Source organism: Procambarus clarkii, chromosome 24 (assembly GCF_040958095.1).
Source record: "Procambarus clarkii isolate CNS0578487 chromosome 24, FALCON_Pclarkii_2.0, whole genome shotgun sequence".
Classification (NCBI taxonomy): domain Eukaryota; kingdom Metazoa; phylum Arthropoda; class Malacostraca; order Decapoda; family Cambaridae; genus Procambarus; species Procambarus clarkii.
Window position 1 is genome coordinate 39,076,066 of NC_091173.1, and position 72,089 is coordinate 39,148,154.

Here is a 72,089-nt window from a genome sequence, read left to right on the forward strand (position 1 = left end):
TGATGTCGTGCTGATTTGGGAGGCTTACTGCTTGCGCTTTCCGGCACAGGAATTCCGGGATAAATATGCATAGTACTTGTAATTGATTTGTGTACTCCCTCTATTGTATGTATGTTTTGTATCCATGTTTCTGGCTCGCCCTGTTTTGGCGTTGTCTTGTTTGTGTTTTGTTTGTACTGCACTGGGTTGTTTCCTATGTGTGTTTTATGTTACGTTTCTTGTGTTGTTTCTAGTGTTGTTGGGTGTATGTGTGTGTGCTTTCTGGTGTCTGTTTGTGTGTGTTTTGTGTTTCTTTGCCGGTTTCTGCGTGTTCCGGTGTTTTTTTTTCTTGTGTGTTTGGAGTGTGGTTGTTTCTCTGTTTCCCGATTCCTGTACATTCCGGTGTCTGTTCTTGTTCTTGTTTGTGTGTGTGTGGGTGTTATTTTATTATGTTCTTCCCGGTCCTTGCGTGTTCCGGTTATGCATAACTGTCTGTATTGACTTTTTGCCCTTTCCATGTGGCCCTTCTGGCTGGATTTACCCTTCATGCTGTATAGTATTCCTTTACCGTGTTTCTTTGCCGCGCGCTAGTTCTGTGTGTGTGTGTGTATATATATATATATATATATATATATATATATATATATATATATATATATATATATATATATATATATATATATATATATATATATATATATATATATATATATAATTTGTGTGTATGTTTGTATTTATTGTGGTATTTCAGTGTTTCCTGTTTTGTGCTTGTTTGTATTTCAGTTTTGTGTTTCCTTTCTCTGTTGTGCTCATGTTTCTGCCTCTATGCTTTCCACGGATCACTGCTTGTACCGTTTTTTGTCAGATTGTTTGTATTGTATTTATTGTGCTTTATCAATAAATAAAAAACTCTTCATTGTGTGGGGAATGCCCCACAACCCTACAATGTGAGTGATCTACCACAGCCCTGCAGTTGGAGTGATCTACCACAGCCCTGCAGTTGGAGGGATCTACCACAACCCTACAATGTGAGTGATCTACCACAGCCCTGCAGTTGGAGTGATCTACCACAGCCCTGCAGTTGGAGGGATCTACCACAGCCCTGCAGTTGGAGGGATCTACCACAGCCCTGCAGTTGGAGTGATCTACCACAGCCCTGCAGTTGGAGGGATCTACCACAGCCCTGCAGTTGGAGTGATCTACCACAGCCCTGCAGTTGGAGGGATCTACCACAGCCCTGCAGTTGGAGGGATCTACCACAGCCCTGCAGTTGGAGGGATCTACCACAGCCCTGCAGTTGGAGGGATCTACCACAGCCCTGCAGTTGGAGGGATCTACCACAGCCCTGCAGTTGGAGGGATCTACCACAGCCCTGCAGTTGGAGTGATCTACCACAGCCCTGCAGTTGGAGTGATCTACCACAGCCCTGCAGTTGGAGTGATCTACCACAGCCCTGCAGTTGGAGGGATCTACCACAGCCCTGCAGTTGGAGTGATCTACCACAGCCCTGCAGTTGGAGTGATCTACCACAGCCCTGCAGTTGGAGGGATCTACCACAGCCCTGCAGTTGGAGTGATCTACCACAGCCCTGCAGTTGGAGTGATCTACCACAGCCCTGCAGTTGGAGTGATCTACCACAGCCCTGCAGTTGGAGGGATCTACCACAGCCCTGCAGTTGGAGTGATCTACCACAGCCCTGCAGTTGGAGGGATCTACCACAGCCCTGCAGTTGGAGTGATCTACCACAGCCCTGCAGTTGGAGTGATCTACCACAGCCCTGCAGTTGGAGGGATCTACCACAGCCCTGCAGTTGGAGTGATCTACCACAGCCCGGCAGTTGGAGTGATCTACCACAGCCCTGCAGTTGGAGTGATCTACCACAGCTCTGCAGTTGGAGTGATCTACCACAGCTCTGCAGTTGGAGTGATCTACCACAGCCCTGCAGTTGGAGTGATCTACCACAGCTCTGCAGTTGGAGTGATCTACCACAGCCCTGCAGTTGGAGTGATCTACCACAGCCCTGCAGTTGGAGTGATCTACCACAGCCCTGCAGTTGGAGTGATCTACCACAGCTCTGCAGTTGGAGTGATCTACCACAGCCCTGCAGTTGGAGTGATCTACCATAGCTCTGCAGTTGGAGTGATCTACCACAGCCCTGCAGTTGGAGTGATCTACCACAGCCCTGCAGTTGGAGTGATCTACCACAGCCCTGCAGTTGGAGTGATCTACCACAGCCCTGCAGTTGGAGTGATCTACCACAGCCCTGCAGTTGGAGTGATCTACCACAGCCCTGCAGTTGGAGTGATCTACCACAGCCCTGCAGTTGGAGTGATCTACCACAGCCCTGCAGTTGGAGTGATCTACCACAGCCCTGCAGTTGGAGTGATCTACCACAGCCCTGCAGTTGGAGTGATCTACCACAGCCCTGCAGTTGGAGTGATCTACCACAGCCCTGCAGTTGGAGTGATCTACCACAGCCCTGCAGTTGGAGTGATCTACCACATCCCTGCAGTTGGAGTGATCTACCACAGCCCTGCAGTTGGAGTGATCTACCACAGCCCTGCAGTTGGAGTGATCTACCACAGTTCTACTCGAAACACAAACAAAAATATTGATATATCTACAATTCTAACATCAGAGACAAGCACGTTAAAATTTGATGTCTTACTACTATGAGCAAGTAATGGGGAGAGATAGTTGGAGATAAGGAATATTACTGCAAAGACTTTCCATCATTTTGGCCTAAATAGAAGGAGCCAGCAGTTCAACTCGTAGCGTGGATGATGTCCAGTTACTGACTCCTCCTGAGTGTGTTCCGCCTCGCTGACCACCAATGACAGCTTTAACCATCCGGCCAGTGTGATCACTTCCTGCTTTGTTGAACCCATCCTGTGAGTGCTAGTGTATTGTGCACCCCATACCCATCCTATGAGTGCTAGTGTATTGTGCACCCCATACCCATCCTGTGAGTGCTAGTGTATTGTGCACCCCATACCCATCCTGTGAGTGTAAGTGTATTGTGCACCCCATACCCACCCTGTGAGTGTTAGTGTATTGTGCACCCCATACCCATCCTGTGAGTGCTAGTGTATTGTGCACCCCATACCCATCCTGTGAGTGTTAGTGTATTGTGCACCCCATACCCATCCTGTGAGTGTTAGTGCATTGTGCACCCCATACCCATCCTGTGAGTGTTAGTGTATTGTGCACCCCATACCCATCCTGTGAGTGTTAGTGTATTGTGCACCCCATACCCATCCTGTGAGTGTTAGTGTATTGTGCAAACCATACCCATCCTGTGAGTGCTAGTGTATTGTGCACCCCATACCCATCCTGTGAGTGTTAGTGTATTGTGCACCCCATACCCATCCTGTGAGTGCTAGTGTATTGTGCACCCCATACCCATCCTGTGAGTGTTAGTGTATTGTGCACCCCATACCCATCCTGTGAGTGCTAGTGTATTGTGCACCCCATACCCATCCTGTGAGTGCTAGTGTATTGTGCACCCCATTCCCATCCTGCGAGTGCTAGTGTATTGTGCACCCCATGCCCATCCTGTGAGTGTTAGTGTATTGTGCACCCCATACCCATCCTGTGAGTGCTAGTGAATTGTGCACCCCATACCCATCCTGTGAGTGTTAGTGTATTGTGCACCCCATACCCATCCTGTGAGTGCTAGTGCATTGTGCACCCCATACCCATCCTGTGAGTGCTAGTGTATTGTGCACCCCATACCCATCCTGTGAGTGCTTGTGTATTGTGCACCCCATACCCATCCTGTGAGTGCTAGTGTATTGTGCACCCCATTTCCATCCTGCGAGTGCTAGTGTATTGTGCACCCCATACCCATCCTGTGAGTGTTAGTGTATTGTGCACCCCATACCCATCCTGTGAGTGCTAGTGTATTGTGCACCCCATACCCATCCTGTGAGTGTTAGTGTATTGTGCACCCCATACCCATCCTGTGAGTGCTAGTGCATTGTGCACCCCATACCCATCCTGTGAGTGCTAGTGTATTGTGCACCCCATACCCATCCTGTGAGTGCTAGTGTATTGTGCACCCCATACCCATCCTGTGAATGCTAGTGTATTGTGCAACCCATACCCATCCTGTGAGTGCTAGTGTATTGTGCACTCCATACCCATCCTGTGAGTGCTAGTGTATTGTGCACCCCATACCCATCCTGTGAATGCTAGTGTATTGTGCAACCCATACCCATCCTGTGAGTGCTAGTGTATTGTGCACCCCATACCCATCCTGTGAGAGCTAGTGTATTGTGCACCCCATACCCATCCTGTGAATGCTAGTGTATTGTGCAAACCATACCCATCCTGTGAGTGCTAGTGTATTGTGCACCCCATACCCATCCTGTGAGAGCTAGTGTATTGTGCACCCCTTACCCATCCTGTGAATGCTAGTGTATTGTGCAACCCATACCCATCCTGTGAGTGCTAGTGTATAGTGCACCCCATACTCATCCTATGAGTGCTAGTGTATTGTACACCCCATACTCATCCTGTGAGTGCAAGTGTATTGTACACCCCATACTCATCCTGTGAGTGCTAGTGTATTGTGCACCCCATACTCATCCTGTGAGTGCAAGTGTATTGTACACCCCATACTCATCCTGTAGCTGAACATTGTTACCTTGCGATGATTTCTGGGATTAGCGTCCCATCTACCCTGTCCTCGACCAGGCCTCCTCGTTGCTGGACGGATAATCCAGGCTGTTGGACGCAGCTGCCCTCAGCCTGACGTAGGAATCGCAGCCTAGTTGATCAGGTATCTTTTCGAGCTGTTCATCAGGTTCTCTCTTGAACACTGTGAGAGGTCGGCTAGTTATGCCCCTTATGAGAAGTGGAAGCGTATTAAACAGTTTGATGTTGATGATGCTGATAGAGTTCTCTCTCAGAGTACCTATTGCACCTCTTATGTTCAACGGGGGTATTCTGCATATCCTGCCACGCCTTCTGGTCTCATGTGGTGTTATTTCTGTGTGCAGGCTTGGGACCAGCCCCTTTAGTATTTTCCACGTGCAATTTATCACGTATCTCTCCCGCCTGCGCTCAAGAGAATACAGATTTAGGCTTTTTAGTCGGTCCCAGTTTTTTAGGTGTTTTACTGAGTGGATTCTAGCAATAAAGGATCTCTGCACGCTCTCCAGGTCAGCAATTTCTCCAGCTTTGAAAGGGGCTGTCATTGTGCAGCACTATTCCACTCTACAGAGCACTAGCGTCTTGAAAGGTATCATCATCTAAATAGCATCATCTCTAATGTGAAAAAATCTTGTTATCCAACATGTCATTTTTCTTGTAGTGGTGACGGCTACTTTACTATGTTCTTTAGAGGTAAGATCTTCCGACATGAGTGCACCCAAATCCTTTACATTGCTTTTTCGCCCAACGTTATGATTCGACTGTTTTTTTACGTGGTTTCTGTTCATATTTAAATTTTTTTCCGAAGCGCAGGAGCTGGAACTTATCTTCATTATATACCACATTATTTTCTGTAGCCCATTGACAGACGTGATTTACCTATGATTGGAGGTTTGCTGTGCTCTCTATGTTTTTTACTCTCATAAACATCCTAGTGTCATCTGCAAAGGAAGATACAGTACTATAGATTGTGTCTTTGTCTATGTATTAATCATTGGCGAATCGATATATACCAAAATCTTTTACACAACATCTTCACACATTATAAAGACACAAAAACTTTCACAGCACCTCTGACACATTATAATGAAACAATAACTTATACATTACATCTGCACACATTATAATGACACAAAAGCTTATACACTATATATAGGCACATTATAAAGACACAAAAGCTTGCACACTATATCTGCACACATTAAAATGAGACTAAAGATTTCATATTACATCAGCACACATTATAATGACAAAAAACTTATTCACTATATCTGGGCACATTATAATGACACAAAAGCTTACATATATTACATCTGCACACATTATAATTACAAAAAAGCTTATACACTACATCTGCACACATTACAATGACACAAAAGCTTATACACTACATCTGCACACATTACAATGACACAAAAGCTTATACACTACATCTGCACACATTACAATGACACAAAAACTTATACACTACATCTGCACACATTACAATGACACAAAAGCTTATACACTACATCTGCACACATTACAATGACACAAAAGCTTATACACTACATCTGCACACATTACAATGACACAAAAACTTATACACTACATCTGCACACATTACAATGACACAAAAGCTTATACACTACATCTGCACACATTATAATGACGCAAAAGCTGGATGTACTTCGCTAGTCGGGAATGGAGGTGATATGACCTGGAGGTCAAGGATAAGGGTACTGGACCCCGGGCAACAGCCTCATTAGTCGTTGAGATGTAAGTCTCAGTCACTCAGCCCTTGACAATGCACTCAGGAGAGTGCGAAAGACTTGGTGAAGATTCCTTACATACATTGCCGAAATACATCGAGGTAGGTTTAATCCTATGTTATTATGTCTGCGAGAAGATATTACCATTACTAATAATAATAATATTTTGTATTCAAGTAAAAGTACAGACATACAAAATGAGTTACAAACAAAATGTTGAATTTCTAGACAGAGTCGGTGGGGATTTTCCTGGGAGTGGGAGGCGCGGTGACCTTGGCGGGTGGGATATAACCACGGGCTGCTGTCTTCAGACACCAGTGTCTCCCGGCGTGTCCAGCCCCTCCACATCTTCCTCTTTACTGATCCACCTGCGACACACCTGCGACACATCTTGTGAAGGCCTTTTTCAGTCTTGTCTTGGAGCTGGTGCACTTGTACCATTCCTTTATAACCATCAAAACCACCCGCGACATGCTCAGGTATGTAAGCAAACATCACACCCAGTGTTAGGTTGAATACTTAATACCCAAGACTCTTCTACAAATTAAAGATATTGTCAGGCAACATCACCGTGACAAGGTAACTGAGGAAAGGAGGATAGAAGCACAAATCAGTGAATCTGTACGATGGTACGATATGGTTGCAGTTGGTAATCCCAACCAATATGGAAGAAAAGGAGGTGGCCGCGGGAGAGAATCAGTAATAGCTAGAATCCGTCTTGGATACAGTTATCCATGGAGATTTGGAATTGAAACAACAGTTGAGCAAAGGAGTTGCAGAATCTGTTGTGAGAGTGACGGACACCGCCTTGACCACTATCTACGAGACTGTAAACATCTGAGAGACATCCTAAATATGTGTAGAATAATAAACCCCACATTGTTTGAGTTTGGAAAACATTATTTGTCATATATTGATACTGTTCCTTAAAAGATTCCCCTCATTTGGCACCCGCAAGATAACGTATGATTTTAAGGGTTCACAAATGCTAATCTTCTTGTTTGAGAAGCTGCTCACTTGAGACAGTTAAGCAAATCCCTGCTGTGTCTGGGTACAAGGACAGGATGAACAAAACCATATCGGATTTTCGTCCTATTGGGGAGTGTTGTATATGCTGCTATGGCTGTATGTCCACTCAAGGGATAAGTGGCGCTGCCAAATAAGCTCGCCCCCTCGGGGCAAAATTTACAATTTAAATTTAGGTAGGAGTTTCCATAAATTTTTAGTTGTACCGTAGATGAGTGTTTTGTGAGGTTGAAGAAGAGAGCATGTTGCGTCCTGCAGGTCAGCGTTCAATTCCCTATTCTCCAAATCAACTCTAATTATCTCCTTTTATATTTTCCAGGGGCAATATTGCGATGGTGACACAGTATTCTCTCATGCCCAGCAGATTGTTGGTGCAGGCGGTGATGGTGGTGGTGGCAGCGACAGCCTTAGTCAGCGCCACCCACCATGGTCACCAGGGTCATCCTGTCATCCATGGACAACTTCAGGTTATCACTGGTTATTGATTATATGTAAACATGCTATGCAAAACCTCATGTAGACTATTATTTACAAAACATAGTTCAGCTACTTACTACATGTACTATATATGATGAAGACAGGTGTTTAATTAGCGTCGCTTCAGTAATGATATTCCTAGAAAACTCTGCCTTGAACAAAAGTTATAGTAACAGATGTTTATTATGATAATGTTCACGGGGTAAATAATTGTTGTTCATAGCATAAGATAATCATTATGAACTAAAATGTTCAATATATTCCAACTGTGTTTATTATATATGAGGTTGGCTTGTCCCGCAGGCGTGTCCCACCCAGGTGCAGTATGTGGTCAGCACGGAGACTGATATACAGGTCAGTAATATCCTCATGTATAATGCACAATGAACAAAATAAGTGAATATATCATTGCAGGTGTAGCGAGGTATATGGGCAGATACTGTCACTTCCAGGTAACCTCGAGGCTAAATTCTGCAGACTATTGTCTAGTCTTTCGTCACTTGGGAATTTGTTCTATCTTCTACTATCTTAGCTCTCTAATATCAGACTTTTCCGGTGGTGCTGCGGGAGGTCTGGGGAGGTTCCTGGACACATGTACAGTGTAGGAGTGTGATGGCTCCTACACTCCTACACTGTTGCTACACGCTCGGTGTGCTCACGCTTGGTGTCTTCTGTGTGTTTGAGGTGTAGAATGTTTATATTGGTTAATATTTTCTCAGCTTACCAAATATCTAAACTTCTGTAATGTTCAGATCTTCCACATGATCAATATATATCACTTATACACAACAACAAGCTATTGCTTAGCAACGAGAAAATCACTTAGAGCAACGTGAGGATTTGAACCAGTGAACTAAAGAATACCAGACAACAGACTCAGCCAATGACAGGACAAAGGTTATACAGGCTGGAAGTTTATTGGAGTCACCGATGGGAGTCTCGAAGCTCCAACAGGTGTCATAATAAGGTTTGACGTATAGCCTGCGCTATGGTGTGTGGACGCCTGCACTCTGGTGTGTAGACGCCTGCACTCTGGTGTGTGGACGTCTGCACTCTGGTGTGTGTGGACGCCTGCACTCTGGTGTGTTGACGCCTGCACTCTGGTGTGTGGACGCCTACACTCTGTGGGTGAACGCCTACACTCTGGTGTGTGGACACCTGCACTCTGGTGTGTTGACGCCTACACTCTGTGGGTGGACGCCTACACTCTAGTTTGTGGACGCCTACACTCTGGTGCGTAGGCTCCTACACTCTGGTGTGTTGGTTCCTACACTCTGGTGTGTGGACGCCTTCACTCTGGTGTGTGGTCTCCTACACTCTCGTGTGTGTGGACGCCTGCACTCTGGTGTGTGGGCTCCTACACTCTGGTGTGTGTGGACGCCTGCACTCTGGTGTGTGGACACCTACACTCTGGTTATCTTGAGGTTATCTTGAGATGATTTCGGGGCTTTAGTGTCCCCGCGGCCCGGTCCTCGACCAGGCCTCCACCCCCAGGAAGCAGCCCGTGACAGCTGACTAACTCCCAGGTACCTATTTACTGCTAGGTAACAGGGGCATTCAGGGTGAAAGAAACTTTGCCCATTTGTTTCTGCCTCGTGCGGGAATCGAACCCGCGCCACAGAATTACGAGTCCTGCGCGCTATCCACCAGGCTACGAGGCCCCAACGTTGGTGTGTGAACGCCTTCACTCTGGAGTGAGGACGCCGGCAGTCTGATATGTGGACGCCTGTACTCTGGAGTGTGGACGCCGGCAGTCTGATATGTGGACGCCTGTACTCTGGTGTGTGGACGCCTGTACTCTGGTGTGTGGACGCCTTCACTCTGGTGTGTGGACGTCTACACTCTGACATGTGGAGGCCTGCACTCTGGTGTGTGGAAGCCTGCATTCTGTTGTGTGTGGACGCCTGTACTCTGGTGTGTGGACGCCTACACTCTGCAGTGTGGACGCCTGCACTCTGGTGTGTGGACGCCTACACTCTGTGGGTGGACGCCTACACTCTGGAGTGTGCACGCCTGCACTCTGGTGTGTGGACGCCTACACTCTGTGGGTGGACGCCTACACTCTGGAGTGTGGACGCCTGCACTCTTGTGTGTGGACGCCTACACTCTGTGGGTGGACGCCTACAATCTGGAGTGTGGACGGCAACACTCTGGTGTGTGGACGCCAACACTCTGTGGGTGGACGCCAACACTCTGGTGTGTGGACACCTGCACTCTGGTGTGTGGACGTCTACACTCTGTGGGTGGACGCCTACACTCTGGTGTGTGGACGCCTGCACTCTGGTGTGTGGACGCCTACACTCTGGTGTGTGGATGCCTATTCTGGTGTGTGGACGCCTGCACTCTGATGTTGACGCCTTCACTCTGGTGTGTAGACGCCTGCACTCTGATGTGTGGTCGCCTGCACTCTGGTGTGTGGACGCCTACACTCTGGTGTGTGGACGCCTATTCTGGTGTGTGGACGCCTGCACTCTGATGTTGACGCCTTCACTCTGGTGTGTAGACGCCTGCACTCTGATGTGTGGTCGCCTGCACTCTGGTGTGTGGACGCATGCACTCTGTGTGTGGACGCCTTCACTCTGGTGTATGGATGCCTGCACTCTGGTGTGTGGACGCCTGTACTCTGGTGTGTGGACGCCTTCACTCTGGTGTGTGGACGTCTACACTCTGACATGTGGAGGCCTGCAATCTGGTGTGTGGAAGCCTGCACTCTGGTGTGTGTGGACGCCTGCACTCTGGTGTGTGGACGCCCACACTTCGGAGTGTGGACGCCTGCACTCTGGTGTGTGGACGCCTACACTCTGGTGTGTGGACGCCGACACTCCGGTGTAAGTACGCCTGCACTCTGATGTGTGGACGCCTGCACTCCGATATGTGGACGCCTACACTCGGGTGCGTGTACGCCTGCACTCTGGTGTGTTGACGCCTGCACTCTGGTGTGTAGACGCCTTCACTCTGGTGTGTGGACGCCTGCACTCTGGTGTATGGGCTCCTACACTCTGGTGTGTGTGGACGCCTGCACTCTGGTGTGTGGACGCCTGCACTCTGGTGTGTGGACGCCTGCACTCTGGTGTATGGGGTCCTACACTCTGGTGTGTGTGGACGCCTGCACTCTGGTGTGTGGGTTCCTACACTCTGGTGTGTGGGTTACCACACTCTGGTGTGTGGACGCCTGCACTCTGGTGTGTAGACGCCTGCACTCAGGTGTGCAGACGCCTGTACTCTGGTGTATTGACGCCTGCACTCTGGTGTGTAGACGCCAGCACTCTGGTGTGTAGACGCCTGCACTCTGGTGTGTAGACGCCTGCACTCTGGTGTGTAGACGCCTGCACTCTGGTGTGTGGACGCCTGCACTCAGGTGTGTGGACGCCTGCACTCTGGTGTGTGTGAACGCCTGCACTCTGGTGTGTGGACGCCTGCTCTCTGGTGTGTGGACGCATGCACTCTGTGTGTGGACGCCTTCACTCTGGTGTATGGATGCCTGCACTCTGGTGTGATGACGCCTGTACTCTGGTGTGTGGACGCCTTCACTCCGGTGTGTGGACGCCTGTACTCTGGTGTGTGGACACCTACACTCCGGAGTGTGGAGGCCTGCACTCTGGTGTGTGGACGCCTGCACTCTGGTGTGTGGACGCCTGCACGCTGGTGTGTGGACGCCTGCACTCTGGTGTGTGGACGCCTGCACTCTAGTGCGAGGGCGCCTGCACTCTGGTGTGGTGGCACCTACACTCTGGTGTGTGGACGCCTGCACTCTGGTGTGTGTGGACGCCTATACTCTGGTGTGTGCGCTCCTACATTCTGGTGAGTGGGCTCCTACACTCTGGTGTGTGGACGCCTGCACTCTGGTGTGTGGACTCCTACACTCTGGTGTGTAGGGTTCCTACACTCTGGTGTGTGGACGCCTGCACTCTGGTGAGTGGACGCCTACACTCTGGGGTATGGACTCCTGCACTTTGGTGTGTGGACGCCTACACTCTGGTGTGTGGACGCCTACAGTCTGGTGTGTGGATGCCTGCACTCTGGTGTGTGGACGCCTACACTCTGGGGTTTGGACTCCTGCACTTTAGTGTGTGGACGCCTACACTCAGGTGTGTGGGTTCCTACACTGCGGTGTGTGGACGCCCACACTCTGGTGTGTGGACGCCTACACTCTGGTGTGTGGACGCCTACAATCTAGTGTGTGGGCGCCTGCACTCTGGTGTGTGGACGCTTTCATTCTTGTGTGTGGACGCCTGCACTTTGGTGTGTGGACGCCTGCACTCTGATGTTGACGCTTTCACTCTGGTGTGTTAACGCCTACACTCTGTTGTGTGGACACCTGCACTCTGGTGTGTGAACGCCTGCACTTTTGTGTGTGGGCGCCTTCACTCTGGTGTATGGACGTCTGCACTCTGGTGTGTTGACGCCTGCACTTTGGTGTGTGGACGCCTTCACTCTGGTGTGTGGACGCCTGCATTTTGATATGTGGAGGCCTGCACTCTGGTATGTGAACGCCTGAACTCTGGTGCGTGTGGACGCCTGCACTCTGGTGTGTGGACGTCTACACTCTGATGTGTGGACGCCTGCACTCTGGTGAGTGGATGCCTGCACTCTGATATGTGGACGCCTACACTCTGGTGTGTGGACGCCTGTACTCTGGTGTGTGTGGACGCCTGCACTCTGGTGTGTGGACGCCTCTACTCTTGTGCGAGGACGCTTGCACTCTGGTGTGTGGACGGCTGCATTCTGGTGAGAGGATGCCTGCACTCTGGTGCGAGGGCGCCTGCACTCTGGTTTGTGGACGCCTGCACTCTGGTGTGCGGACGCCTGCACTCTGATATTGACGCCTTCACTCTGGTGTGTGGACGCCTGCACTCAGGTGTGTGGACGCCTCTACTCTGGTGCGAGAACGCCTGCACTCCGGTGTGTGGACGCCTGCACTCTGGTGTGTGGACGCCTGAACTCTGGTGTGTGGACGCCTGAACTCTGATTTGTGGACGCTTGCACTGTGGTGTGCGGACGCCTGCACTCTGATATTGACGCCTTCACTCTGGTGTGTGGACGCCTGCACTATGGTGTGTGGACGCCTTCACTCTGGTGTGTGGACTCCTACACTCTGGTGTGTAGACGCCTACACTCTGGTGTGTGGACGACCGCACTCTGGTGTGAGGACGCCTGCAATCTGGTGTGTGGACGACTTCACTCTGGTGTGTGGACGCCTGAACTTTGATGTGTGGACGCCTGCACTGTGCAGTGTGGTAGCCTTCACTCTGGTTTGTGGACGCCTACACTATGATATGTGGAGGCCTGAATTCTGGTGTGTGGACGCCTGCTCTCTGGTGTGTGTGGACGCCTGCACTCGTGTGTGTGGACGCCTACACTCTGGTGTGTGGACGCCTGCATTCTGATATGTGGGCGCCTACACTCTGGTTTGTGGACGCCTGCACTCTGGTGTGTGGACGCCTGCACTCTGGTGCGAGGACGCCTGCACTCTAGTGCGAGGACGCCTGCACTCTGGTTTGTGTGGACGCTTGCACTCTGGTGTGTGGATGCCTCTACTCTGGTGCGAGGACGCCTGCACTCTTGTGTGTGGACGCCTACACTCTGGTGTGTTGAAGACTACACTCTGATGTGTGGACGCCTGCACAGTGGTGTGTGGACTTCTGCACTCTGGTGTGTGGACGTCTGCACTCCAGTGTGTGTTGACGCCTGCACTCTGGTGTGTGGACGCCTACACTCTGATATGTGGACCCCTGCACTCTAATATGTGGACGCCTACACTCTGGTGTCTGGACGCCTTCACTCTGGTGTGTGGACACCTACACTTTGATATGTGGAGGCCTGCACTCTGGTGTGTGGAAGCCTGCACTCTAGTGTGTGGACGCCTACACTCTGGTGTGTGGACGCCTGCTCTCTGGTGTGTGGACGCCTGCACTCTGGTGTGTGGACGCCTACACTCTGTTGTGTGAACGCCTTCACTCTGGTGTGTGGACGCCTGCACTCTGATATGTGGATGCCTGCACTCTGGTGTTTGGACGCCTGCACTCTGGTGTGTGGACGCTTGCACTCTGGTTTGTGGATGCCTACGCCCTGGTGTGTTGACGACTACACTCTGATGTGTGGACGCCTGCACACTGGTGTGCGGACTTCTGCACTCTGGTGTGTGGACGTCTGCACTCCAGTGTGTGTTGACGCCTGCACTCTGGTGTGTGGACGCCTACACTCTGATATGTGGACCCCTGCACTCTAATATGTGGACGCCTACACTCTGGTGTGTGGACGCCTGCTCTCTGGTGTGTGTGGACGCCTGCACTCGTGTCTGTGGACGCCTACACTCTGGTGTGTGGACCCCTGCACTCTGATATGTGGACGCCTACATTCTGGTTTTTGGACGCTAGCACTCTGGTGTGTGGACGGCTACACTCTGATGTGTGGACGCCTGCACTCTGGTGTGTCGACGCCAGCACCCTGGTGTGTCGACGCCAGCACTCTGGTGCGAGGATGACTGCACTCTAGTGTGAGGACGCCTGCTCTCTAGTGCGAGGACGCCTGCACTCTGGTGTTTGGACGCCTGCACTCTGGTGCGAGGGCGCCTGCACTCTGGTGTGTTGGCTCCTACACCCTGGTGTGTGGACGCCTGCACTCTGGTGTGTGTGGACGCCTATACTCTTGTGTGTGCGCTCCTGCATTCTGGTGTGTGGGCTCCTACACTCTGGTGTGTGGACGCCTGCACTCTTGTGTGTGGACTCCTACACTCTGGAGTGCAGGGTTCCTACACTCTGGTGTGTGGACGCCTGCACTCTGGTGAGTGGACGCCTGCACTCTGGTGTGTGGGCTCCTACACTCTGGTGTGTGGACGCCAACACTCTGGTGTGTGGGTTCCTACACTCTGGTGTGTGGACACCTACACTCTGGTGTGTGGACGCCTGCACTCTGGTGCGTGGACGCCTACAGTCTGGTGTGTGGATGCCTGCACTCTGGTGTGTGGACGCCTACACTCTGGGGTTTGGACTCCTGCACTTTGGTGTTTGGACGAATACACTCTGGTGTGTGGGCTCCTACACTCTGGTGTGTGGACGCCAACACTCTGGTGTGTGGGTTCCTACACTGTGGTGTGTGGACGCCTACACTCTGGTGTGTGGACGCCTACACTGTGGTGTGTGGACGCCTACACTTTAGTGTGTGGGCGCCTGCACTCTGGTGTGTGGACGCCTTCATTCTTGTGTGTGGACGACTGTACTCTGGTGTGTGTGGATACATGCACTGTAATGTGTGGGGACGCCTACACTCTTGTGTGTGGACGCCTACACTCTCGTGTCTGGACGCCTTCACTCTGGTGTGTGGACGCCTACACTTTGATATGTGGAGGCCTGCACTCTGGTGTGTGGAAGCCTGCACTCTGGTGTGTGGACGCCTACACTCTGGTGTGTGGACGCCTGAACTCTGGTGTGTGTGGACGCCTGCACTCTGGTGTGTGGATGCCTCTACTCTGGTGCGAGGACGCCTGCACTCCGTTGTGTGGATGCCTGCACTCTGGTGCGAGGACGCTTGCACTCTAGTCCGAGGACGCCTGCACTCTTGTGTGTGGGCTCCTACCCTCTGGTGAGTTTGGACGCCTGCACTCTGGTGTGTGGGGCTCCTAAACTCTGGTGTGTGGACGCATGCACTCTGGTGTGTGTGGACGCCTGCACTCTGTTGTGTGGACGCCTGCACTCTGGTGCGAGGACGCTTGCACTCTGGTCCGAGGACGCCTGCACTCTTCTGTGTGGGCTCCTACACTCAGGTGTGTTTGGGCGCCTTCCCTCTGGTGTGTGGACGCTTTCCCTGTGGTGTGTGGACGCCTGCAGTCTGGTGTGTGTACGCTTTCACTCCGGTGTTTGGATACCTGTACTCTGGTGTGTGAACGCCTTCACTCTGGTGTGTGGTCTCCTGCACTCTGTTATGTGGACGCCTGCACTCTGGTGTGTCTGGACGCCTGCACTATAGTGTGTGGATGCCTGAACTCTGGTGTGTGGACGCCTGAACTCTGGTGTGTGGACGCCTGCACTCCGGTGTGTTGGTTCCTACACTCTGGTGTGTGTGTGGACGCCTGCACTCTGGTGTGTGGACGTCTGCACTCTGGTGTGGACGTCTGCACTCTGGTGTTTGGACGCTTTCACTCTGGCGTGTGGACGCCTGCAATCTGGTGTGTGTACGCTTTCACTCTGGTGTGTGGTCTCCTGCACTCTGTTATGTGGACGCTTGCACTCTGGTGTGTGTGAACGCCTGCACTCTGGTGTGTGGACGCCTTAACTCTGGTGTGTGGAACCCTTCACCCTGGTGTGTGGTCTTCTGCATTCTGTTATGTGGACGCCTGCACTCTGGTGTGTGTGGACGCTTGCTCTCTGGTCCGAAGACGCCTGCACTCTTGTGTGTGGGCTCCCACACTCTGGTGTGTTTGGACGCCTGCACTCTGGTGTGTGGACGCCTACACTCTGGTGTGTGGACGCCTACACTCTGGTGAGTGGATGCCTACACTCTGGTGAGTGGTCTCTTACACTCTGGTGAGTGGGTTCTTGCACTATGGTGTGTGGGTTCCTACAATCTGGTGTATGGGCTCCTACACTCTGGTGTGTAGGTTCCTACACTCTTGCACTCGCCTGCACTCTGGTGTGTGTGGACGCCTGCACTCTGGTGTGTGGACGCCTGCACTCTGGTGTGTGGACGCCTGCACTCTGGTGTGTGGACGCCTGCACTCTGGGGTGTGGACGCCCGCACTCTGGTATCTGGACGCTTACACTCTGATGAGTGGATTCCTACACTCTGGTGTGTGAGCTCCTACACTCTGGTGTGTGGACGCCTGCACTCTGGTGTGTGAACTCCTACACTCTGGTGTGTGTGGACGCCTACACTCTGGTGTGTTGGGTTCCTGCACTCTGGTGTATGGACGCCTACACTCTGGTGATTGGACGCCTGCACTCTGGTGTGTGGGCTCCTACACTCTGGTGTGTGGACTCCTACACTCTGGTGTGTGGGTTCCTACACTCTGGTGTGTGAACGCCTACACTCTGGTGTGTGGACGCCTGCACTCTGGTGTGTAGACGCCTACACTCTAGTGTGTGGGCACCTGCACTCTGGTGTGTGGACGCCTTTATTCTTGTGTGTTGACGCCTTCACTCTGGTGTATGGACGTCTGCACTCTGGTGTGTTGACGCCTGCACTTTGGTGTGTGGACGCCTTCACTCTGGGGTGTGGACCCTTGCACTTTGATATGTGGAGGCCTGCACTTTGGTGTGTGGAAGCCTGCACTCTGGTGCGTGTGGACGCCTGCACTCTGGTGTGTGGACGCCTACACTCTGGTGTGTGGACGCCTAAACTCTGGTGTGTGGTCGCCTGCACTCTGGTGTGTATGGACGCCTGCATTCAGGTGTGTGGACGCCTCTACTCTTGTGCGAGGACGCCTGCACTCTAGTGTGTGGACGCCTGCACTCTGGTGCGAGGACGCCGGCACTCTGATATTGACGCCTTCACTCTGGTGTGTGGACGCCTGCACTATGGTGTGTGGCGCCTTCAGTCTGGTGTGTGTACGCCTACACTCTGGTGTGTGGACGCCTACACTCTTGTGTGTGGACGCCTGCACTCTGGTGTGTGGACGCCTGCACTCTGGTGTGTGGACGACTTCACTCTGGTGTGTGGACGCCTGCACTTTGGTGTGTGGACGCCTGCACTCTGGTTTGTGGACGCCTACACTCTGAAATGTGGAGGCCTGAATTCTGGTGTGTGGACGCCTGCACTCGTGTGTGTGGACGCCTAAACTCTGGTGTGTGGACGCCTGCACTCTCGTGTGTGGACGCGTGCACTCTGATATGTTTACGCCTTTACTCTGGTATGTGGACGCCTGCACTATGGTGTGTGGCGCCTTCAGTCTGGTGTGTGTACGCCTACACTCTGGTGTGTGGACGCCTACACTCTGGTGTGTGGACGCCTGCACTCTGGTGTGTGGACGCCTGCACTCTGGTGTGTGGACGCCATTACTCTGGTGAGAGGACACCTGCACTCCGGTGTGTGGACGCCTGCACTCTGGTGTGTGGGCTCCTACACTTTGGTGTGAGTGGACGCCTGCACTCTGGTGAGTGTGGACGCCTACATTCTGGTATGTGGACGCCTGCACTCTGGTGTGTGGGCTCCTACACTCTGATGTGTGGACGCCTGCACTCTGATGTGTTCGCTCCTACACTCTGGTGTGTGGACGCCTGCACTCTGGTGTGTGGGCTCCTACACTCTGGTGTGTGGACGCCTGCACTCTGGTGTGTGGGCTCCTACACTCTGGTGTGTGGACGCCTGCACTCTGGAGTGTGGGCTCCTACGCTCTGGTGTGTGGACTCCTGCACTCTGATTTGTTGACGCCTTTACACTTACGTGAAGACGCCCTCACTCAGGTGTGTGGACGCCTGCACTCTGGTGTGTGGATGCTTGCACTCTGGTGTGTGGATGCCTGAACTCTGGTGTGTGGACGTCTTCACTCTGGTTTGTGGACGATTTCACTCTGGTGTGCGGACGCCTGCACTCTGATATTGACGCCTTCACTCTGGTGTGTACACGCCTAAACTCTGGTGTGTGGACGCCTAAACTCTGGTGTGTGGATGCCTGCACTCTGGTGTGTGAACGTCTGCACTCTGGTATGTGGACGCCTGCCCTCCGGTGTGTGTGGTCGCCTGCACTCTGGTGTGTGTGGACGCCTGCACTCTGGTGTGTGGACGCCTGCTCTCTGGTGTGTGTGGACGCCTGCACTCGTGTGTGTGGACGCCTGCACTCTGGTGTGTTTGGACGCGTGCACTGTGGTGTGTGTGGACGCCTGCACTCGTGTGTGTGGACGCCTACTCTCTGGTGTGTGGACGCCTGCCCTCTGGTGTGTGTGGACGCCTGCACTCTGGTGTGTTTGGACGCGTGCACTGTGGTGTGTGGACGCCTGCACTCTGGTGTGTGAACGCGTGCACTGTTGTGTGTGGACGCCTGCACTCTGGTGTGTGGACGCCTGCACTCTGGTGTGTGGGCGCTTACACTCTGATGAGTGGATTCCTACACTCTGGTGTGTGGGCTCCTACACTCTTCAGTGTGCACTCCGACACACTGGTGTGTGGACGCCTGCACTCTGGTGAGTGGACGCCTGCACTCTGGTGAGTGGACGCCTGCACTCTGGTGTGTGGGCTCCTAAATTCTAGTGTGTGGACGCCTGCACTTTGGTGTGTGGACGCCTGCTCTCTGGTGTGTGTACCCCTACACTCTGGTGTGTGGACGCCTGCACTCGTGTGTGTGGACGCCTACCCTTTTGTGTGTGGCCGCCTGCCCTCTGGTGTGTGTGAACGCCTGCACTCTGGTGTGTGTGGACGCCTGCACTCTGGTGTCTGGACGCCTGCACTCTGGTGTGTGGACGCCTGCACTCTGGTGTCTGGACGCTTACACTCTGATGAGTGGATTCCTACACTTTGGTGTGTGGGCTCCTACACTCTGGCGTGTGCGATCCTACATACTGGTGTGTGGACGCCTGCACTCTGGTGTGTGGACGCCTGCACTCTGGTGTGTGGGTTTCTACACTCTGGTGTGTGGACGCATGCACTTTGGTGTGTGGACGAATTCACTCTGGTGTGTGGGCTCCTACACTCTGGTGTGTGGACGCCTTCATTCTGGTGTTTGTACGCCTACACTCTGGTGTGTGGACGCCTACGGTCTGGTGTGTGGACGCATGCACTCTGGTGTGTGGACGTCTACACTCTGGTGTGTGGACGTCTACACTTTGGTGTGTGGACGCCTTTCACTCTGGTGTGTGGACGCCTACACTCTGGTGTCTGGACGCCTTTCATTTTGGTGTGTGGACGCCTACACTCTGGTGTGTGGACGCCTACACTCTGGTGTGTGGACGCCTTTCACTCGGGTGTGTGGATGCCTACACTCTGGTGTGTGGACGCCTACACTCTGGTGTGTGTGGACGCCTGCACTCTGGTGTGTGGACGTCTACACTCTGGTGTGTGGACGCCTACACTCTGATGTGTGAACGCCTTTACTCTGGTGTGTGGATGCCTACACTCTGGTGTGTGGGCTCCTACACTCTGGTGTGTGGACGCCTGCTCTCTGGTGTGTGGACGCCTTCACTTTGGTGTGTGCACGGCTACACTCTGGTGTGTGGACGCCTTGCTTCCGGTGTGTGGACGCCTACATTCTGGGGTGTGAACGCTTTCACTATGGTGTGTGGACGCCTGCACTCTGATTTGTGGACGCCTTTACTCTGATGTGAAGACGCCTGCACTCAGGTGTGTGGACGCCTGCACTCTGGTGTGTGGAGGCCTGAACTCTGGTGTGTGGACGCCTGCACTCTGGTGTGTGAACGCCTGCTCTCTGGTGTGTGGACGCCTTCACCTTGGTGTGTGGACGCCTTTACTCTGGTGTGTGGACGCCTTCACTCTGGTGTGTAGACGCCTGCACTCTGGTGTGTGGACGCCTGCACTATGGTGTGTGGACGCCTTCACTCTGGTGAGTGGACGCCTACACTCTGGTGTGTGTGGACGCCTGCACTCTGGTGTGTGGACGCCTACACTCTGGTATGTGGACGCCTGCACCCCGGTGTGTGGACGGCTGCACTCTGGTGTGTGGACGCCTACACTCTGGTGTGTGGACGCCTGCACTCCGGTGTGTGGACACCTGCACTCTGGTGTGTGGTCGCTTGCACTTTGGTGTGTGGGCTCCTACACTCTGGTGTCTGGAGGCCTGCACTCTGGTGTGTGGACACCTGCACTCTTGTGCGAGGGCGCCTGCACTCTGGTGTTGACGCCTTCACTCTGGTGTGTGGACGCCTTCACTCTGGTGTGTGGTCGCCTTCATTCTGATATTGACGCCTTCACTCTGGTGCGTGGACGCCTACAGTCTGATATGTGGAGGCCTGAACTCTGGTGTGTAGATGCCTGCACTCTGGTGTGTGTGGACGCCTGCACTCGTGTGTGTGGACGCCTACACTCTGGTGTGTGAACGCCTGCACTCTGGTGTGTGAACGCCTGCACTCTGGTGTGTGAACGCCTGCACTCTGGTGTGTGGACGCCTGCACTCTGGTGCGAGAACGCCTGCACTCTGGTGTGTGGGCAGTGTGGTAAATTGTCATCCTGGTGACCCGTCAACCTGGTGACCCGTCATCCTGGTGACCCGTCAACCTGGTGACCCGTCAACCTGGTGACCGGTCATCCTGGTGACCCGTCAACCTGGTGACCGGTCATCCTGGTGACCCGTCATCCTGGTGACCCGTCAACCTGGTGACCCGTCAACCTGGTGACCCGTCATCCTGGTGACCGGTCATCCTGGTGACCCGTCAACCTGGTGACCCGTCAACCTGGTGACCCGTCATCCAGGTGACCCGTCAACCTGGTGACCCGTCAACCTGGTGACCCGTTATCCTGGTGACCCGTCAACCTGGTGACCCGTCATCCTGGTGACCCGTCAACCTGGTGACCCGTCATCCTGGTGACCCGTCATCCTGGTGATCCGTCAACCTGGTGACCCGTCAACCTGGTGACCCGTCAACCTGGTGACCCGTCAACCTGGTGACCCGTCATCCTGGTGACCCGTCATCCTGGTGACCCGTCAACCTGGTGACCCGTCATCCTGGTGACCCATCATCCTGGTGACCCATCATCCTGGTGACCCGTCAACCTGGTGACCCGTCAACCTGGTGACCCGTCATCCTGGTGACCCGTCATCCTGATGACCCGTCAACCTGGTGACCCGTCATCCTGGTGACCCGTCATCCTGGTGACCCGTCCACCTGGTGACCCGTCAACCTGGTGACCCGTCATCCTGGTGACCGGTCATCCTGGTGACCCGTCATCCTGGTGACCCGTCAACCTGGTGACCCGTCAACCTGGTGACCCGTCAACCTGGTGACCCGTCAACCTGGTGACCCGTCAACCTGGTGACCCGTCATCCTGGTGACCCGTCATCCTGGTGACCCATCAACCTGGTGACCCTTCAACCTGGTGACCCGTCAACCTGGTGACCCGTCAACCTGGTGACCCGTCATCGTGGTGACCCGTCATCCTGGTGACCCGTCAACCTGGTGACCCGTCAACCTGGTGACCCGTCATCCTGGTGACCCGTCATCGTGGTGATCCGTCAACCTGGTGACCCGTCAACCTGGTGACCCGTCAACCTGGTGACCCGTCAACCTGGTGACCCGTCAACCTGGTGACCCATCAACCTGGTGACCCGTCAACCTGGTGACCCGTCATCCTGGTGATCCGTCATCCTGGTGACCCGTCAACCTGGTGACCCGTCATCCTGGTGACCCGTCAACCTGGTGACCCGTCAACCTGGTGACCCGTCAACCTGGTGACCCGTCATCCTGGTGACCCGTCAACCTGGTGACCCGTCAACCTGGTGACCCGTCAACCTGGTGACCCGTCAACCTGGTGACCCGTCATCCTGGTGACCCGTCATCCTGGTGACCCGTCAACCTGGTGACCCGTCAACCTGGTGACCCGTCATCCTGGTGACCCGTCATCCTGGTGATCCGTCAACCTGGTGACCCGTCAACCTGGTGACCCGTCAACCTGGTGACCCGTCAACCTGGTGACCCGTCAACCTGGTGACCCATCAACCTGGTGACCCGTCAACCTGGTGACCCGTCAACCTGGTGACCCGTCATCCTGGTGACCTGTCAACCTGGTGACCCGTCAACCTGGTGACCCGTCATCCTGGTGACCCGTCAACCTGGTGACCCGTCATCCTAGTGACCCGTCATCCTGGTGACCCGTCATCCTGGTGACCCGTCCTCTATAACAGCATATATTATGCCACATCAAAACAAAATATATAACAACTATATTGTTTATAATACTAAGATTAAACGTTAGGTTTACTTTGATAAGGCAATATTTTTACTCTATTAGGCCTAAACACTGTTAGATTACGAAATTGGATTAGATGAACAACATTTATTATTTCCTTAGCAGTTGTATGCAACAAGTTTTTAGTCGGACATAATGGGGTCATTTCTGTGTGGAACAGTCAGCATTTTGTCCACAAGTCTTCCCCGCTGCCTCTACTGTCAGCGTCCTTAGGAGAGGAGCACAATACTAGTGAACCGCACAGTCGTTCACAGTGACTCTTACCACGATAATTTGTGTGGCGTAGTCATGCCTGAGGGCAGATAACATTAACACTGCTGATGATAACTTACCGTGTATAGCATGTCACTGTTCCGAGTTATTGGTCACATACAGACGACAACAGCAACAAGAACGGCGACTAAAACCCTGAACGTCACGTGGACAGTGTCGGCGACGGTGACATCAACGGCAACGGTGATAACAACAACACCGACGACAACAACGGCAACAGTGACAACCACAGCAACGGTGACAACAACGGCAACGGTGAAGCAGTTGCTGACGAGTACAGTTCTCCAGAAGCAAACCCTCACCCTGGTGAAGCCGCCCGTCGGACACGTAGGTGAGTCCCTCACTCTGGTGAAGCCGCCCGTCGGACACGTAGGTGAGTCCCTCAGCCTGGTGAAGCCGCCCGTCGGACACGTAGGTGAGTCCCTCACTCTGGTGAAGCCGCCCGTCAGACACGTAGGTGAGTCCCTCACCCTGGTGAAGCCGCCCGTCGGACACGTAGGTGAGTCCCTCACTCTGGTGAAGCCGCCCGTCGGACACGTAGGTGAGTCCCTCACCCTGGTGAAGCTGCCCGTCGGACACGTAGGTGAGTCCCTCACCCTGGTGAAGCTGCCCGTCGGACACGGAGGTGAGTCCCTCACCCTGGTGAAGCCGCCCGTCAGACACGGAGGTGAGTCCCTCACCCTGGTGAAGCCGCCCGTCAGACACGGAGGTGAGTCCCTCACCCTGGTGAAGCCGCCCGTCGGACACGTAGGTGAGTCCCTCACCCTGGTGAAGCCGCCCGTCGGACACGTAGGTGAGTCCCTCACCCTGGTGAAGCCGCCCGTCAGACACGGAGGTGAGTCCCTCACCCTGGTGAAGCCGCCCGTCAGACACGGAGGTGAGTCCCTCACCCTGGTGAAGCCGCCCGTCAGACACGGAGGTGAGTCCCTCACCCTGGTGAAGCCGCCCGTCAGACACGGAGGTGAGTCCCTCACCCTGGTGAAGCCGCCCGTCAGACACGGAGGTGAGTCCCTCACCCTGGTGAAGCCGCCCGTCGGACACGTAGGCGAGTCCCTCACCCTGGTGAAGCCGCCCATCGGACACGTAGGTGAGTCCCTCACCCTGGTGAAGCTGCCCGTCGGACACGTAGGTGAGTCCCTCACCCAGGTGAAGCCGCCCGTCAGACACGTAGGTGAGTCCCTCACCCAGGTGAAGCCGCCCGTCAGACACGAAGGTGAGTCCCTCACCCTGGTGAAGCCGCCCGTCGGACACGTAGGTGAGTCCCTCACCCTGGTGAAGCCGCCCGTCGGACACGTAGGTGAGTCCCTCACCCTGGTGAAGCCGCCCGTCAGACACGGAGGTGAGTCCCTCACCCTGGTGAAGCCGCCCGTCGGACACGTAGGTGAGTCCCTCACCCTGGTGAAGCCGCCCGTCAGACACGGAGGCGAGTCCCTCACCCTGGTGAAGCCGCCCGTCGGACACGGAGGTGAGTCCCTCACCCTGGTGAAGCCGCCCGTCGGACACGTAGGTGAGTCCCTCACCCTGGTGAAGCCGCTCGTCGGACACGTAGGTGAGCCCCTCACCCTGGTGAAGCCGCCCGTCAGACACGGAGGTGAGTCCCTCACCCTGGTGAAGCCGCCCGTCAGACACGGAGGTGAGTCCCTTACCCTGCTGAAGCCGCCCGTCAGACACGGAGGCGAGTCCCTCACCCTGGTGAAGCCGCCCGTCAGACACGGAGGTGAGTCCCTCACCCTGGTGAAGCCGCCCGTCGGACACGGAGGTGAGTCCCTCACCCTGGTGAAGCCGCCCGTCGGACACGTAGGTGAGTCCCTCACCCTGGTGAAGCCGCCCGTCAGACACGGAGGCGAGTCCCTCACCCTGGTGAAGCCGCCCATCAGACACGGAGGTGAGTCCCTCACCCTGGTGAAGCCGCCCATCAGACACGGAGGTGAGTCCCTCACCCTGGTGAAGCCGCCCGTCAGACAAGGAGGTGAGTCCCTCACCCTGGTGAAGCCGCCCGTCAGACACGGAGGTGAGTCCCTCACCCTGGTGAAGCCGCCCGTCAGACACGGAGGTGAGTCCCTCACCCTGGTGGAGCCGCCCGTCAGACACGGAGGTGAGTCCCTCACCCAGGTGAAGCCGCCCGTCAGACACGGAGGTGAGTCCCTCACCCTGGTGAAGCCGCCCGTCAGACACGGAGGTGAGTCCCTCACCCTGGTGAAGCCGCCCGTCAGACACGGAGGTGAGTCTCGCCCAGTCCTAGCCATTGGCGCCTCCATAATACCAGAACTCATAACATCATGTTACTGGTGACACTGTACGTGGTCCCACACCAGTGACACTGTACGTGGTCCCTCACCAGTGACACTGTACGTGGTCCCACACCAGTGACACTGTACGTGGTCCCTCACCAGTGACACTGTACGTGGTCCCTCACCAGTGACACTGTACGTGGTCCCTCACCAGTGACACTGTATGTGGTCCCTCACCAGTGACACTGTATGTGGTCCCACACCAGTGACACTGTACGTGGTCCGTCACCAGTGACACTGTACGTGGTCCCACCCAGGATACTTTTCTCAGCTTCGTGGATGGTGACTTGGTACATGGTTTTACGGCCCTCTCGGGACGCAACGGGGTTCTTACTCTGATGTTGTTTGAGGAAGTTATATCCGACCCCAAGCCAGTAGTGGCTTTCAAGGGATGTGATCCGTGACGCAAGAAACTCAAAGGGGGAAGGGAAAGAAAGTTAAGAACTTCATATAATATAATGTCCGCCACCAATAAATAATATATAAAAAGGTTACACAGGGGGAGGGGTATTAACACTATACAAGGGGATTATCCACAATCGTTGTCTTCTGCTGAAGACTCTGGTGCCAAAACTCTCTGTGCTGAGTTCTCGGTGCTTCTTCGTGGCCTCACAACGAATTCTTCTGAGAAGTTGAGCCTACCCTGGCCACAGGTCAGCCAAAACACCGGTCCACTGGGGGCACCGCCGTGGAGGCCGTCAACCACAAATTCAGCCGGTCTGCTGGCAGGTTCCGGACCCGCAACGCTGGTCAGGCCACGCCACGAACGATATTAGGGGAACGCCCTAGACAGGAGCTTCGTGTGACACCACAAATCACTCTCCTGTCCTCAATACCCCAGTGGATGTTCGTCTCCAACAGTCGGTCCCGGGTAATCCTTCTACTGCCACTCCACTGGCAGGGTAACACACCACAGTGTTCTTCCGGGGGACGACTTCACAACTGCTGCAGCAAAGTACAAGGTATGGAGACGGCTGCCTCGGGTAGACTGACTCAACTTCCATCACAGCAGTCCCAGGTCGACTCTGTAAGCAGACACGTCATCAATAACTGGGACACACTAAGGCAACTCACTTACAGGCTCAGACACAAACGCCCACCTATCCACTCCATAGATGGCGCTGGTGTCTGAGCACCACCTCACCAGAGGTCAGCAGCGGCTGTGTTGAGCGCTGAACCGGACTAGAAACTGGCCCTCGAGGCCCATACATCCCGTCCTCGCCAGGTGTCGTCGTCCGTTTGGAGGGGGTTTCGGGAGCTGACCCACAGATGGCGTGGTTGTCACTGCTCCGTGCTCGGACGCTGGATCCGGGTTCGTAACACCTCCCCACCAAAAGGAATTTGGTTTGGGGTTCTAGAAAAAGAAACACAAACCAAATTAGTACGGCGACACAACTCCAAATGGACACACATGCTTCATAAACTGGGACGGCGAGGCTGTCTCGTCCACAGAACTGTCCTACTGGGGAACTCTCACACAAAGGAAACTTGCAGATGTAAGGCAATGACCTGCCTGATGTACTTCTCCACACCTCCACCGAGATGTTAATCCAGAGCATAATCTCACACCTCTCAAGTAAGGATCGGTGTGGACACGATCTGGGGCGACTCGACACTTCCCTATGTCGTGGCACCGATGATGGCTGGACACAGACGGCATTTCTAGTACCGATCCGGCGGTCCTTCAGGGAGTCGGGCACCTGGAATACAGGGGACTGATAATTCAGAGTGATAGCGACAGTGGGTAAGTCAATACTTACTGCATACGCCTCTACTAGGCTTACATCTAGTTTCAACAGGGCTGCTTGCACACAGAAGATGGCATTCGCTCTGCCCACGTCAGGTCGACCAACGTTCCGTATAACGCTGTATTGAGGCTCAGCAATCACGCGGGGGGTGTCAACCTGTCGGAAACAGTCACTCATATTATCATTTCTCGTACCTCCTGTATCACCCATCACCTTCCAGGTCCCTTCTTCGACTGCAACATTCATAGCGCACGTCTCTAATCCCTGGGATCTCTTCACGATGTTCACGGGAGCCATCATCCTTCGGGTCGTCCACTGATCCTTACTGAGAGCACATACGAGAATCAAAGATACCGCTAAGAAACATTTGGTTACCTGAGGGATAAGCTTCCTGAGCCTGTAATGTCCATAGCCGGCTACATCCATTAGCCTGGTTTGGACCAAAGAGGGCACTAGAAACTTTGCACATACCTCACATACCTCCGACGTCTGGGGAATCTCCGGCTGGTTCAGCATACATTGTACTTTGCCAGGCTGCAAGTACACAGGTGCCTTCACTCCAGACTCTTCGGTATCCGTGGGTGCTTGCACACAAGGCCTCGCTTCTTGCTCAGGTACTTCTGCCATTGTAACCTCATGTTTCTTGTCGAGGGAAGAATTAGAAGTCTCTGCTAGAATATCGTCGATCTGCGGGTGAGAGGAAGGATTAAACACACTCCAATCCGGGTCTGTCTTTACCTGGATATTACCATTGCCTGTTGTCACCTCCGACCTTGCTGTTTCGGCTGACTCGTCCACGACCTTGGGAAGATTGATGCTCCAATCTGTCACCAAGTCGTTGGCTAGTACCACGTCAATCCCAGCCACAGGGAGGGTATCGACTACTGCCAACGCACATGTGCCGCTGAAATAAGGAGAGTCGAGATGTACTGGCACTAAGGGGGCGATATACTGCGTCCTAGGAAACCCAACCAGGACAACCTGTTGTCTCCCGTCCACACTTACTCCCTCGGGTAACGAGCTCTTCACGATCAGGGACTGGGCCACTCCACTATCTCTGAGCACTACAACTGATCTACCAGTATGATCACTCGATACATACCCGCCTGAAGTGTGAGGGGAAAACAATCTGGGTTCTTCCTGCGTCGTCGTCGACTGGCTTCCTGCTGGTGGTATTACACAGCTCATCATCATCACCTCCCTACGTGTGCTGCCACCTCTTCTGCCTCGGCACCTAGCAGCTACATGCCCTTTCTGCCCACAAGTCCAGCACACCATATTCCTCCTCGGGCTCCGGTGTTTCGGACTGCTAGGACTTGTTCTTCGAGGGCTACTTGGGGGCGTCTTCCTAGCACTTTGTGGGACGGGTCTTTCCTCTTCGTCATGAGGTCTGTCAAACCGGCGCTGGTAATTCCTTGGGACGTACTTAGCAGACGGCCTATGAATCAGGATGTACTCCTCAGCCATGGTGGCTGCCGCACTCAAGGTCCCTACCTGCTGCTCTTCCAAGTACGTTTTTAGGTCTCCAGACAAACAATCCTTGAAGTCCTCTAGCAGTATCAGCTGCTCGAGGTCTTCCTTGGTCTCCACCTTCCGAGAGGCACACCATTCCTGAAAAAGTCGCTCCTTGATGGTGGCGAATTCGGTGAAAGTGTGCTCTGAGGTCTTTTTCAGGTTTCGGAACTTCTGCCTGTATGCCTCAGGTACCAATTGGTACGCCATGAGCACAACCTTCTTCACCTTGTCGTAATCGCCGCAGTCGTCAAGGGATAACATAGAGTAGGCGATTTGGGCCTTCCCAGTCAAGATTGACTGTATCATGATGGCCCAATTCTCCCTTGGCCACTCCAAAGAGGCAGCGACTTTCTCGAAGGCTGCAAAGAACTTTGAAACTTCCCTCTCATTGAATTTGGGGACCATTTTGATGTTCCTTACCGGATCGAAACCGCTGGTGTCCGTTGTTGGCCTCCGACCACCGCCTAATCGCAATACTTCTAGTTCATGTTGTCTCTGTCTTTCTTTTTCTTCTCTCTCTCGCTGTTTCTCTTCTCTTTCTCGTTCTTCTCTTTCTCTTTCTCGTTCTTCTCTCTCTCGTTTCTCTTCTCTTTCTCGTTCTTCTCTTTCTCTTTCTCGTTCTTCTCTCTCTCTTTCTCGTTCTAATTCTAAACGCCTCATCGCCAATTCTTTATCTTGTCTTTCTCTTTCCATTTCTAATTTCTTCCACTATTTCTCGATTAATTTCCAAGGCACGCATTTTGACAGTTAGCAAGCTTATATTCAGCTCACCTGCATCACTGTCAATGTCACTGCCTTTATCTTCCTTTTCCATGGAAGCTATTTCCTCACCTTCCTTCGTACTAGGAGTCTCGCCTTCCCGTTTCTCTTCTGCCTTCAAGTGCCGGTGAACCTTGGACAATATTTCCACACGAGAATCACTGGCACGGATCTTGATCTCCAGGTAGGCGCTCACTAGTACAAGCTCTGGTTTGCTCAGATATTTTAATCTGGCAAGACAGTCCTCTCTGTTCAGAAAAGCCTGAACATCGTCCAGATCATCGATGGTAGCTTTTTCTGCCATTGTCACAGATGGAACACTCAACTAGCACTTAACACGCACTGAGCACTGTTCTACGACAATATTGCACGTTATCGCACCAAACACTGCACTTGCCAATATTGCACGTAATTACTACGGGCACCGCACTACCCAATATTGCACTGAATCACAGCGAACCCTTCGCTCTACAGTATTGCACTGAATCACTGAGCACCGCACTACTCAATATTGCACTTAGTCACTCTTGAGCACCGCACAGGACGTATAATGTCACAATCGTCACACAGGGGGAATTATATACAGGGATTACGCCACTTCACCACCCCTGTCAAACATACTTAACAAGGGAACGGATCCCGCTGGGGATGCCAATTATGTTACGGCCCTCTCGGCACGCAACGGGGTTCTTACTCTGATGTTGTTAGAGGAAGTTATATCCGACCCCAAGCCAGTAGTGGCTTTCAAGGGATGTGATCCGTGACGCAAGAAACTCAAAGGGGGAAGGGAAAGAAAGTTAAGAACTTCATATAATATAATGTCCGCCACCAATAAATAATATATAAAAAGGTTACACAGGGGGAGGGGAATTAACACTATACAAGGGGATTATCCACAATCATTGTCTTCTGCTGAAGACTCTGGTGCCAAAACTCTCGGTGCTGAGTTCTCGGTGCTTCTTCGTGGCCTCACAACGAATTCTTCTGAGAAGTTGAGCCTACCCTGGCCACAGGTCAGCCAAAACACAGGTCCACTGGGGGCACCGCCGTGGAGGCCGTCAACCACAAATCCAGCCGGTCTGCTGGCAGGTTCCGGGCCCGCAACGCTGGTCAGGCCACGCCACGAACGATATAAGGGGAACGCCCTAGACAGGAGCTTCGTGTGACACCACAAATCACTCTCCTGTCCTCAATACCCCAGTGGATGTTCGTCTCCAACAGTCGGTCCCGGGTAATCCTTCTACGGCCACTCCACTGGCAGGGTAACACACCACAGTGTTCTTCCGGGGGACGACTTCACAACTGCTGCAGCAAAGTACAAGGTATGGAGACGGCTGCCTCGGGTAGACTGACTCAACTTCCATCACAGCAGTCCCAGGTCGACTCTGTAAGCAGACACGTCATCAATAACTGGGACACACTAAGGCACCTCACTTACAGGCTCAGACACAAACGCCCACCTATCCACTCCATAGATGGCGCTGGTGTCTGAGCACCACCTCACCAGAGGTCAGCAGCGGCTGTGTTGAGCGCTGAACCGGACTAGAAACTGGCCCTCGAGGCCCATACATCCCGTCCTCGCCAGGTGTCGTCGTCCGTTTGGAGGGGGTTTCGGGAGCTGACCCACAGATGGCGTGGTTGTCACTGCTCCGTGCTCGGACGCTGGATCCGGGTTCGTAACACATGGTAACTATGATTGATATCTTATAGTCATTGATAGCACCTCTAGCACCTGATCTGTGATCTGGGAGTTATCTTGTGAACGCAGCTCTGGTGGTTATCTTACTGTGTTAATAATGCAGGGGCTCACACTGAGCGTCTCACAAAACTCACCATTCCCTCACAATGGTCAAATATTTGTTGTTTCCTTGTTACCGAATTTACTCAGTGATTTTTCCGTCTTGGTTTGATACGTCCATAATGTGTATATGTGCGTTTGTGACCCACAGGGAGCAGCGGAGGATACATACACAGTGGCCACAGCTTCTGAAGGAGCACCCCGATGTCCCCTCCTGACCACAGCTGGTGAAGGAGCACCCCGATGTCCCCTCCTGACCACAACTGGTGAAGGAGCACCCTGGTGCCCCCTCCTGGCCTCAGCTGGCCTGCCCCGCCTGCAGAGTTTACCTTCACTACTTCTTGCTGGAAAATTTATATCATTTGGGATGAAAATTTTGGATGTTTTCTTAAAATTGCTAGGAATAGTTACCACTCATATATGATCAGTTGTCTACTCACTTTGTTACCAAAGGTATACTCACCATCACAGCAGTACTCATCATGTTGCCCGAAGTATAGTTAGCATAATACCAGTACTCACCATGTAACCCAGGTGTACCCAGCGTAACTGTTTTACACTCTGTGTGATGGAACGGAAAGCCTTGCCCTCGGCTAAGGTGATCTGAACACCTCAAGTAAGCTTCCTGTCATTGACAACTGTGAGCAGTTTGGACAGTTCTCCATAATTAAGCATTGAATAGCTTAAATACAGTACTTTGATCAATAATTCTCAAGAAACAAACCTAGCAGCGAAGGAAAAGTATCAAAACAATACCTTACTCTGTGACAATAGTTTAGAGTAATAAAGTAGCGTTATTTTCTAGGAAAAAGGTTGTTGATACTTGAACAATAATTAGCTGCAGTCAGACTATATTTGTCTGTCATCAGACAGACAATAGTTGGCTGTACTGGGAATATAGTTGGCTGTACTGGGACAATAGTTGGCTGTACTGGGACAATAGTTGGCTGTACTGGGACAATAGTTGGCTGTACTGGGACAATAGTTGGCTGTACTGGGACAATAGTTGGCTGTACTGGGACAATAGTTGGCTGTACTGGGACAATAGCTGTCAGTACTAGTACAACAGCTGCCTGTACTAATGCAATAGCTGAATGTACTAGTACAATAGCTGCCTGTACTAGGACAATAGCTGCATGCACTAGTACAACAGCTGCCTGTACTAGTACAGTAGCTGCCTGTACTAGTACAGTAGCTGCCTGTACTAGTACAATAGCTGCATGCACTAATACAATAGCTGCCTGTACTAGTACAATAGCTGCATGCACTAATACAATAGCTGCCTGTACTAGTACAATAGCTGCATGCACTAATACAATAGCTGCCTGTACTAGTACAATAGCTGCATGCACTAATACAATAGCTGCCTGTACTAGTACAATAGCTGCATGCACTAATACAATAGCTGCCTGTACTAGTACAATAGCTCCATGCACTAGTACAATAGCTGCCTGTACTAGGACAATAGCTGCATGCACTAATACAATAGCTGCCTGTACTAGTACAATAGCTGCATGCACTAATACAATAGCTGCCTGTACTAGTACAATAGCTCCATGCACTAGTACAATAGCTGCCTGTACTAGGACAATAGCTGCATGCACTAATACAATAGCTGCCTGTACTAGTACAATAGCTGCATGCACTAATACAATAGCTGCCTGTACTAGGACAATAGCTGCATGCACTAGTACAACAGCTGCCTGTACTAGTACAGTAGCTGCCTGTACTAGTACAATAGCTGCCTGTACTAGGACAATAGCTGCATGCACTAGTACAATAGCTGCCTGTACTAGTACAGTAGCAGCATGCACTAGTACAATAGCTACCAGTACTCGAACAATTTTTGACTGTACTAGGACAATAGTTGCCAATCTTGAACAAAAAGGAAATGCATCATGTACCATGTATACAGCAAGGACAATGGCTGACTACATGCTGAGCACACAGTTCAGTAGTTAACAGTTATATCTTATTAACTGTTAATTCTATACATGAAACACGTTATTTGCGAAGGTGAGAGAACAATGTATGAAGCAACACAGGTACCATTAACTTCTTAGGCTAGTCTGTAGACAACCATTAGCTTGTAAGGTAACACTCTGCAGACAGCCATTAACTTGTAAGGTAACAGTCTATAGACAACCATTAGCTTGTAAGGTAACAGTCTGTAGACAACCATTAGCTTGTAAGGTAACAGTCTGTAGACAACCATTAACTTGTAAGGTAACAGTCTGCAGACAACCATTAACTTGTAAGGTAACAGTCTGCAGACAACCATTAGCTTGTAAGGTAACAGTCTGTAGACAACCATTAGCTTGTTAGGTAACAGTCTGCAGACAACCATTAGCTTGTAAGGTAACAGTCTGCAGACAACCATTAGCTTGTAAGGTAACAGTCTGCAGACAACCATTAAGTGGTAAGGTAACAGTCTGCAGACAACCATTAACTTGTAAGGTAACAGTCTGCAGACGACCATTAACTTGTAAGGTAACAGTCTGCAGACGACCATTAACTTGTAAGGTAACAGTCTGCAGACAACCATTAACTTGTAAGGTAACAGTCTGCAGACAACCATTAACTTGTAAGGTAGCAGTCTGCAGACGACCATTAACTTGTAAGGTAACAGTCTGTAGACAACCATTAAGTGGTAAGGGAAAAAACTTGACGGTCTTCATAATACACAACAAATTTGCCTTAAAACTTGTTTAACTCATCCTGACTTTACTGTGACATTAACGATCTGTAACCATCAAGCAAATGTTAACAACCGTCAATTACTTTATATGATTGACAGGTCACAATTCCTCGTCGTTTATAACTACCACAAGACCTTGGCCACACCATGGGACTGATCACTGGCCACACCATGGGACTGATCACAGGCCACACCATGGGACTGATCACAGGCCACACCATGGGACTGATCACAGGCCACACCATGGGACTGATCACAGGCCACACCATGGGACTGATCACAGGCCACACCATGGGACTGATCACAGGCCACACCATGGGACTGATCACAGGCCACACCATGGGACTGATCACAGGCCACACCATGGGACTGATCACAGGCCACACCATGGGACTGATCACAGGCCACACCATGGGACTGATCACAGGCCACACCATGGGACTGATCACAGGCCACACCATGGGACTGATCACAGGCCACACCATGGGACTGATCACAGGCCACACCATGGGACTGATCACTGGCCACACCATGGGACTGACCACAGGCCACACCATGGGACTGATGACAGGCCCCACCATGGGACTGATCACAGGCCACACCATGGGACTGATCACTGGCCACACCATGGGACTGACCACAGGCCACACCATGGGACTGATCACTGGCCACACCATGGGACTAACCACAGGCCACACCATGAGACTGATCACTGGCCACACCATGGGACTGACCACAGGCCACACCATGGGACTGATCACAGGCCACACCATGAGACTGATCACAGACCACACCATGGGACTGATCACAGGCCACACCATGGGACTGATCACAGGCCACACCATGGGACTGATCACAGGCCACACCATGGGACTGATCACAGGCCACACCATGGGACTGATCACAGGCCACACCATGGGACTGATCACAGGCCACACCATGGGACTGATCACAGGCCACACCATGGGACTGATCAATGGCCACACCATGGGACTGATCACAGGCCACACCATGGGACTGATCACTGGCCACACCATGGGACTGACCACAGGCCACACCATGGGACTGATCACTGGCCACACCATGGGACTGACCACAGGCCACACCATGAGACTGATCACTGGCCACACCATGGGACTGACCACAGGCCACACCATGGGTCTGATCACTGGCCACACCATGAGACTGATCACAGACCACACCATGGGACTGATCACAGGCCACACCATGGGACTGATCACAGGCCACACCATGGGACTGATCACAGGCCACACCATGGGACTGATCACAGGCCACACCATGGGACTGATCACAGGCCACACCATGGGACTGATCACAGGCCACACCATGGGACTGATCACAGGCCACACCATGGGACTGATCAATGGCCACACCATGGGACTGATCACAGGCCACACCATGAGACTGATCACAGGCCACACCGTGGGACTGATCACAGGCCACACCATGGGACTGATCACAGGCCACACCATGGGACTGATCACAGGCCACACCATGGGACTGATCAATGGCCACACCATGGGACTGATCACAGGCCACACCATGAGACTGATCACAGGCCACACCATGGGACTGATCACAGGCCACACCATGGGACTGATCACAGGCCACACCATGAGACTGATCACAGGCCACACCATGGGACTGATCACAGGCCACACCATGGGACTGATCACAGGCCACACCATGGGACTGATCACAGGCCACACCATGGGACTGATCACAGGCCACACCATGGGACTGATCACAGGCCACACCATGGGACTGATCAATGGCCACACCATGGGACTGATCACAGGCCACACCATGAGACTGATCACAGGCCACACCATGAGACTGATCACAGGCCACACCATGAGAATGATCAATGGCCACACCATGAGACTGATCACAGGCCACACCATGAGACTGATCACAGCCCAGCAAACAATTTAAGGTTGCCACAACATATCTGGAAAGTATTTGAAAGTATTGGAAACGTTTGTTTTATCGTATCAGATACGATATTGTGTGTGGACTTAAATAGGTTTCCAAAACTTAAAACCAAAACCTACGTATCTAACACTAATTTGAGATGTTGTGGCAACTTTACACTCCTAACATGAGTCATTCATAATCCATTCATACACCAATATGAATCTCTTGTGAAAGGTTTGAGCCTAATCTGAACCCTTTTCACATCTTTTTGTTTAAAGTTAAATTTCTTGAAATTAAATTATATTATATTATTATTTTTATTATATTTTATTTTATATTGTATTATTATTTTTGTTATATTTTTTTATATTATATTATTGTTTTCAATTTAAATATTAAAACCAATTTAAGGGTAAAAAAATCAAATAATTTATATTTCTTTTATTATATACTAACAAATCAGCAAAAATACAAAAACATATGACCTATATAATTATATATATAATATATATATAAATAATATATATAAATAATTTATATAATATATATATATATATATATATATATATATATATATATATATATATATATATATTACCAAATCACCTCATTCTTTGGGGCACACGTGAGGAACACAAATGCGAACAAGCCTGAATGGTCCCCAGGACATATGCAACTGAAAACTCACACCCCAGAAGTGACTCGAACCCATACTCCCAGAAGCAACGCATCTGGTATGTACAAGACGCCTTAATCCACTTGACCATCACGACCGGACATAATGAGGTGATAGCCGAGGCTATATGAACCACCCCACCGCCGGCACTCGGATAGTTATCTTGGGCATAGCATTTTACCAAATCACCTCATTCTTTGGGGCACACGTGAGGAACGCAAATGCGAACAAGCCTGAATGGTCCCCAGGACATATGCAACTGAAAACTCACACCCCAGAAGTGACTCGAACCCATACTCCCAGAAGCAACGCATCTGGTATGTACAAGACGCCTTAATCCACTTGACCATCACGACCGGACATAATGAGGTGATAGCCGAGGCTATATGAACCACCCCACCGCCGGCACTCGGATAGTTATCTTGGGCAGAGCATTTTACCAAATCACCTCATTCTTTGGGGCACACGTGAGGAACGTGTGCCCCAAAGAATGAGGTGATTTGGTAAAATGCTATGCCCAAGATAACTATCCGAGTGCCGGCGGTGGGGTGGTTCATATAGCCTCGGCTATCACCTCATTATGTCCGGTCGTGATGGTCAAGTGGATTAAGGCGTCTTGTACATACCAGATGCGTTGCTTCTGGGAGTATGGGTTCGAGTCACTTCTGGGGTGTGAGTTTTCAGTTGCATATGTCCTGGGGACCATTCAGGCTTGTTCGCATTTGTGTTCCTCACGTGTGCCCCAAAGAATGAGGTGATTTGGTAAAATGCTATGCCCAAGATAACTATCCGAGTGCCGGCGGTGGGGTGGTTCATATAGCCTCGGCTATCACCTCATTATGTCCGGTCGTGATGGTCAAGTGGATTAAGGCGTCTTGTACATACCAGATGCGTTGCTTCTGGGAGTATGGGTTCGAGTCACTTCTGGGGTGTGAGTTTTCAGTTGCATATGTCCTGGGGACCATTCAGGCTTGTTCGCATTTGTGTTCCTCACGTGTGCCCCAAAGAATGAGGTGATTTGGTAAAATGCTATGCCCAAGATAACTATCCGAGTGCCGGCGGTGGGGTGGTTCATATAGCCTCGGCTATCACCTCATTATGTCCGGTCGTGATGGTCAAGTGGATTAAGGCATATATATATATATATATATGTAAACAAGCGTGAATGGTCCCCAGTACTATATACAACTGAAAACTCACACCCCAGAAGTGACTCGAAATCATACTGCCAGGAGCAACGCAACTGGTATGTACAGGGACGCCTTAATCCGCTTGACCATCACGACCGGACATAATTAAGTGATAGCCGAAGCTATTTGAACCACTTCCCCGCCGGCACTCGGATGGTAATCTTGGGCATAGCATTTTATCAAATCACCTCATTCTTTGGGGCACACGTGAGGAACACAAATGCAAACAAGCCTGAATGGTCCCCAGGACTATATACAACTGAAAACTCACACCCCAGAAGTGACTCGAACCCATACTGCCAGGAGCAACGCAACTGGTATGTACAGGGACGCCTTAATCCGCTTGACCATCACGACCGGACATAAGGAAGTGATAGCCGAAGCTATTTGAACCACTTCCCCGCCGGCACTCGGATGGTAATCTTGGGCATAGCATTTTATCAAATCACCTCATTCTTTGGGGCACACATGAGGAACACAAATGCAAACAAGCCTGAATGGTCCCCAGGACTATATACAACTGAAAACTCACACCCCAGAAGTGACTCGAACCCATACTGCCAGGAGCAACGCAACTGGTATGTACAGGGACGCCTTAATCCGCTTGACCATCACGACCGGACATAAGGAAGTGATAGCCGAAGCTATTTGAACCACTTCCCCGCCGGCACTCGGATGGTAATCTTGGGCATAGCATTTTATTAAATCACCTCATTCTTTGGGGCACACGTGAGGAACACAAATGCAAACAAGCCTGAATGGTCCCCAGGACTATATACAACTGAAAACTCACACCCCAGAAGTGACTCGAACCCATACTGCCAGGAGCAACGCAACTGGTATGTTCAGGGACGCCTTAATCCGCTTGACCATCACGACCAGACATAAGGAAGTGATAGCCGAAGCTATTTTTACCACTTCCCCGCCGGCACTCAGATGGTAATCTTGGGCATAGCATTTTATCAAATCACCTCATTCTTTGGGGCACACGTGAGGAACACAAATGGAAACAAGCCTGAATGGTCCCCCAGGACTATATACAACTGAAAACTCACACCCCAGAAGTGACTCGAACCCATACTGCCAGGAGCAACGCAACTGGTACGTACAGGGATGCCTTAATCCGCTTGACCATCACGACCGGACATAAGGAAGTGATAAGAATGAGGTGATTTGATAAAATGCTATGCCCAAGATGCAGTGAGCATTTCCTCTCTGGATTGCCACACTAAGGCGCTGAAAAAGAAAACTAGCAGCTCTAGGGCCTCTAGTTGTTTCGATTAGCTTAGACCCCAACTCCTTCAAAAAGCTAGCAGCACTTTTACCCCAGGCACCAAGTGTCTCTGAGGCAATGGGGACAAAATTGTAGTGGTGCTCAAGGTCTCTGTATTTACGTGACTTGGCTTGTAATATAATTTTATTGGGGGTTTGAAAGAGTAACTCAGGTATTGGTGAACAACGGATATAGCAACGCGGAAATAAACGCTGCTATAAGAAGACACTTGGACCATTGGTATAATTCAGAACCTAGAACAGAAACCACAACACCCCCAATAAAATTATATTACAAATCAACCATGCACAGTGAACATATAAAAGAGGAAAGAATAATGAAAGAAATAATCCGTAAAGGAGTAAAAAGCACTACTCCTAACCAAAACATAAACCTGATAATATTCTACAAAACCAAGAAGCCTTCCGAACTCCTTATCAAAAACAGCCCGAAGCCGACGGAGAACCCTCTACAGCAGTCAAGCGTTGTATACATGTACACTTGCCCCCACGAAGGATGTAACCTTCAATGTAAGTACATAGGTATGACGTCGACCAAGCTGACGAGGCGTTTGACATGCCATCTTCAATCTGGTGCCCCTAGGAATCACATGAGACAAGCCCATGACATTACTCTAACAAGAGAAATGTTGAACAAGAATACTTGCATAATAGACAAAACCCAAGATTCAAGAAGATTACAAATTCTTGAGGCAATTCACATAAGAATAGAGCGACCTACCATGAACACCCAAATCACGGAACTATTTACTCTACCCACCATGAGAGTAAGGACAAGACAAGAACATATCGATGCCAACACAGAAGACAATGTCCAACATAACAGGCCAATTACACTGGATTAATCTTTGTGTTTAGATAGGAGATGCCTCGTATGGGCCAATAAGCCTTCTGCAGCCCCTATGTTTATCCCTTATGTATCCCCCCATGTTTTTCACCTTCATTGTATTATCACCTGACCTAATGCGGGTATAAAATCAACTAGTATTGTAAGATCTGTTCACTTGAGAATGAACCATGGAGGTTCGAAACGTCGTGCAAATTATACAAATAAGTGTAATATACTCTATAGTAAATCACTTCTTTTCTTCACCTTAAAAGTACGAAAATGAGTTTTGGAGAACTCCTATTCCAATTAAGCCCTGATGCTAAGAAAATAGTTAGAGGGATAGAAGCCCTAAACCAGAAAATAATAAATACAGAATATGCGGTCATATTCAATGAAATATATATATATATATATATATATATATATATATATATATATATATATATATATATATATATATATATATATAATATATATTATATATATATATACACACACACATATATAGATTCTATATAGACACTAGAGAAGATTCAGTGGTATGCCACCAGGCTCGCCACCATTTTCAGTATTCGTCATATCCAAGTCTGTTGTGTGATGCACATGTCTTCTGCTTCACCACCCTGTAATGAAATATTGTTTGTTACTAATTGATTTCAATAATACATAAATTATTTTATTATATAATATTTAATTTATTAAGTAAAAACCCTTTCCATATTATAGAAAAAAAAACTAAAACATGAATCTTTATAAAACAATATTATATCCTGCATTATTCCAGCCCATTATTAGAGATAGTAGCCACCTCTTATTTTGGTTTTCTTTCATTATTAGTGCTCAGAAAATTAAATATATCTACATATTTAGTCAAAATCAATTACATTATTTTATCTTATTCATAGCATAAATGTTCACAAAGATTACTAAAAAGAGATTGAATTAGACTACAGCAAATTGACAAACTTTACCTTCTATCTGTTTCCACCGAGTTTGTTTGGGGCGTTCTTCAACATATCAGCAATACTTGTCTCAACATCTCTTTCAGTTGCATTAGTGTGGGTGTTGATACAGGCTTCTGGAAATTTACAAGAATTAATTGATATATATAATTATAATTTACTTTGTCAGGAGACAAGAAGCCACAGAGTAATAACATTGTTGGCGTTTATTGAGGTGTTCCCCTGTTCTCCAGTCTTCCTCTGTCCCCTCGTCCTTCCCACCATTCCACATTCCTCTCGTCCTTCCCACTTCCCCGTCCCCACATTCTCCCCACTATTCCCACTTCCCTGTCCCATCGTCGTCCATACCATTTCCCCCTCCCCTGTCCCCTCTTCCTCCCCCACCATCTCCCATTCACCTGTCCCTTTGTCCTCCCCAGCATTCTCCATTCCCCTGTCCCCACCATCCCCAGTCCCCTCGTCCTCCCCACCATTACCCTCTCCTCTGTTCCCTCGTCTTCCCCACCATCCCCCCTCTCGTCCTCCCCACCATTCTAAACTACCACATCCGATGCATTCCATAATGGTCTGATGCTTCCATCAGAAAATTGGGAACATCAAATGATCTGATGTTCCCAATTTTCTGATGGGAACATCAAATGATCTGATATTCTCATCACTGAAAAATAAGAACAGCTAAAAAAAATGATATGAAAAAAAAAATAATAAAATATACTCATGAAATGAACAGTATGGTTAACAACACAGCTCAATTGCAATGCAATGTCACAATAACATTTAATAACAATAATAACAATAACATTTAAATATACTTTAAGATATAATCTAGAAAAAAATAAGGACATTGAAACGGTTCATGAACTCGATTTCAATAAAGGACACTATGGGGAACTTTGAAAAATAGTTAATGAGTATAATTAGACAGACTTGTTGCTAGGCAGATTAGTAAATAATGAGATATATGGCAAATTTTGCAAAATATACAATGAAGGCACACAAACATTCATACCCAAACAAAGCAAAATGCTAGGTAAGAACAAAGCAGTTGGCCCGTAGGGGAAAGGAGATACCCACAAGACTAGAATACAAGTCATTAACAAGCACGCAAGTATAATACATAATACATGCACACTTATATAATCCAAAAAAATGTCAAATTTACGTACTTATTATTACATTACAAATATCCAAGGTTTTGAAGACACGTTTCCTCTTGCGCCCAACGAGTGAATTCTGAGACCAGACCCCATAGGTCGCTATCCTCCTCATCATTCGTCTCACTGTGTCTCCACAGCTTGCACTGCCCATTTGAGACAGCGTCTGGACCTGTTAAAATAATGCATAAGCTGTAAGGTAATAGAGAATAATATATATCTTTCAATCTCAACATTAGATTTTCTAATTTCCAACTGTATTAAATAAATAGCATTAAAATATTTTCCTTCTTAACTATTACAAAAATCCACGAATTTGAGTAACTTTTGCTTTTGTTTTATTTGTACCTTAAACATAACACTGAACAATCAATTATGTGCCCCCCCCACCTTCCTTCATCCCCAAAAAAACTAATCAAAAGACATATGTACAAGGCTAAAAAAATTAAGCAACACTTACCATACTCAGGCTAAAAGAATTAAGCAACACTTACCATACTCTTTTTATATTCACTGTTAACTTTTAGCTCGTGTGACAGACTTTCCACCTGCTCAACAGTTTCAAGTGGGGATGGAAGAATGTCTTCCAGGATTGGTATATCTCCATGTGTTTTTGACATACGGGTTTCCGTCATTTTGACGATATTCAGGATATCCCCTGATAAAAATGTCAAATTTTGATAATTCCTTCATTATGTATTCCATTTTAGCCTAATCCATACTCTTGATTTGACTCGGCTTCAAACGAACTAATGTCATTGTCTGACGACTCAATCTCTGAACTTGATGCTGCCTCAGTAAGATTAATGGGTTCACTAGTGTGTACAGCTGTATTTGGATGCATTTTGTGTATACGTTTTAGCCTTCTTGATACTTGCATCCAGAATGAACCGCAGGTCCGCGCAGTCCCGTTTCGGAACCGGAAACAGACGGGAAACCCATCTGAGGGACGACGTCGTTTCGACGACGCCCAAGCGTACCCACTCCAAGATGACTCGACAGAGCGCAGGGGAAGAAACCTGCCCTGCCAGCCCCGACCCCCCAAAGGGGGGAGGGGCCACCCAACGCCACCGCAGGCCGCGAGACACGATCCGAAAGGCCCACGAATCGTGGGACCAGGCGCGGGCGAACAGCGCAAGCCGCCCCCCCATCGCCCCGTCAAGGGGGCAAACCGCGAAAGGGCCGGCAACCCTTACGAGACCCAGAACCCCGCACAGCGCGAACACCGCGCCGACCAGACGAGGAAGGGTCCGCAGGAGGAGCCAACTCCAAAGCTGACACCAGAGGCCTACCACGACGAGAGGAACCCCGAGCCCAGGCACGACCTTTCCGGGAAGACCCACCCCTGGACCCCCGGAAAACCATAAAGTCCGACATCGGACGACAAGCCGCCGACGCAGCCTGAATAAACTGCGCCACGGCCGACTCCCCAAACAGGAGAGGACAAAAAGGTGAAGAACGCCTAAGAGCCAGAGCCCAAGCAGATTCCACGGAGGAACCCAGCACCGCCTGCCGACACGCGAGCCGGGAAGCATAGAACAGGGAAACCGCATCCCGCAAAATCGGCGTGAACAGCTTCAACAAGGCAGCCGACGAACGCGCAGCCGAGGACAAGGTGCCGGACCCCGGGACGGACCCAAGCGTCCCCACATGCTCCATGAGCCAATCTGAAGACAGCTCCAGGAGGAAAAAGAACCGCAAGGCCGAACACAAAAGGCCCCGGGCGCGCAAGTCCTCCGCCACGAGCGCCGCCGAAAGGGAGGGAACCTGCACATGGAGCTGAATAACGCCCACATCGCGGGGAAGGGCAGGGGCAAACAAGCACTCATTCAGGTACTCAAGTTCACCCCCCAGGAAAACCTGAAGCACCGTGGAAGCTTCCCGCCACTCCAGCGTGCGGGAATGACAGAAGGAATGCCAGGAATCCAGACTAAACAAGGGGCAGTCTGCTAGCCAGGACGACTCCGGAACCTCGTAACGGAGCCAGAAAGGGAACGAAGTCCCAAACCTGAACGTGGACAGATCCATTTCCGAGGCATAATCCGGGTCACGCAGGAGGTAAGCTGCAAAGGCCGCTCGCACCACACCAGGTTGGATGCGATAAGCCGAAAACCTCCGAAAGGACGGAACCGACGTACCCGGGGGAACACGGAACCGAACCCGGGGAGGGGCCGACACCAAATCCAACTCGTACGCAGAGGGGGAAAAAGAAAACCCCACTCCTTGTAACAATAAGCCCCGCTCAGTGGGAAGAAAAACCCAGGCGGGGTCCAGCGGGGCCCAAGTCAGCCCCTCCCCAGCCTCGAGGTCCGTCACCACAGGACCCGAGGCCGAGTCCTCTCCCCAAGCCCCGACCCCACAAGACAAGGACGGAGCAGCTGGAAAAGCTGGAGGAAGGGGGGGGCCCACTGGTCAGACCCTGAAGCTTCGGCCGGGAGACAAGACTCGAATGCCTCTGCTGCCCCCCCGGAAGGGGCAACCCCCGAAGCTGCCCGAGTCTCGAGATCAAGTAACCCCTGCTCCGACCCCGAAACCCTCAGACGCTTCGGGGCCGGAAGCAGGGGCGGGGGACCAGAACGAACAGACGGGGAAGGACGAGGAGGTGCGGACTGAACCAGGATCGAAGCGACCCCCACCCCCAAGTCCGGGTCTCGAAAAGCAAAGCGGGGCAGCCCCGGGGCATCCAGGGAAGCAACTAACCGAGCGTGTTGCAACAGACGAAACCTAGACTGCAACGCACGTGCCACCTGTACCCGAATAGAATCATCAGAGGATTGGGTAAATTGAGTCACAAGCAAGCAGCAACACTCACAGGACTCAGGGTCGAAATTATCACCGACCCAACAGGCAGCGTGGCAGAGGCAAAAACAATGAGGGTCACCCTGAGACAAGGGAACCGAGCAACCCTCAAACTCGCACACAGCGAGTGGGGACTCTGGGGTCACATCCATCGGACCCACGCGCCCCCTAGGGGATTCCCAGGGTCCTGAGCGTTTACTTTAAGAGGACTCGCGCTCAGGTAGTCCCAGACAGGGTGCTGCAAACCGGCGCCCAAAACTACCAAGCAAACTTCTAAAGCTGAATCCCAGGGACGTGTACACTCACGGGGACCTAGCAGGGGGCGCCACCGAGGAGAACAGTGGAAGGGCAAAAACAAACTGAATAAAATGACAGAACCCCCCCACCAAGCAAAAACAAAAAGAAAAACAAAACCCCACAAGAGGACAGCGAACTCCAAGGAACAGAGCCGGCCGCGATGTCGGGAAATACAAGCTGAGCAGCACCCTGCGCCCCTACCAGTGCAAACTGCCTCTTACCTGCCGGTAACAAGGGAGAACAGAACACCCAAGAGCCCAACAGGCGGCCGAAAAACCGAAAGGTAAAACGGACCAGCAGAGGCAGACCCCGAGGAGCCTGTGGAAGGTGGCCCCAAGGGCAGTTACTTACAGGGCACCTAGGGAAGGCAGCCCTCGGCGCATGCAGCCCGAGTACTGAAGATAACTCCTGGCTCTCGCACCCACAAAACTAACACCACACGCAAAGCACAGTGCAGTAGCGACACTGGAGCCAGAGCACACGACCATCGCCTATAGCATCAGCCTCAAGAACTGAGGTGTGGGTAGCCGGCGCGGGGGGTCTGGGGCTCCCCCTTCCCCCTCCCGGGGAGGGGGGAGCTGCGTAGACAGCGGCGCGGCAGTGTGTGACGTCACACTAGTTTGCTTGTTTTCGGTTGGGGAGTTCTATCCACTAGTTCGGTTTTTGGTAGCAATTTTAACCAGAATAGGGGTTTGTTTTGGGGCGCTTACCTTTCTGGGTGCCTGTTCCGGTCGATGGCAGACATAGAATGCTTCCAACTACACGGGGGCTTCTATAGGCCATTGCTCCCCTTGCCTCTCTGAGGGGGCCCGGTTCTGGCCGTGGTGCCCAGTAGGCCTAAGAACTCCATACACATGACTGATGCCAAAGTCTGACATTAGCATATCAGCCTGGGATAGCTCCGGGGAGCCGACGGGGCTCCCCCCAGAAAAGGAGAAGAGATATTTGATATTCAATACCATCCTCCCTTTGGAAAGAGTAATCATGTCCTGTTGGACATTAATTATATGTTAAGATATAATCTAAAAGAAAATAGGGACATTGAAATGGTTGTTAAACTCTATTTCAATAAAGGACACTATAGGGAACCTCGAACCCTGTATTACAAGTGTAAGTCAAAATATTGGAAAAAATAATTAAAGCTAAATGTGAACAACACCTGGAGACAAATGCTACACTTGCTTACATTTATGAATTGCTTTTAAATACATAGGTCAAATACTAAAGAAATTGTTTAAAACTTTTGTTAGACCACAGCTGGAATATGCAGCGATTGTATGGTGCCCATATCTAAAGAATCACATCAACAAACTGGAAAAGGTATAGACATGCCAATAAGTGGCTCCCAGGTTAGAGGCATAAAATGCCAAAACTAGATGGTAGAATAAAAAGAAGATATTGTAAAAGGTAACCAAACAAAGATGCCACAGAAATATTAGAAAATTAACTTTCGCAAGCAGCGTGGTAGACACGGTTGGAACAAGTTAGGTGAGAGGGTGGTGGAGGCCAAAACCATCAGTAGTTTCAAAATATTATATGACAGTGCTGGGATGGGACACCATAGGCGTAGCCACAAATAATAGAATTTGGCGGTTCATATCACATTTTTTAAAATTAGAGATAAGGATGGTAATAAAGTTCAATGTAAAAACACCTATTATTAATGAATTTGTGAGAACTTCATATAAAATTAACAACTGAGCAAAGTATAGTACCATAGAAATAAAAAAAAAAATGCTGCATGTTATTTTTTCACATTACCTTTCTGTAGATTTTTTCCTTTGTTACTACGTGAATGATCCGGTTCAGTAGTGTTGTAGTAGTTGCCTGCAGTACCTGCAGTTTGTACCGGTTCAGTAGTGTTGTAGTAGTTGCCTGCAGTACCTGCAGTTTGTACCGGTTCAGTAGTGTTGTAGTAGTTGCCTGCAGTACCTGCAGTTTGAAACAAATGTTAGAGACAATAGGCAGATCATTGATGTATATAAGAAATAGGAGAGGTCCCAAGAAGCTGCCCTGTGGCACTCTAACAGTTATTAAATAATAATTCATAATTTTTTTTTTTTAGTGTGCCTGCGGCCTGGTCGAGGACCAGGCCTCCACCCCCAGGAAGCATCCTGTAATAACTGACTCACACCCAGGTACCAATTTTACTGCTAGGTAACAGGGACATAGGGTGAAAGAAACTCTGCCCATTGTTTCTCGCCAGTGCCTGGGATCGAATCTAGGACCACAGGATCACAAGTCCAGTCCGGCATAGTAGGCCGAGAAGTGCGTTATATTTATTTTATTTATTTATTTATTTATTTATTTATTTATGCATATACAAGAAGGTACATTGGGAATGTGAGGATACATAATATGGTAATTACAGTCAATAATTACAATAATTTTTTCAAATATTTTTGATAGAATGGGTAGATTTGATATTGGTCTATAATTGTTTATGTCCGCCGGATTGCCTCCTTTATGGACTGGCGTTACTCTTGCTTTTTTGAGGATATTTTGATTGTAAACTGATAGACAGGTGCTATTTTGGAGTTTGTTTTTAGCCTGGTGTGCTGTGAAATACTTGCAATGGTATTTAAGTGTGGAATCAATATCAAGTGTGGAAAAGCTTCAGATGGTGCATTCAGATGATGAACATTACCTAGTTCCTTCATCTGGGAAGAATGAAGACATATTGGTGCATTCGGATGATAAAAACTAACTACTGTAGTTCAATTGATAATATAAATAATAAATAAATACCAAAATATAAAAAATACCAAAATAAATAAATACCAATATAAATTTAATAAATAAATACCATTAAACTATTTTCTGTTTAACTGTTAGAAAAAATCAATTAGATATATAAAAAGAAATAAAAAAGATTACATGGATAGTAAAATCTGGATTCCCAACTACAATTTATATAGATGTAATAGAGAAACTAGGTCAAATGGAGGAGTAGGTCTGTATATTAAACAGCACCTGACGTGCACAGAGCTACTAAACTCAATGTGGTGGTAGAGGGGTGGGGGGGGGGGGGAAACATTGCAGAAAAAAACAAAAATACAATTTGGTCAACAAAACAGCATTGTTTAAAATAGAAGACATGGGTTGACATTTTGGGGGTAAGGTAGGTTACATTGAGTTAATTAGTTAGTACTTAGTTTTTATCTTAAACTGGTTGGGAGAGGTACAGTGTTGCTGTGCTGGTGAAAGAACACCTAAAGGTAAATTAAATAATGATTGCGAATCCACAAGAAGTTGACATAATAGCGCTAGAGATCTGCAATCAGGATGATAAACTTTCCTTAAAGAATTTGACAAACACTTGCTGATAGGACATGAAGTAAATGAGATGTATGTCAAGTTTTGTGAAATATATGATAAAAGCACAACAAAATTTATACCAAAGGAGAGATGCAGAACTAGGAAAAGGGGTTTGTTCAACAGAAATTGCGAGAGGGCCTGAGACCCAAACACACACAAATGGAATCAATATATAGCAAGAGGCCAAACCCCCAAACATACAAGCGATGCAAAGATGTGAGAAACAGCAGCAGCAGTAAGGAGAGGGACTGAAGGACCATAAATAAAGTGTGAAAATAAACTCGAGTAAATTTTTTTAACTACTCTCGACAGTGAAGAAAAATAAATATTCAGACGATTTGTGTTAGAATCATTAATCTTACAATTTCGGTCATATTCAACAACACAAATACACACACACACACACATTCCTGTTGCTGTAGCAGGTGAAGAATTACACACACAGATCACAATAACGTGATGCATCAAATGAACAAATCCACAAGGGCCGTGACGAGGATTCGAACCTGCGTCCGGGAGCATCCCAGACACTGCCTTAATCGACTGAGCTACAACAGGGTAAAAGGGTTGAAACCGAAGTTCTACTGAACTTACTGGATCCCATAGCCTCTCCGAGGCACAAACCAGGCTTTTACACAACCCCCCCCCCTGCACCCGAGCTATGTCAACAGGCCGTTCTCCCTCTTCGCCCTTACATCATCACACACAGATCACAATAACGTGATGCATCAAATGAACAAATACACAAGGGCCGTGATGAGGATTCAAACCTGTGTCCGGGAGCATCCCAGACACTGCCTTAATCGACTGAGCTACGACAGGGTAAAAGGGTTGAAACCGAACTTCTACTGAACTTCCTGGATCCTTTTACCCTGTTGTAGCTCAGTCGATTTAGGCAGTGTCTGGGATGCTCCCGGACGCAGGTTCGAATCCTCATCACGGCCCTTGTGGATTTGTTCATTTGATGCGTCACGTTATTGTGATCTCTGTGTGTGATGATGTAAGGGCGAAGAGAATGAACGACCTGTTGACATAGCTCGGGTGCAGGGGGAGGGTTGTGTACAAGCCTGGTTTGTGCCTCGGAGAGGCTATGGGATCCAGTAAGATCGTCCTTCCTTTCCTCCCTAGAATCTGGATGTAGCAGGTGCTCAATTGTCAAAAGTGAAAAATTTGGTTTGTCTTCCGAATGCACCATATCGGTAAATTTTTTAATAATCTTTTAAAAATAGTAAATGCCACTATTTTTGCAAAATTATTACAAGATCTACTATTCTAATAAGGGTTTGATAAAATACAGTAGACTGCCTACTGGTTTTACCTGTAATAAGGTTTGATACAGATGATTATGGATATATTGAAATGCTCTTATTGTTAAGAAGCAAATTTTTAAAGAGTATTTTGTAATGAGCAGCTCTCAAAATCAGTTGATTACAGATAATGCTACATAATACACTTCATGTGTGTATATGTTACAACAAGTGAGGTATATAATAGTATTTATGAGTAAGATGTAATTGTGTCTGACACTGATAAAATTATAAACCATTGTAAACAATTTGTTCACTTTCAAAACTTGGGTAATTACATATGACAGTGTTAGACCACTGAGGAAGAATTGAAACAGGAATTTCCTCAAGTACTTTCATATTTCAGTAATACATCTTCAGAAGGAATCATTCCTCCTGAAGATGTATTATTTAAATACGAAAGTACTTACGGAAATTCCTGTTCCAATTCTTCTTTCGCGGTCTGACACTCACATTTTTCACCACATGTTAATTTCCGTGATTTACACACAAATTTATATACATACAAATACATATACACACACACACATATATATATATATATATATATATATATATATATATATATATATATATATATATATATATATATATATATATATATATATATATATATATATATATATATAACTTTAGAACACTTTCCCACCAGGAGACTCGAACCCTAGCCAGCACAGAAGCCTTCCAGCAACTGGCATAACAGGTACGCCTTAACGTACCTGTTATGCCAGTTGCTGGAAGGCTTCTGTGCTGGCTAGGGTTCGAGTCTCCTGATGGGAAAGTGTTCTAAAGTTGTATACTTCACTCTAATGTTTAGGAGAGTTGTGCCTTATATATATATATATATATATATATATATATATATATATATATATATATATATATATATATATATATATATATATATATATGCATATAAATAAAAAACAAGTAAATGTAAATAATTTTACCTTGCGCCTAGATCCACCAAGCCTGTATGGCACGCGTTTCAGTACTTCGGAAGTCTAGAACTATCTAGAATCTCTAATCTGCAATGAAACAATACATATTATTGAACTTACCAAAACATGGATGAATGTAGAAAATACAAAACTATTAGCTGAATATCAAATAAATGGATTTAATCTATTTCACACAGATAGATATATTAGACCGTGTATGTTAGGTAATACCTAACATAAACGCCTCCACACACACTACATGTGAAATGTAGTCTCGAAAAGACTACATTTCAACAGAAACGTGCCACAGACCAGTTACAAGACTGAACCTCGTCGAGGCCAAACGTCTACATGAGAGCATGAACAAGAAAGAAAGAATTTTTTAACATCAGGCATCGTACACACACTGAATGCACCTGCAGACACACAACAAGCACTACCAATATAGCAAAGATTACTCCATAAAAAAATAATTAAATTATTGACCAACATGAGAGAGGGTTAGCCAACATGAGAGGGTTGTGTTGATTGCCTGAAAATATTTAAATTGTTTAATGTATTGAATGGCATTTTTCAAGTTACAACATTTTTTAAATTACTGAACTAGGTTCTAGGCTTTGCTAGGCTTAATTCAATTATTACAGATGAGCCTAACCTAGCCTAGAACCCAGCGGGTTTTCTTCCTATTGGGGAGTGTTGTACATGCTGCTATGGCGGTGTGTCCACTCACAAGATGAGTGGCGCTGCCCAATAAACTCGCCCCTCGGGGCAAAATTTAAAAAAATTTAGAACCTAGTTCAGTAATTTAAAAAATGTAACTTGAAAAATGCCATTCAATACATTAAACAATTTAAATAATTTCAGGCAATCAACACAACCCTCTCATGTTGGCTAACCCTCAGCAGTGCTCAGGTCCCTGTGCCCAGGCCCTGGGGCCTGAGTCCTCAGTTCCATACACTAGCACTGCCAGGCCTCGCCTCCACATACACACTAGCACTGCCAGGCCTCACCTCCACATACACACTAGCACTGCCCGGCCTCGCCTCCACATACACACTAGCACTGCCAGGCCTCGCCTCCACATACACACTAGCACTGCCCGGCCTCGCCTCCACATACACACTAGCACTGCCAGGTCTCGCCTCCACATACACACTAGCACTGCCAGGCCTCGCCTCCTCATACACACTAGCACTGCCCGGCCTCGCCTCCACATACACCAGCACTGCCAGGCCTCGCCTCCACATACACACTAGCACTGCCAGGCCTCGCCTCCACATACACACTAGCACTGCCCGGCCTCGCCTCCACATACACCAGCACTGCCAGGCCTCGCCTCCACATACACACTAGCACTGCCAGGTCTCGCCTCCACATACACACTAGCACTGCCAGGCCTCGCCTCCACATACACACTAGCACTGCCAGGCCTCGCCTCCACACACACACTAGCACTGCCAGGCCTCGCCTCCACATACACCAGCACTGCCAGGCCTCGCCTTTACATACACACTAGCACTGCCAGGCCTCGCCTCCACATACACTAGCACTGCCAGGCCTCTCCACACACACTAGCACTGCCCGGCCTTGCCTCCACATACACCAGCACTGCCAGGCCTCTCCACACACACTAGCACTGCCCGGCCTCGCCTCCACATACACCAGCACTGCCAGGCCTCTCCACACACACTAGCACTGCCCGGCCTCGCCTCCACATACACCAGCACTGCCAGGCCTCTCCACACACACTAGCACTGCCCGGCCTCGCCTCCACATACACTAGCACTGCCCGGCCTCGTCTCTCCATAAACTAGCACTGCCCGGCCTCGCCTCCACATACACAGCACTATAGCCAGCACTAGAATCTAATAATATAATAAAATATAAGTGTTTACTTACGATAATATTTGCATGAAGAGTTTGTCCTCTGTCCGCTGACTGCACTGACGACAAAATGGCCGCTCTGTTGATACTGGCGCGGATGATGCTGTGACGTCACAGGTGAGGGCAGCAATGCGCATTTCGTCCCTCGACCCTTAATCATTCCCTCGTATATATAATTGGCGAGACAATTTACTTATCATTTACTTATCTTAGTTTGCAAATAGGGGATATTTGGCTAAGATTTCTGGTAGCAGATCATTTTGAATGAAATATTTAAACATCTCTGGAACATTTATTATAAAATTGTCTCTGAATTCTGTTCAATTCAATTCAATTGAAGTCTTTTGGCACTCCATCACATAGTGACAGAGGGTGTGCTTGTTGACCCAGTTTACATTTGGTTAGGTCTACATCAGCAGATAATTAGAAATCCCAGAGAGAGTTGAAACACAGTTTAAGCCGAACAGTAGTAACATCTAGAAGTCTGCTGATTTTATTGGATGATCCATAGATGTGTGGCTCCTCTTGCATGATAGTATGATGATAGATGGAATTATTGGTGTCAATTTCACTTTGCCTCAGATCTACAAGATCTAGTTGAAGTTCTCGGTGTACTGCTGCTCTCAGATTACTCATTGACAATCCAAGGCTACACTCATACGTCTCCTTTAAAGGCAGATTCTTTGGCTAACTTATCAGCTCTATCATGCATTCGGAGGCCAACATGAGATGGAGACCACATGAAATGGACTCTGTTACCATCCTTAATAATTTTGTTGTATTTGTGTCTAGCTTCGGACACGAGCATGTTACAGTTATGTCTTAAAGAGTTGAGAGCATTTAAGGATGATAAGGAGTCACTTACAATTAATGTATCAAGTTTGGAGACTTGTACACATTTCAGTGCAAGGAGCAAGCAAATAGTTCAGTCTGAAAGGTAGAGGCCCAGTTGTTTATACGGACTCCCCACTCAAAGTATAGGCCATCGCCCATTGTCAGAACAACTGCACTTCCAGTTGCACCCGTGGTGCGGTGTAGGGAACCATCAGTGTATATGATTTGAGAGAGAGAATGCTCTGTGGACAGAGCATCAATATGGCTTAAGGCGTTGAGCTTTGCCTCAAGACGAAGTTTGGGCTGATTTCTAATTTGCTTCTTGGGTGGAAAGGGAGGGATTAAAACTGGAAAGGGTGTAACCTCCCACGGTGCAGGAAAGTGCCGTTGTTGTTTCTCTTGGTACAAATCATGAACCTGATACATTCTGAGTTGAGTTCCAGTTTTTGTTATCCATTTGGAACAATGCTGATCTTCAATAAAGAAATTCTGGAGGGCTTCTGTGCAAGGACTAGGATGAGTTAGCCTAAGCATTTTAATACTAATTTGACAGTTAATTTCAGTAACACGATCAACAACGCTCGGAATATTAAGTTCCTTTCTCATATTAAGTATCTTTTGTTGTACGAGGGCACCCAAGGATTATCCTCAAGGCTTCGTTCTGCAATTTTTCAAGCCCTCCAAGCTTTCTTTCAGGCATCAAAACAAGCAGAGGTGCAGCATAATCCACTAAAGATCTGATGTATGCAAGGTACATCATTTTGACAATTCTGACATTGGCACCATAGCCTGAGTGATAACCTGCAACAGCCTTGAGAGCTCGGAGCCTCTCTTTATACTGACGACAGAGTCTGAATACAACAGGACTATACAGTGGCACTTCAAGGCCAAGGTATTTGAATCTGTTTACATAGTCAAGCTGGGAGCCATCAGACAGTTGCATCTTGCGAACAGCTCCTCCCTGCCTGGGTGGGCTGGGCGCCGATTTAGTATCTTTGTTTTCTCTGCTGAGATAAATAAACCTAGGTCCTGACATGAGTCTAATACAGAGTTAAGAGTGTTCTGCGTGTTAGCATACCCAGTGGTGTGTATCATTATATCATCAGCATACCCAGTTGTGTGTATCATTATATCATCAGCATACCCAGTTGTGTGTATCATTATATCATCAGCATACCCAGTGGTGTGTATCATTATATCATCAGCATACCCAGTTGTGTGTATCATTATATCATCAGCATACCCAGTGGTGTGTATCATTATATCATCAGCATACCCAGTTGTGTGTATCATTATATCATCGGCATACCCAGTGGTGTGTATCATTGTATCATCGGCATACCCAGTTGTGTGTATCATTATATCATCAGCATACCCAGTGGTGTGTATCATTATATCAACGGCATACCCAGTTGTGTGTATCATTATATCATCGGCATACCCAGTTGTGCGTATCATTATATCATTGGCATACCCAGTGGTGTGTATCATTGTATCATCGGCATACCCAGTTGTGTGTATCATTATATCATCAGCATACCCAGTGGTGTGTATCATTATATCATCAGCATACCAAGTGGTGTGTATCATTATATCATCAGCATACCCAGTGGTGTGTATCATTATATCAGCATAGCTATAATGATGTGGACGTTGGGTTTGCTCGGTACTGAGTTTAACAGCGTGTTTATTAAGATATTAAATACGGTAGGACTGAGGACACCTTCCTGTGAGGTACCTAGTTCGAAGTCTCTTGTTATCATTAATAATTTTGTTGTATTTGTGTCTAGCTTCAGACACGTGCATGTTACAGTATGTCTTAAAGAGTTGAGAGCAATTAAGGATGATAAAGAGTCACAATTAATGTATCAGTTTAGAGACTTGTACACATTTCAGTGCAAGAAGCAAGGAAAATAGTTCGGATTGAAGGGGGTAGAGGCCCAGTTGTTTATACGGACTTCCCACTCATAATATAAGCTTTTGATACAGTGCCACGTATAATCTGATTAAAAAGATAGAGGCTCACTATACTGTGGATTCTATATTAAGCTGAATTAGGGCATGACTATACCAAAGGAGTCAAAGATTTAGAATCAATGGGGTTAAGTCGCAACACATGGTTTTACACATGGCCGTTCATGTTTAACAAATTTGCTCTCCTTTTATTTCAGCATAGTTGAGGCAGTTGATAGTGGTAAGGATTGTGATGTTGTGTACCTTGACTTTAGCAAAGCTTTTGATACAGTGCCACATGAAACAATGTTGACCTTCAATAATGACATTCTGGAAGGCTTCTGTGCAAGAGTTAGGATGAGCTAGCCTTAGCATTTTTATACCAATTTGACAGTTAATTTCAGTAACACGATAAACAACGCTCGGAATATTAAGTTCCTTCCTCGTGTTAAGTATCTTTGTGGTACGAGGGGTATCCAAAGATTATCTTCAAGGCTTCGTTCTGCAAGTTTTCAAGCCTTTTAAGCTTTCTTTCAGTCAACAAGGCAAGCAGAGGTGCAGCATAATCCACTAAAGATCTGATGTTTGCAAGGTACATCATTTTGACAATTGTGACATTGGCACCATAGCCTGAGTGATAACCTGCAACATCTCCAATAGGGCTTATGGAGCGTCTCTTTATACAGACGACAGAGTTTGAATTCAAAAGGACAATACAAGGCAAATTTTAAGGTATTTGAATCTGTTAACATAGTCAAGCTGGGAGCCATCATACAGTTGCATCTTGTGAACAGCTCCTCCCTGCCCGGGTGGACACCCGTTTAGTATCTTTGTTTCCTCTGATGAGATATGATTAAACCTAAGTCCTGACATGAGACTAATACAGAGTTAAGAGTGTTCTGCATGTTAGCATAACATGTAGTGTGTATCATTGTATCATCATGTATGATGATACATGATACAAGGAGGTCTAAATTGATCGATCGAAAGATCTAAATTGGGTACTGAAATATGGTCAAAAGATTGGCGAATGCCGTTTAATACTGACAAATGTAAGGTTTAAAGGATAGGTAATGACGATAGATCGAGTTACAAGATATAAGCTCGATGCATGCATGGTGCTGAGATTATGAAGTCGAATTATGAAAGGGATCTGGGAGTTATGATTAGTAAGAATTTAAAACAAACAAAAATCAATGAATAAATGTTCGTAATAAGGCAAACAGAACACTGGGATTTATGTATTGAAACATTAGTGATAATTAAGATATCGGTTCATTCTTCTTCAGATATATCTTGCTCTGGGTAGGCTCCATTTAGATATATATGCACTTCACTTTTGGTCACAGTATATCCACATCATGGATATAAATTTACTAGAATGCGTCCAGCAGAGGATAACAAAGTTAATACCCCAAAATAGAAACCTGTCATATGAAGAAAGATTGTCAAAGCTTAAATTACATTCTCTAGAAAGTCAAAGAATTATAGCTAGGTGACATGTGGTTTATGTTTTTGTTGATTTGTTTCTATATTTCCATAAATAAAGCATGCTTACTGTCTTATTCCAAGTTTTACGACAATTTTACAAGGTTAAAATATAAAGCTCAAAATATTTCAGCTTTTTTATAAAGGAATTATTCGTTAATATAACATTATAATAACGTAACGATGTCGCGTAAATAACGTTATATTGACGACATGTAAATGTTATATTTATGTTGTAAGAACGTAAATTGGATAGGTTTACATAAAGTAAACAAAAAAACGATATGTTGACTGAAAATTGTTTATTTTTATATATAAAGCATGAAAACATTATAATTCCATAGCACTCACTACTATTTTTAAATTTTTTACATAAATCTTAAAAAACTGTGTCTCAAGAATACAAGTTTTTAGTTATATCTAGTGGTTTTAAGAACATCAGAAATACGTATTTATGTCAAATGTTAGAGTATTACCTTTGTGGCACCATTTAAAAACATTCACAAACGTTGGCAGGGGCCTCGTAGCCTGGTGGATAGCGCGCAGGGCTCGTAATTCTGTGGCGCGGGTTCGATTCCCACGAGGCAGAAACAAATGGGCAAAGTTTCTTTCACCTGAATGCCCCTGTTACCTAGCAGTAAAATAGGTACCTGGGTGTTAGTCAGCTGTCACGGGCTGCTTCCTGGGGGTGGAGGCCTGGTCGAGGACCGGGCCGCGAGGACACTAAATGCCCCGAAATCATCTCAAGATAACGTTCTGTGTTTGCTGGGTTCACTCCTGCTGTTGCTTGCTGTGGACTGCTGCCACCTGTCACGGAACGCTGCCAACACCCTCGCCACAGCTATGATTTTCACCGCGATCGTCTCTGCCTTTTCATCGACTACAGCTTGCTTCCACAGCGAGCGTTACTCACTCATCTGACAGTTTCATCAGCAACTATACATCATGTGGGATCTACAGCCTGTCCTGTCGACTCTCTGTCGCTGCCAGGGCACTGCTTGTTCTACAGGGACTCCCACGACAGCTGCTCTTTCGTCAGATTCATCTACGCGTTCACTGCATTCTGATACTCTGCCGACTCAAGCACCTTGCACAGTACAGGACTTACAGCTTGCGTTTCCGATTCTTCTTCGCCTTCAGGACAATTCAGCTCTAGCAGTGATTCCCTCGTTGTCCTAACTACGTGCCTACATTACCTCCTATTGTCCTGGTGCCCAAGCCCATCCGCCCAGGATCTAAATGCCCCACCAGCGACCCAAGGACGCATCAATCATGCACATTCTTCTCTCCTGCTACATCGAGCTTCTTCACACACACTGCCTGCATCTTTTGGTACCAGACCACATGTTCCACAGCGACCCAGGGAACAGTAGCCTCGTTTTTTTTATGTATTGCTTTTCTTCCATTCCCTGGCAGGGGGAGTCCTGTAGCGAGTTAATCTTATACTCGCTCCATTATCTCATTATCTTAATAGCATAACTAATTACAGAAGCTACAATCCTTTCCCCAATTACAGGTAATACTCTTCTCACCCTGTTGGAGGAAGCTGAGGTGTAATCACCATATAAGCAACGATTTGATGAATAGAAGACAGTTCAATTTCCACAGTCAACAATGTAGCACTCGGCGTGTACAGTCTTAATCGACCCAAGACGCTACAGCTTCGACACAGAGCAGACAGCAGACTACGACCGCATCGAGCCGCCACGCTCTCGCTCCCCGAGTTCAGACACTCACAATTCTCAATCGAGCCGCCACGCTCTCCCACATAGAGCTCCACGACTCCGGCCTCACTCAGTTCTCTGCTCTGCTCCAGGCTTCGTCTCAACGTCTACGACACTGCTGTACCCAGGACTACTAAATAAATATGAAACTCACTAAACACTGTGTATCTAATCTACCCAACATCGTAACATAATCGTACGTTACAAGTGGATACATTCCCACACTGTGGACACTGGTGAGTCTTCATCTTCTTTATGATAAGTGCAGTTTGTGTGAAGTTTTTTTTTTTCTCCGGTGACTACAGGAGTGGTATGTCGGGAGACAATTCTGGGGTCCTGCGTCAATGTTGACAATTAGTCAAAGCTTGAGTGTTGTTTCTTTGAGTTAGACGGTATGTGAGCATTTGGCGGTAAATTGTGATTATAATAATAATAATAATAATAATAATAATAATTTTTATTTAGGCAATGGTACATACATAAAGAGATTTTACAAAGTTTGTTGGCTTTATAGATAAGAGCTAGTACATACAATGCCTAAAGCCACTATTACGCAAAGCGTTTCGGGCAGGAAAAAACACTACTGACTAAAGCTTAAAACTAATGGGTAAAAAGAAAAAAATGCGTTGAGTAAAAATAAAAATAGAGGTAAAAGAGGGGGGAACATTGTTGAAAAAACAGCACAAATACAATTACAAATTATTACAGAAAATTACATTAAAACAGCGTTGATTTGTAAAACAAAAAAAAAAAAAAAAAACATACATGGGTTGACAATAGAGAGGTAAGGTAGGTTACAGGGAATTTATTAGGTATAGCTTCGTTTTTAACTTAAACTGGTTGAGAGAGGTACTGTCTTTAACATGGTTGGGAAGGTCATTCCACATCCTGGGCCCCTTGATTTGTAGAGCATTTCTGGTTTGATTAAGTCGTACTCTAGGAATATCAAAACTGTATTTATTTCTGGTGTGGTGCTCATGGGTTCTGTTACAACCTTCTATGAAGCTTTTGAGATCAGGATTGGCATTACAATTTAGCGTTTTGTATATGTATAGTACACATGAGAGAATGTGCAGTGACTTAATGTCTAACATATTCAGGGATTTGAATAGGGGTACCGAGTGATGTCTGGGGCCAGAATTGGATATTGTCCTAATAGCAGCTTTGTGTTGAGTAATTAGAGGACGTAAGTGATTTTGGGTAGTAGAGCCCCAAGCACAAATACCATAGTTGAGATATGGATAGATAAGGGAGTAATAGAGAGTCACCAGGGCAGGGCGTGGTACATAATATCTGATCTTAGAAAGAATGCCCACAGTTTTTGAAACTTTTTTTGATATGTTTAGAATGTGTCCCTGGAAATTCAGCTTGTGGTCAATGAGAATGCCAAGGAATTTGCCATCTAATTTGTTACAAATTTGGGTATTGTTTATTTTGAGATTTATTTGATTAGAGGATTTATTGCCAAACAGAATATAGAAAGTTTTGTCAATGTTAAGGGTGAGTTTGTTGGCAGTTAGCCACAGATGGACTTTATTTAGCTCAGTATTTACTGTGGCATTTAGAGCAAGGGGATCAGGACTGGAGTAAATGAAGGTTGTGTCGTCAGCAAATAGGATTGGTTTGAGGTGTTGGGAGGCATTTGGAAGGTCATTAATGTAGATGAGAAAGAGGAGAGGGCCAAGTATGCTGCCCTGGGGAACACCAATGTTGATGGGTAGGGTGGGAGAAATTGTATTATTCACAGAAACACATTGGAGCCTGTCAGTAAGGTAGGATTTGAGGTATTGTAGGGAGTGTCCTCTGACACCATAATGATGTAATTTAAGAAGAAGGTTTTGGTGGTTGACAGTATCGAAAGCTTTACGCAGGTCCACAAATAACCCAACAGGGAACTCATTTTTATCAAGAGCTGTATGAATCGAGTTAAGCATACTAATAAGTGCATCGTTAGTGCTTTTTTTGGGCCTGAAGCCATATTGGCAAGGGCTAAGTATATTGAGTTTGGCTAGATATGAGTAAAGCTGCTTATAGATTAGTTTTTCAAAATTTTTTGACAAGTTTGGCAGGATTGATATAGGTCTGTAGTTGTTAACATCTGTGAGATCACCACATTTGTGGACAGGCGTTACTCTCGTTTTTTTTAGAATATCTGGAAAGGTTTGGAGTTCAAGTGACTTGTTGAAGAGCAAAGCAATAGCAGGGGCTAAAGATCTGGAGGCTTTTTTGTAGATTAAAGTTGGTATCTCCTCAAGGGCACCAGACTTGGTTTTAAGGGAAAGGATTATCTCATTGACGTCAATGGAATTAATAGGCTTTAGGTACAGAGACTGGGGATAGTTCCCTATAAGATAGTCCTTAATGTCAGTACTGGAAGATGGAATATCATTAGCAAGGGATGAACCAATGGAAGAGAAGAACCTATTGAACTCAATAGCAGAATCAGAGGCTGAAAGCTGACAATCGTTATTAGACAGGAGAGTCGGTTTGTTATTTAAAGACTTCTTTGATCCCAATATTTGTGAAATTGTTCTCCATGTTTGTTTAATGTTGCTCTTTATTTGGGTAAATTTATCTTCGTAGTATTTAGTTTTGGCTCGTCTAATTATCTTAGATAGCAATAATGAGTAATTCTTTGAGAATTCTTTGGAGACAATCCCTAACCTATACTTTTTCTCAAGGTCATGTTTTTTATTAATAGATTTAAGTATTCCCTTTGTAAGCCAGGGATTGTTAAGCCTTTTTGGTTGTGACTAGTTTTGTAAGCATAGGACAGTGGGTATTATAAAGGCTAAGAGTTATTTGAAGAAAAGATTGAACTGCTAGGTTGATGTCCTCTATGTTACCTAACTCGGACTCCCAGTTGACATTATCAGTAGCAGTTATAAAATTGTCTATAGCAGTTTCATTGTGTAGTCTAAAACGTATCTCTCTTGACTCAAGAGGTGGTTTGCTAATGTTAGTTAAGAGAAATGTCGGGTAATGGTCTGTAGTGCTATCGGTGATTATACCTGAAGTAAGCGGAGAGGTTATATTTGTCCAGATGTGATCAAGAGTCGTGGCAGTGCTATCAGTGATTCTAGTAGGTCTAGTGATTAAGGGTATGAGGAAGCAGGAATTCATACAGTTGAGGAAGCTAACAGCAGTAGGGTGTTCTGGCTCGCAGAGGTCAATATTAAAGTCCCCTGCGATAATTAGGTGGTTTTTGTTCAGTCTGTTATCAAGTATTAGATTTCTAAGGTTTGAGTTGAATTCGGACACATCAGTGTTAGGAATTCTATAAACTGCACCCACAGACAGGATAGACTCGGCACCCTTGACTCTGAAGCTGGCGAAGATATACTCCCCATAGCAGTCTCTAGTTCTAATTTCTTTTAAGCATGTTAGTTCTTGGTGGTAGTAAAGAGCAGTGCCACCACCTCTCTGAAGTTGACGACAGTTGTGGATTGCTGAGTAGTTAGGCATGTTAAAGAGTTGAGTAGTATCATCTTTCAACCATGTTTCAGTAAGTATAATAAAAGAGAAATTGTTGTCAATAGCTTCAATCAAGGCACTAACATCATCGAAGTGTTTGCCTAGGGATCTAACGTTCAAATTGATTACAGAGATATTGTGACTATGAGTTAATACATTGTTTACATCGTGTGCTGCAAAATATCTGCAATTTAGATCATTAAAGTGATTATTGTCATAGATAGTGGATAAGAGGTTAAGTTCTGGGTCTATACTTGACAGCATAAAAAAAGCTGATTGCCGGAAAAACAAGAAAAAACAAAAAGAAATAAATGTACACATTACTGTACCAAACAAACACAAAAGGGGCTTACAGGGGTACAATGGAGTAAGGGAGTATGGCTAGGCTAGGAAACCTAGGTAATGAATGAGATTAAAGAAAAAAACATATAAACATGGACTATACAAAACACAAGATATAGATATACAAACAAAAATATAAACAAGACTAAGCAATACAAAAAAATTGAGCAAAAATGAAAAATGAGGTAGATTGTTTACAGGTACTCTCAGGTACACTGTAAGTAACAATAGACAGAAAATATATATCAATATAGAAAAGAATGTCACAATACAATAAGATAAGCAATTACATGAACAGATGAAAAACAAATCTGGTGTAACATAGGAAGTAATTATAGCAAAACACAATATAATAATATAACAATACAATAAGAGCTTACAAAGTATTGAGTCTGCTAAATTAGAGAATAATTATGGCAGGACACAACAATAAATGCAAGCAAACAAGGAATTGAAACAATTAGAGGTAGAATTAAGGTCACTAGATAGCCATGGAGGATACACAAGTTTGGTGGAGAGAACAAAAAATCAGTAGAGACTGTCAAGATGAATATATAAAAAAATTTGACAAATGATAATTGTAAAGTAAAATAATCTTAAAGATAATAAATTTTATTAAGCTTAGTTTTAACTTATAATTAGTATGAACTTAATTAAAAGAACAAAAATGAGATCAATAATTGATTTCAATAAATGACATAGATCAATACAAATAAATTTAAAATATAAATGGAATAGGGTAAGATTAGATTTAAGAGTAAAATTTTACAATGAAACTGAGGTAGATGCTTGCATAAGTGCATGGAGACTTGATGGATTATTTAGGAAATTATATGAATAGGAGAACATCAGGTAAATGGTAAGGCAGAGACAGCACCTTAGACAAAGTTAGATTAAGTTAGGTTAGGCTCAGGCACTGAAAGAGTTATTTTAAGTACTGGGATTGGTCGGGTTCAGGTTTTCAGATATACCACAATCACTTAAGAAGGCCAGGAGTTGTTGGTCACATTTTATTTCATATCTTTTTCCTGTAGCTTCTTTCTTCGCAAAAATCGTACCATTCCTTGTGTAGCACTTTCTTCTTCTTTATGATAGGTGGAGTTTGTGTCAACGTTTTATGCTCCTGTCTCAACACTCACCACCTAGGCACCTACTGACAAAATGGAGCCCGACGCCAATACAAGCGTTCCAATGGTTTTTCTCGTTCCGTATCTTATTTTTTCCTACTTATTATTTTATGCTCATAACTGGTCTTCTATATTTGTAATTTATGTTTTTGTTCATCTTTTCCAATTAAAGAACGAACTTGGAATTCTTTCTTTATACAAAATACAATACAATTATATTGCAGGCGATGAGTCACAATAACGTGGCTGAAGTATGTTGACCAGACCACACACTAGAAGTTGAAGGGACGACGACGTTTCGGTCCGTACTGGACCATTCTCAAGTCGATTGTGATGGGGAGGTAGAGACAGGCAATAAATAGGCAAGAGAGAGCTGAGGAGGAAAGTAAGGTGTAGGGGATAGCAGTAATAATGAGAACAGCAGAAGGCCTATTGGCCCATACGAGGCAGCTCCTATTATAACCACCGAATGAGATAGTAAAAGGAATAAGATAGCAAGGGAGCGTAGGAGAAGACAATGAACAGAAAAAGGGGAGAAGAGAGAAAGAAAAGGAAAGAGAAAGAAAGATAAATGGAAGGGGTAAGCTTATGTTAAGTCACGTTTGTTAGAAAGATTAGAGTATTTGAGTATATACTGTGAAAGGGAAGAGCCCACAGCAACAAAGCCAGGACTCAAGTTCATGTTGGGTACATTGTGTATAAGAGCCGATTCTACAAGACGGCGTCTGTGTAGAGTAGAGGCAGGAAAGATTATTTTGGGGGAAGACCAATCAATGGGATGATTAGAATCCCTCACATGGCAGAAGAGAGCATTGTTAGTGTCTGCAGACTTAACACTTCTCTTGTGTTCTTTAAGTCTGTCATTCAGTGTACGGCCAGTTTCGCCAAAGTATTGGAGAGGACAAGATGAACAGGAAATAGAGTAGACACCAGCAGCATTAGAAGCAGGAGGAGCAGTGTGAACTAGATTGCTATGAAGTGTGTTAGTTTGTCGAAAGGCGAGTTTAATGTCAAGAGGACGAAAGGTATTGGTAAAAGTTTTGAGTTCAGATATGAAGGGAAGGCATAGTACAGTGCTACTAGTGTTGGAAGCAGGTTTAGGATGAAAGAAATTTCGTTTAGCTTGAGAGTAGGCACAGTTGATGAAACTCAAAGGATAACCAAGGCGAGAGAATGATTTGTAGATAAAGGCAATTTCAGAATCAAGAAACTGAGGGTCGCTGATGCGTAGAGCGCGGAGGAAGAGAGAGACGAGGACACTTCTTAACAGAAGGAGGATGGTAGGAAACAAAGTGAATGTACATGCCACTATGCATGGGTTTACGGTAGACAGAGAAAGAGAACCGAGATACAGAGCTGTGAACATGAACATCAAGAAAAGGATGGAGGGATTTAGATTCCCACTCAACTTTGAAATGGATAGAAGGAGCCAGATAGTTAAGAGAGGCGAGGACCGAAACGTCGTCATCCCTTCAACTTCTAGTGTGTGGTCTGGTCAACAATTATATTCCTTTTGAAGGAGTCAGTTCTCTCCTAGTGGATGAAATACAAGTCATATATACATGTATGTACAAGACACTCTGTACATTGACAACATCGCACACTAATATTTTTACCACTTCGGACACCAGCTTTGGACGTTTCGCATATGTGTACGTGTTCCATATTAAAACGACAATATAATGCTATTAACAATTAAAATCTTCTACTTAACAGGCATATAGTTATTAAATGAAGTTTACTGATGCAAGAGACATAATCAGGGCTTGGTTAGGACGCCGCCCGCCAGCGTAAACACAACACACCCGAATGCCCACAAACACGATACAACGCACAAAACACAACACTTCTGTCAGTTTTTGGATAAATTCCTTTTACATTTATTATGTGATAGATATACTTGTATATAATAAAAACTATTATAGATAAGCGCCTAATATGTAATATTAATCAATAAAAACGAAGTCAGAAGCCACGCGCTTGTCTGTACATGTTTTTTTTTGTAAAAGTATTTTGGGCGCTCATGTACTTGTGCGCTAGCTGGCGTTCACACCTGTTCTCGCCTTCAAGCATTAGAATTAAACAAACGAATTTAGTTATTCATTTATATACAAGAAGATAAATTTTCTCGAGAGAGTACATAACATTGGTGATCTTACATTCTTTTATAGCTACTAACTCGCAAAGGCTTTCGGGCATTTCTAGATCTGCCCATTTATCTTTACCATTTACCAATAATAATATGCATAGTTATTTATTTACAAGATGGTAGAATGGGTTTGTGAGATTACATAATATTGGTTTTTGTACATTTTTTGCATAAGTCACTAACACGCATAGTGTTTCGGGTGAAGTTTGCATATCATAAATACTAAAATAATAAATACTCATAAATAAAAAATAAAATGATATTATGAATAAATACTAGATATTTACATATCACGAATTATAATCTAAAAATATATACATATAACAATGTATAATACAAAGGAAAAATCAAACAGGAAATTACTTAAGCACTTTCGTGATAATCAACCCGTAATAATATACTTTGGTTGATGTGTTGATTAACACGGAAGTGTTTAAGTAATTTCCTGTTTTAATTTTCCTTCGTGGTTATACATTGTCTTCAACTCTACATTGTCATACTATTCATTACGTGTTATTTTTTTCGTGAAGCCTGTGAGGTGCGGGTATTATTCAATTTCTTTCTTTATTATGCACCCCATACCCATCCCGTGGGCGGTGGTGTAAAGGATTACAGAGGCACATAATCGGTTCAGGAACTGAACCCTCTAGTTCGTTTAGCTAAGCAAATAACAATCTTTTGACGCTAGTTACTCAATTATTAATGTTACATATACATGTACACATACTCATCTTGAAGTTATCTTGAGATGATTTCGGGGCTTTAGTATCCCCGTGGCCCGGTCCTCGACCAGGCCTCCACCCTCAGGAAGCAGCCCGTGACAGCTCACTAACACCCAGGTATCTATTTTACTGCTAGGTAACAGGGTCATAGGGTGAAAGAAACTCTGCCCATTGTTTCTCGCCGGCGCCCGGGAACGAACCCGGGAACACAGGATCACAACCCCAGCATGCTGTCTGCTTGGCCGACCGGCTCCCTCATGCATACATGTACATATACATACGTATACATTATATATATATATATATATATATATATATATATATATATATATATATATATATATATATATATATATATATATATATATATATATATATATATATATATATATATATATATATATATATATATATATATATGTCGTACCTAGTAACCAGAACGCACTTCTCAGCCTACTATGCAAAGCCCAATTTGCCTAATAAGCCAAGTTTTCTTGAATTAATTGTTTTTCGACTACCTAACCTACCTAACCTAACTTTTTTGGCTACCTAACCTAACCTAACCTAACCTATAAAGATAGGTTAGGTTAGGTTAGGTAGGGTTGGTTAGGTTCGGTCATATATCTACGTTAATTTTAACCCCAATAAAAAAAATTGACCTCATACATAATGAAATGGGTAGCTTTATCATTTCATAAGAAAAAAATTAGAGAAAATATATTAATTCAGGAAAACTTGGCTTATTATGCAATTCGAGCCTTGCATAGTAGGCTGAGAAGTGCGTTCTGGCTACTAGGTACGACATATATATATATATATATATATATATATATATATATATATATATATATATATATATATATATATATATATATATATATATATGTATATATATATATATATATATATATATATATATATATATATATATATATATATATATATATATATATATATATATATATTGACCAGACCACACACTAGAAATTGAAGGGACGACGACGTTTCGGTCCGTCCTGGACCATTCTCAAGTCGATTCTCACAATCGACTTGAGAATGGTCCCGGACGGACCGAAACGTCGTCGTCCCTTCAATTTCTAGTGTGTGGTCTGGTCAACATACTTCAGCCACGTTATTGTGACTCATCGCCTGCATATATATATATATATATATATATATATATATATATATATATATATATATATATATATATATATATATATATATATATATATATATATATATATATATATATGTCGTACTTAGTAGCCAGAACGCACTTTTCAGCCTACTATGCAAGGCCCGATTTGCCTAATAAGCCAAGTTTTCCTGAATTAATATATTTTCTCTAATTATTTTCTTATGAAATGATAAAGCTACCCATTTCATTATGTATGAAGTAAATTTTTTGTTATTCGAGTTAAAATTAACGTAGATATATGACCGAACCTAACCAACCCTACCTAACCTAACCGAACCTATCTTTATAGGTTAGGTTAGGTTAGGTAGCCGAAAAAGATAGGTTAGGTTAGGTTAGGTAGGTTAGGTAGTCGAAAAACAATTATTTCATGAAAACTTGGCTTATTAGGCAAATTGGGCCTTGCATAGTAGGCTGAGAAGTGCGTTCTGGCTACTAGGTACGACATATATATATATATATATATATATATATATATATATATATATATATATATATATATATATATATATATATATATATATATATATATATATATATATATATATATATATATATATATATATATATTGGTGTATACTGGCAGCAGGTTTTCTTTCAAACATGTTTCATTGAATATGACCGCATATTCTGTATTTATTATTTTCTGGTTTAGGGCTTCTATCCCTCTAACTATTTTCTTAGCATCAGGGCTTAATTGGAATAGGAGTTCTCCAAAACTCAATTTCGTACTTTTAAGGTGAAGAAAAGAAGTGATTTACTATAGAGTGTATTACACTTATTTGTATAATTTGCACGACGTTTCGAACCTCCATGGTTCATTCTCAAGTGAACAGATCTTACAATACTAGTTGATTTTATACCCGCATTAGGTCAGGTGATAATACAATGAAGGTGAAAAACATGGGGGGATACATAAGGGATAAACATAGGGGCTGCAGAAGGCTTATTGGCCCATACGAGGCATCTCCTATCTAAACACAAAGATTAATCCAGTGTAATTGGCCTGTTATGTTGGACATTGTCTTCTGTGTTGGCATCGATATGTTCTTGTCTTGTCCTTACTCTCATGGTGGGTAGAGTAAATAGTTCCGTGATTTGGGTGTTCATGGTAGGTCGCTCTATTCTTATGTGAATTGCCAATTTGGCAATTCACATAAGAATAGAGCGACCTACCATGAACAAATTGCCAATTTGGCAATTCACATAAGAATAGAGCGACCTACCATGAACACCCAAATCACGGAACTATTTACTCTACCCACCATGAGAGTAAGGACAAGACAAGAACATATCGATGCCAACACAGAAGACAATGTCCAACATAACAGGCCAATTACACTGGATTAATCTTTGTGTTTAGATAGGAGATGCCTCGTATGGGCCAATAAGCCTTCTGCAGCCCCTATGTTTATCCCTTATGTATCCCCCCATGTTTTTCACCTTCATTGTATTATCACCTGACCTAATGCGGGTATAAAATCAACTAGTATTGTAAGATCTGTTCACTTGAGAATGAACCATGGAGGTTCGAAACGTCGTGCAAATTATACAAATAAGTGTAATACACTCTATAGTAAATCACTTCTTTTCTTCACCTTAAAAGTACGAAAATGAGTTTTGGAGAACTACTATTCCAATTAAGCCCTGATGCTAAGAAAATAGTTAGAGGGATAGAAGCCCTAAACCAGAAAATAATAAATACAGAATATGCGGTCATATTCAATGAAACATATATATATATATATATATATATATATATATATATATATATATATATATATATATATATATATATATATATATATATATATATATATATATATATTTATATATGAATGAAAACTCACACCCCAGAAGTGACTCGAACCCATACTCCCAGGAGCAACGCAACTGGTAACTACAGGGCGCCTTAATCCACTTGACCATCACGGCCGTCAAAAAGAAGTGATAGCCAAGGCTATTTGAGCCACTTCCTCGACGGCAACTCGGATGGTAATCTTGGGCATAGCATTTCACCAAATCACCTCATTCTTTGGGGCACACGTGAGGAACACAAATGCGAACAAGCCTGAATGGTCCCCAGGACTATATGCGAATGAAAACTCACACCCCAGAAGTGACTCGAACCCATACTCCCAGGAGCAACGCAACTGGTAACTACAGGGCGCCTTAATCCACTTGACCATCACGGCCGTCAAAAGGAAGTGATAGCCAAGGCTATTTGAGCCACTTCCCCGACGGCAACTCGGATGGTAATCTTGGGCATAGCATTTCACCAAATCACCTCATTCTTTGGGGCACACGTGAGGAACACAAATGCGAACAAGCCTGAATGGTCCCCAGGACTATATGCGAATGAAAACTCACACCCCAGAAGTGACTCGAACCCATACTCCCAGGAGCAACGCAACTGGTAACTGCAGGGTGCCTTAATCCACTTGACCATCACGGCCGTCAAAAGGAAGTGATAGCCAAGGCTATTTGAGCCACTTCCCCGACGGCAACTTTACCGTCGATTACCATCCGAGTTGCCGTCGGGGAAGTGGCTCAAATAGCCTTGGCTATCACTTGTTGTAAAGAGTTGTGTAAAAACCTTGGTTTGTGCCTCTGAGAGGCTGCAGGATCCAGTAAGTTCAGTAGAACTTCGGTTTCAACTCCTTTTGACCATGTCATAGCTTAGTCGATTAAGGCAGCGTCTGGGATGCTCGCGGACGCAGGTTCGAATCCTTGTCACGGTCCTTGTGGATTTGTTCATTTGATGCATCACGCAATTGTGATTTTTGTCTGTTACAAATGCCTATATCTGACAGTATATTAATATAAAAGAATGTCGCCTTTGAAATAAGTGATTTGAAATGTTTATGTAAAGGCCTAAATTTGAGTATTGTTTGAGTGGTAGGTATGGTCATAATAGGCCTGTATTGCCAGTTATTATATAGGAATTGTCTTTCTGGTTTTGATCAGTTGTTTAACTTATTGTTGATCAGATGGATGTGAATGATGTGTAATTATTATTTATTTAGGCTCTATCATTAGTTTATATTATTTATAGATAAAATAATGTGAAATACTTTGCTCTTACTTAAGTCCTGTTATTATATAAAAATTACTCAATAAATGTCTCTACAATTTCATCATCAACACTGTAACAAAGAATGTTTTAAAACTTAACACTTATCTCTTCATATAAGGTCACTGTAACTATATGTCCTCTTTTAATTAGCACATAAACAAGCTTCATGTAACATTGTTTATTTACCCAATGACAATGCGTCGGTATCTGTAAATTCATAATTCATAATTAATAAGGCAATTGGGGAAGCAACAAATTCTGAATGTACGGATGTCAAAAAGTTTATGTATAATATTCACTTTGCAAGAGCACCAGCTTAAATCTTGCAAATTTTAAATCCTCTTCAAATTTGTAGACGGTTCTTTTTACCCTGCCAGCACTGATATGTCTGATGCCTGGTCAGGTCTGGGAAGACCCTACCTACCTACCTTGTGGAGGTTCCAGGGAATCAGAGGCCCTGTTGCCCGGTCTCCGACCAGGCCTTCCAGCTGGTCATCTGGTCAACCAGGCTGTTGGACACTGCCTTTTGTACACTTACATATGAATCACAACCTTGTTGATCAGGTATTCTTTGGAGATGCATCTCGAGTTGTGTCTTGAAGAATGTGAGGGGTCAGCCAGTTATGCTCATAGCGGGAGAGTTTTGAAAAGTCTTAGGTCCTTGATGTTGATAGTTCTCCCTCAGCATACCTAATATTGTCCACATGTGGATTATTTTGTATCTCTCTGGCCTACGCTTTAGAGAATGCAGATTTAGAGCTTTTAAATTGTCCCAATAATTTAGTTGACTTATATAGTGGATTATAGTAGTCAAGTATCTTTGCATGCTCTCTAATTCAGTCATTTCTCCAACTAATAATGGGGGCTGTTATTGTGCAACAATATTTCACCATAGCACAAGTGTCTTGAGAAGTATTGTAATTATTATGCATTTCTTGTTTGGAAGGTCCTTTGTTATCTAACCTGGCATTTTTCTTCTAGTCATAAGTTACTTTATTGTTTTCTTTAATGGTAGCGTATTCTAACGTGACTACTCCAAGATCCTTTACGTTACTTTTTCGTTCTATAATGTGGTTCAATTCTGTTTTTATATATGGTGTTCATTTTTATATTTTTTTCTGGGGGGAGCCCCTTCGGCTCCCCGGAGCTTACTAGGCTAATATGCTACTGTCAGACTTTTACATCAGTCATGTGTATGGGGTTCTATGGGCCTACCGGGGACCATGATCCAGAATCTGGCCCCCCTCAGAAGAGGCAAGGGGAGCAGTGGCCTATAGAAACCCCCCGTGTGAAAGCATTATATGTCTGCCATCGACCGGGTCAGGCACCCAGAAAGGTAAGCATCCCAAAACAAACCCCTATTCTGGTGAAAATTGCTACCACAAGCCGAACAAGTGGATAGAACTCCCCCAAAAATAAACCAGCAAACAATCAGAGGTCTCAGAATGGCATATAACGTTAATGTTCCTTTTTGAAAAATATTTTTTGAGAGTATAGTTAACTGGAAAACATTTTTTTCAGTAAGTGGCCATATAAATATGTGCAAAATTTAGACGCAAAAATATTTATAACTCCAAACGTTATGGCTGTATGACTA

The 72,089-nt window shown here is 46.5% G+C and overlaps 2 protein-coding genes across 3 annotated transcripts; one reads left to right on the forward strand and one right to left on the reverse strand.

The window, feature by feature from the left end:
- The first annotated feature begins 6,710 nt into the window (after positions 1–6,710).
- LOC123761591 (integumentary mucin C.1) lies at positions 6,711–33,822 on the forward strand. 2 transcript variants are annotated; one of them, XM_045747609.2, is made up of 5 exons: positions 6,711–6,865; positions 7,732–7,879; positions 8,193–8,243; positions 23,111–23,339; positions 31,271–33,822. In XM_045747609.2, exons 1-5 carry the CDS (start codon positions 6,858–6,860, stop codon positions 31,309–31,311), a joined length of 477 nt encoding a protein of 158 aa, XP_045603565.1. In that variant the 5' UTR covers positions 6,711–6,857; the 3' UTR covers positions 31,312–33,822. The 2 variants fall into 2 exon arrangements, with proteins under 2 accessions (XP_045603565.1, XP_045603566.1); XM_045747610.2 differs by having other exon boundaries at positions 7,777–7,879.
- A 118-nt stretch (positions 33,823–33,940) lies between these two features.
- On the reverse strand, positions 33,941–40,782 carry LOC123761549 (spermatogenesis-associated protein 31H1-like). Its single transcript, XM_069330328.1, has 3 exons — positions 40,771–40,782; positions 34,607–35,746; positions 33,941–34,498 (listed from the first exon to the last, which is right to left on the reverse strand). Exons 1-3 carry the CDS (start codon positions 40,780–40,782, stop codon positions 33,941–33,943), a joined length of 1,710 nt encoding a protein of 569 aa, XP_069186429.1.
- Between the last annotated feature and the right edge of the window lie 31,307 nt (positions 40,783–72,089).

What these genes read in the sequence shown, in the direction of transcription:
- LOC123761591 (XM_045747609.2), top strand. An exon ending in TCATCCATGGACAACTTCAG is followed by an intron (nt 7,880 to 8,192) that starts GTTATCACTGGT and finishes CTTGTCCCGCAG; the next exon opens with GCGTGTCCCACCCAGGTGCA. An exon ending in GCCGCCCGTCGGACACGTAG is followed by an intron (nt 23,340 to 31,270) that starts GTGAGTCCCTCA and finishes TGTGACCCACAG; the next exon opens with GGAGCAGCGGAGGATACATA.
- LOC123761549 (XM_069330328.1), bottom strand. An exon ending in GTGATCAGTCCCATGGTGTG is followed by an intron (nt 34,499 to 34,606) that starts GTCTGTGATCAG and finishes GCCTGTGGTTAG; the next exon opens with TCCCATGGTGTGGCCAGTGA.